The sequence below is a fragment of the Phoenix dactylifera genome, chromosome 10, assembly GCF_051530095.1.
Source record: "Phoenix dactylifera cultivar Ajwa chromosome 10, Ajwa_hap1_PhDact_Kaust_v1.1, whole genome shotgun sequence".
Lineage (NCBI taxonomy): Eukaryota > Viridiplantae > Streptophyta > Magnoliopsida > Arecales > Arecaceae > Phoenix > Phoenix dactylifera.
The window spans coordinates 28625593-28695784 of NC_143199.1; the positions used below are offsets into that span (position 1 = coordinate 28625593).

At 39.2% G+C, this 70192-nt stretch overlaps 6 protein-coding genes and 1 pseudogene across 20 annotated transcripts in view; 5 read left to right on the forward strand and 2 right to left on the reverse strand.

Annotated features, from left to right (window-relative positions):
• Positions 1-3976: 3976 nt before the first annotated feature.
• LOC103723280 (uncharacterized) lies at positions 3977-10626 on the reverse strand. Its single transcript, XM_008814160.6, has 4 exons — positions 10219-10626; positions 8481-9260; positions 4589-4636; positions 3977-4517 (listed from the first exon to the last, which is right to left on the reverse strand). The coding sequence occupies exons 1-4, from the start codon at positions 10399-10401 to the stop codon at positions 4269-4271; spliced, it is 1260 nt and encodes a 419-aa protein (XP_008812382.4). The 5' UTR covers positions 10402-10626; the 3' UTR covers positions 3977-4268.
• Positions 10627-11704: 1078 nt separating this feature from the next.
• On the forward strand, positions 11705-30382 carry LOC103723289 (uncharacterized). 3 transcript variants are annotated; one of them, XM_026800281.4, is made up of 14 exons: positions 11716-12204; positions 15601-15660; positions 16224-17388; positions 17779-18012; positions 18147-18373; positions 20316-20390; positions 22329-22400; positions 23176-23274; positions 23408-23479; positions 23555-23669; positions 24011-24079; positions 28165-28498; positions 29321-29438; positions 29545-30382. In XM_026800281.4, the coding sequence occupies exons 1-14, from the start codon at positions 12055-12057 to the stop codon at positions 30070-30072; spliced, it is 3318 nt and encodes a 1105-aa protein (XP_026656082.3). In that variant the 5' UTR covers positions 11716-12054; the 3' UTR covers positions 30073-30382. The 3 variants fall into 3 exon arrangements, with proteins under 3 accessions (XP_008812401.3, XP_026656082.3, XP_088561950.1); XM_088705824.2 differs by having other exon boundaries at positions 11732-12204; positions 15601-15788; XM_008814179.6 differs by lacking the exon at positions 15601-15660 and having other exon boundaries at positions 11705-12204.
• A 1621-nt stretch (positions 30383-32003) lies between these two features.
• LOC103723310 (U-box domain-containing protein 44-like) lies at positions 32004-45043 on the forward strand. Of its 13 annotated transcripts, XM_088705835.2 has the most exons (12): positions 32004-32759; positions 34909-34975; positions 35048-35116; positions 35229-35288; positions 35424-35884; positions 36034-36100; positions 36202-36271; positions 37162-37660; positions 41382-41488; positions 41715-42280; positions 42377-42686; positions 43128-45043. In XM_088705835.2, exons 9-12 carry the CDS (start codon positions 41461-41463, stop codon positions 44702-44704), a joined length of 2481 nt encoding a protein of 826 aa, XP_088561961.1. In that variant the 5' UTR covers positions 32004-32759; positions 34909-34975; positions 35048-35116; positions 35229-35288; positions 35424-35884; positions 36034-36100; positions 36202-36271; positions 37162-37660; positions 41382-41460; the 3' UTR covers positions 44705-45043. The 13 variants fall into 13 exon arrangements, with proteins under 13 accessions (XP_088561961.1, XP_088561960.1, XP_088561964.1 ...); XM_088705834.2 differs by lacking the exon at positions 35229-35288 and having other exon boundaries at positions 35756-35884; XM_088705838.2 differs by lacking the exon at positions 35229-35288 and having other exon boundaries at positions 35756-35876; positions 36034-36096.
• Positions 45044-51524: 6481 nt separating this feature from the next.
• LOC103723319 (serine/threonine protein phosphatase 2A 57 kDa regulatory subunit B' beta isoform-like) lies at positions 51525-57026 on the forward strand. The gene is made up of 2 exons (XM_008814209.6): positions 51525-53279; positions 56461-57026. Exons 1-2 carry the CDS (start codon positions 52089-52091, stop codon positions 56788-56790), a joined length of 1521 nt encoding a protein of 506 aa, XP_008812431.3. The 5' UTR covers positions 51525-52088; the 3' UTR covers positions 56791-57026.
• A 181-nt stretch (positions 57027-57207) lies between these two features.
• On the reverse strand, positions 57208-58557 carry LOC103724220 (putative F-box protein At5g55150). The gene has a single exon (XM_008815416.5). The coding sequence runs from the start codon at positions 58456-58458 to the stop codon at positions 57208-57210; it is 1251 nt and encodes a 416-aa protein (XP_008813638.5). The 5' UTR covers positions 58459-58557.
• A 4753-nt stretch (positions 58558-63310) lies between these two features.
• Positions 63311-66170, forward strand: LOC103724229 (NAC domain-containing protein 45 pseudogene; annotated as a pseudogene).
• Positions 66171-68436: 2266 nt separating this feature from the next.
• The window catches only part of LOC103723330 (NAC domain-containing protein 54-like), a 2877-nt gene continuing 1121 nt past the window's right edge, over positions 68437-70192 (forward strand). The window contains exons 1-2 of the mRNA XM_088705840.2: positions 68437-68631; positions 68803-69080. Of these exons, the coding sequence (XP_088561966.1) occupies positions 68475-68631; positions 68803-69080 (435 nt within the window). The 5' untranslated portion in view covers positions 68437-68474. The remainder of the gene's footprint in view (positions 68632-68802; positions 69081-70192) is intronic.

Consider the following 70192-nt stretch of genomic DNA (forward strand, 5'->3'; position numbering starts at 1 on the left):
GCAATTTTTTTTTTTGTGGGATATTACTCTTCACAGTCTCAGCCGTCTAGGTGAATGCATATATCAAATAACAGAAAGAAATGGTAATGTGCAGTCAGGAATGCCAAGTAGATTGCTTTTTACAATTCTTTTAACTCTGATGTTTTGGTTATATCCCAATTTATCCATCCATTTAAGAATACCACGTATTCTAGTAAAGTGTTAGCAAGTTCTCAAGCACGAGAAGGGATCACAAATGTTGGCAGGGCAATTGAATTATTTTTGAAGGTAATATTTACAACTTTTGAATCAATATAATGGGCTTTGGCTTATGGATACAGGTCTACTTGAATCATAAGAAAGAGTGTGTCTGCATGTCGCCTATGCTGAAGTCAACGATGGAGATGAACTTGAGATTGCAGAAACGTTGTTATCGGTGACTATTTAAGTCAAAATTTTCAGTTCTTGTTTTGAAGAACATATTGGCCCTCAGCCTTGGGCTGAAAAATTTGGACCATTTTGTTTCACTTTGTATATTTTTAGCTGAAATTGTCTAGAAGCAGAAAGAATTGACTCAGATTAAAGAAGATACATAAAATAGGTAAGTAACCAAATATGTGACAGATGTGGCAGGTTCATACAGGGAATTGTGGAATTGGTAGCATTCAGGCCTAGTCTGAGCACCATAATTAGTAGAAGATTTTTTATATAGAAGTTTATTGAGGAATCAACTTCATAATAAGGAAAAAGGCACATGCTCATCTCCAGATGGAGATAAACCATAATAACTAATTACTCATGGAATATTTGTACTTATTGTTAAAAGTGCATAAAACTCATGCACTCATGTTAATGGATTTTAAGTTCGTCGTGTTGCATTCCCCATGGCCAAGACAATTTTGGGTGTGTTTTGCAATTATCATGCCTCCTATTTTATGTTGACTCCTGATAGGGTGATATCAACGTATCCACCTGGTTTCTTTGTTATTCTTCTGATAATGATGGCTGCTGATCTTCAAGGCAATTTCTGCTGCAGCTGTGCTTGTAAGACTGATGCTTCTGTACTAAAATAACATATTTGTAATGTAATGTGAAATCTTGTCATACGAGGCAAAACATTATTTATCAACGTCTGCATTTCATATACTATGTTGTATGTCACTTTGTTTTCAATGTTCAAAAAAAGGAGTGCATGGAAATTTTTGTGTCGAGAATGGTCTTCTTTTATGCATAGTAGCATTTGTTCTATCTGGATATGTTAGTAGTCGTAAGCGTGAATGCATGACCCAGGTGGTAGGTTGTATAGATCTGGAAAGTCAAATATCATTGCACTTCTTGTTCTAATACTTTAGTATACTGCATGCTTGATTTACTTTTATTATTTTCATATCTTCCATCATCCAAGTTAAGCAAGATATAAGTAATTGCAAATTTCCAGCTGAAAATTAGTCTGATCTCTCAAGAGTGGCGCCAAAAGCAATCGGGCTGCAGATTGAGTGGTTGGCTCATTAGAGATATCAGAACATAACTTGCTGTTGATATAGTGATATTCTGGTTATAGTTTATGATTACTTGAACCAGTCAAGAGGTCTTTGTTAACTAATGAATAAAATATGCTCGTGTAGCAATATATTCTCAAAGGCATCATTCTTTAGCTTAGGTAACCCCAGAGATTTTGATGGAAAGATCGTCCGAGAGCATCTAACCTGAATTGTAGCTATTACTTCATGTGAGACTTTTACATGGAAGTGGTCCTCAAGAAATGTTGCTTGTCAGCGTTTGGTGGTGCGTCCCAATCATCAATTGTCATCCACTGAGATTACAGACAATTTGAGGCTACCCTGCACCATACAAATGGACTAGATGGCAAGTTAGCATAGCTTGTTGTAAAAACCACCTCAAAATACCTAGCAATCTCATTAGGACAAATCCTTCTATTCAGGGGCTGATGTCCTCTGTGAATTATACTGTAGGATGTGCATGTAATTTATCTGTTATTGTTCATGGTTACCTTCTGATCATGGCCACTATTAAAGGTGTTGACTATTCTGCCTCTTCCCACTTAAATCTCTGAGACTTATCATGTGTTGGATTCCCTTGCTTTCTGGGACCTGTCTGCTTGGCAAATTCTTGCAAAGCAGATTCACCCCTATCTGGTATTCTTCCTCCTTCCTTCGGCCGGTCTCTTCCAGCGGAGGATTTACATTCGTTTCGGAAAGCATGAGAAATAGAGAAAAGAGGAGTGCTGTCGTGGTTTAGATTTTGCAAGGACAATGGATTTGATGCTGTGTTATGAGCAGCCTCAACAATTTGCTTCGAATTCTTGGGAGAGTCAATATTGGATATGAATCATTTATAGCTCACCTGATGCTGGGAAGTTCGACAAATCCTTAGAAATTTGACATCACCATTCATTCACTATATCTTGCTGGCATGGTACCAAAATGTTTTGTGAGAAAAGATTGAACCCATTCATGAAGCAAAAAAGAGGGATAGACATCTCGAAGTAAACTTACAATGATCCAAAACACCTCCCATAATTGGGCAACCATTTTAGAGAATTGTCTTTGATTGATAAATTATTGCGAAGATGCCTGCAAGAGACCTGCCTTAAGACATCACTGGCTGAATACCCCATTGCACTACTTGTTACTAAACATCAGCTAGAACCCGGCATGCAATGCACAAAGCTGATTTTAGATAAGGAAAGTATGATGGATGGCTGCAGTCCTGCCATTTACTGATGTTTTTATTGATAGATATACTTGCACTTCTATTTGATTTACATAATCTAAGAGAGAATCATATATATACAAACACACATGCGTCGTTGTTAAAACGGCTCATGATACAGGGGGCAATCCGAGGTCCAAATTTTATTGGTCATAGGTTCGAGTTAGAATCCACAGGTTAGATAACAAATAAAACACCTCAGACCAAAGTTCTCTGAAAATGCTCAACTGTTTTACAAGGCAAAGATAATCTTCTCTCTTAACGTGTATGCCCCACTTGCTTTTCAGTGGGACCCTTCAAGCAGAGCAAAAGAGTTAGGCCTGCCTCCTTAATGGTTGGTAGGTTGCATTTAAGATTATAATTATATCTTCGCACTCAGGAATCAGATTCTATAGATTTACCCAAAGTGAATTTTAGCATAAAGAAATCCACTTAATAATTAACTGTGCAAGAAAATGGTGGATTATTTTTAATTCATTTCGTTTTATTTTAAGAACAACATATATTTAGGGATCCCTATGGTTTTCTCCTTGGACTGAAATACAAGACAAGTGATAGTTTAAACAAATATGTATCAAATATCTAAAATATGTATATCAATAAATGTGCATTGCCTGTCTCTTGGCGCAAGAGCAAAATCATCAGAAAACCTAAATGTGTCCCCTTTTATAATAAATAAATAAATAATAAATTTAATCTTCACTTGGAAAATAAAAAATCAAGTGAATTTTGCATGCTTATGCCAAATGTACTTACCCAAACCAGCTAATATTCACTGCTATATTTTTCCTATAGAAAATAGTCTTTCAAGGAACCAGCTGCAAAAGTGGCTGGCTGTGCCGTTGAAGGGCTATTATTAAGGTGGCAAATTGATTTGCCCTTAGGTGTTGACCTGGGGCAACTGCCTTCCTCCAAAGTCCAAAGAGGTCCCAATGCACAATTAAATCAAGATGAACAATCACGAACAGCACCAGCTTGGTGGGGTATGAAAATCTTCTTGGCCGACAGTTTTTAGCTTTTTCAGGCCAATCTGTAGCTATTTAACACCTGCTTCCTTATTAAGGAGCATTGTTATGATCAACTTGTAGAAAAAAAAAAAGCAGCTGAATCATACATAGAGCACTCAAAGAGCACGAAGTTCTGAAAAAGCTTCCATGTCCCACATAAGTCATCCTTCAGAGGTTCAAGCACTTTCAGATCATCATGCCTGAGCTTTCTTTGCTTTCTATGCATGAACTAGTTGCTATGGCCTTAATCAAACATCTTGAATCCAATACTGTACTTTTCTCTTGCAAAAGAATATGAATCTTTAGGTGATACATCTATACCAAACATCGCTTTATGCTGTTGAAGGATGTTACTCTCACTCAGACAACTTAAAAATTGACTTAAAGCTGCATCCTCCATACAGGCCTCAATATTTTACACTCAATCAATAAAATGAAATTATCGAAATTTCATGAGGAAAAAAACATAAAAATCACATATATCCAGAAGGAGGGTAGTTTCTGGTGGCTGGCATGTGTTCCAGATTGTTTTATGCTGCTTTCCCCTTCTTATACACCCGCATATTCTGCTTCATTGAGCCATGGGTGTTGCAGACATTGCGCTGCTGTTGGCCGCTTCTCTGGAGCAAAATCGAGAAGAGGGTTTAGAAAATCTGCAAAACCATGGGCATCTGACTCAGGAAATTTGTAGTTGTCAGCCAGAAGCCTATCCAGTGGCCAGAACTTCAGCCTACGGATCCTCTTCAGGTCTCCATATCGGTCAAAGAAGTCCTTTGATCGAGATCCTGCAATAGCAATCTGGACTCCCAAGAGAAGATCATCAGTATCAGATTCCTTCAGGAGTCAAATAGAGTGGAAACGAAATATACCTTTCGAGGCATTTTTCCTAGAAGTTCCATCATCAGAGCCAAGTGATCCTGCAATCCAAAGTCAAATGACATGGAAATCTTACATTTTAATGAAAATATAATTAACTCAGGGCCATTGCCCATTGGTGCATGCCAAAGAGAAATATGGTTATGAAAAAGTAATCATTTTCTCCTGAAGATGATGAAGTATTTGAGTCTGATCTTACAATTATATGGCCTAAAAAACCAACCTCTCTTAATTAATTTTGACAGTTGCAGTGCAGAAGTACAGAGAGAAATGATTACTGCAAGTAAATTGCTTTGAGAAATTTACTTTAAAAACCATATACTTTGAGAAATGATCACAGCACTAAAACAGTAATTTGCTTAAGCATGATTACAAAAGTAGAGATCTCACATGAAATTAAGAACTCCCTGGTGTCTCTTCACGTAGATACTTGCTTAGATGTTATGAAAAAAAATAAAGATTTGCTCCACTCAAATCATTTTAATAACAAAATTATGAACATAATAATAAATTTAACAATCCCTAAGTTTTAAGAAGAAAACTTCCACTCTTAGTCCAACCTAAAGGTAAAAGTCAGGCAGTAAGCTCAATAACATCAATATTCAACTATGGTCCTTGATACTGGAAGTAACAAACATATCAATGAAGATCAGCAATTGATACTTTGAATTTGCATCTCCAGACCTAGAAGGTCGATTGCTTTTATAGGCAGGTTATTTAACAAGAAGTAGGATCAGAGTCCATTACTAAACAGAGAAAAAGGAAAACACTTATTACTCTTTTGATTGTAGATAGAGCATTGATATTTTATACTGCATTATAATATGTGTTCCTCTAATTGTTAAATTCATGAAGGCACGTGTCCAATTAAATTCTAATATTCTTATGAATAATTCAAATTCTATTCTTAAAACTCAATGCTAACAACTCAAATGTTAACTGTCTTTTTACATATTTCCCAATTTTTCACATGTACTAAAATTTTGGCCTTAGTGCCTTGCTGAGATGATTCTAAGTTCTAGCACAATGGTTAGGAGAGTATTTTGGGTTAGTTCATCAGCAAAAAAATACCATAGTAATGTTTTTAATTTTTACAGCTCCCACTAATTGTTTAAATAAAAAACTTAGACATGGTTGTTAATCAGCTTGAGAAAGTAGGGAACTCATAGATCACCATGTACGTTGCTATAGTTGCTTGGATGCATTTTCATGAGATCCTTCCATGTTTCTTGGGTCTCTCCAGAGACCAATCTTTGGCTACTTGATGTTTGATTGCTGCTGACCTTTCTGAGAGAGGGTGACTTCTATGGATCCCACCTTGAACCATTCTATAGTCAACTTGGAAGAAATAAACAAGCAGAATTTTCAAGGTAAAGCTCAGTTGGTGAAGGTGGTCATCTCAACATTAAAGAGCAACGTGGTTTGAGCCGTTGTATGGTCAATTTAGGAGAAAAGGAACTCACCTTAACCTTAGATTAACCAGCAAGATTTCCAGATTATATGGTCGAGAGGATTGCATCACAAAAAATAAACTCAGTAAAAGAAGAGTGCATCTCAAAATTTTAGAGCAGCATAATATCCCGAGCAGGGAAGGATCTTGGTTCAGACCATTATATGGTCAACTAAAAAGAAATAGAAGTCAAATTTAAGCTATATATGAAAATATAAGGGAAAAAAGAAAAAATTAAGACAGCTAATAGCTTTGGTGATTTCTAGGCTGTACTAGTAGTTAAACTCTGGAGTTCATTGGCTATAGAGATTTTGCTTATTTCATTTTAAAACAGTTCATCCCTTATCAAGTTGCATGCATGGCCTAACATGCTATTTACAAGCTCAAATAGTTGGATAGTAGATGTTTGCTCTGGTTATTGTAGAAGTTAATCAGCTGAAACAGAATTGCTCTTTGGACATTGCTTAAGCATATAAGGCACATGTTCCAAAATGAAAAGCAGGTGATCATTGGGAGCTACCTGAAAGACTCTGCTTTACCTTATCACTAGTACTATCAAACCTATGCTACTAGTTTTATATAAACAACTTCATAATACTTTGCCACCGTAACATGCTAGTTGACGGATCAAATCTCAAGTTACTTCCCCAAAATTCATGTTTTTAGGACAAAATCTACTGCTAGATTAATCTTCGTCATACTTCTTCACTACCACCATACCATAAACTTAGAGGCCTTCTCCTCCTTTTTGCCCCTTCTCGGCAAGGCTCTGTTCCTTCCTGTTATAGATTGGTCTTTCTTGTAAACAGGCAGAGCATCTTACTCTACACTTTAGGCTTCATCCACTCTCCTGATTTCTGACCTTATCCTTCCTAGTTTACCACATGATTTGAGATGCCAATAGGCCAGGTCTAGGCAAAGTATAACAAAAATCTTGAATAGGTTAGCCTGATGCCCAAAACTATATGGAATAAGGTCCATGACTTGGCCATGATCACTGTCAAATAATTGCCCCCCAAGTTCACAGTATATATCAATCAACCAACACAATAGCAATACCCTTTCACTTCATCTTGCCTCTCTAATATTATTTCCCTAACACTTGCATAATATATCCAAAGTGAAAAATAGATTCGCTCTTCAGGTACTTATTTTCCATAGATTGTGAGCTTCATTCCCAATCAACTTTCGCCAAAAGTGCAGCCTACATACTCCATTTGGCTCGACTGACTCAGACCATGATCCTTCAAAATTTTCCTCGAGAACTCTAGTTTACCATAGCCTAGCACTGCATAACTGCAACTAACAAACACCAAGAGATTTTGTCTTTAGTATGTATATAACACATCATTGCAAAATAGTGAGGCACGAGCTAAGGATAATCCTTTGTGCAACCCCACAAACACTAGTAATTTATTGGTCATGCAACAATTTGTTAAAATATGTGTTCCAGCACCCTTAGACATTCCTTAACAACCTCCACCAGACATTGAGCAGTCACATATTGGAAAGAAATATTATTAGGCTAGAGCATAAAGTTCTAATGAATTTAAATAGTGCACTTAGTGTGTGCATCAACAAATATCAATTACATGAAACATGTGAGAGTATACAAACAACCAAAGGATATCCCATTATGGATGAGGAATGTCTTCGAGAACTTTGATCTAGTTGGAGAGCTTAATTTTAACAGAGAATTGATTTCTCGATCCTACGAACCTGGAAATCTACAACCATCCAAAGCATCAAGGACAATTAATTATTCATTTGATATATATACTAGAATGAAAGGGGAACATAAAAGCCTCGCTTTTTAGATACATTGAAAAGTTTGCAAATCTCACACCTGAGGAGAGCAAAATCAATATATATTAACCCCATCAACAGGGTTTTCAAAGCTACAAAAACATTCGTAGGTTTCAGCACCATCACACTTCCATCATCACATGTTTCATGACTCATATGTTGCACTACGTTTTGGTTGACATTATAATATAATTATCATAATATGGACAAGAATTTATCAATTTTTAAGGGTCATGACTCATGGGTAATCACTAAAATTGCATGATTGAGTTGGTAAGTTCCTACTTTCCTATCAATGTTTCAAGAACAAGAAAAAAATATATTGCTAAACAAATCAGTCAATAGAAGGACTTAATGAGATCTCATCAATGATCATCAGTTCTCGAATTTATGCCACCGAAACACCATGTAATGGGTATCAAATCCATATGAATAGCTTATACTCCAGCTTGCAACGCTTGTTCAAAATAGATATGTCAAGTATTTCTGGCCATGCCATCTACAGCTCCAGATGGATGAAGAGTCAAGCAAATGACAGTTTTCTAAGTTACTATGCTAATTTTCCTCAAACCATTTATACAATAAACAGAATCATTTTAAACACAATAGAAGATGGGACAGAAGCATACCTCATCTTCACTAAACCCTTGTCCATCCTTAGGAGCAAACAGCATGTCACCAGTAGCAAGCTCAAAAGCTATACAAGCAAAAGACCACATATCAACTGAGAAAGAGTATCCAGCTCCAAGAATAACCTCAGGGGCCCTATACTGCCTTGTCTGGATATCGTTAGTAATTTGCTTATCAGCCCAACAAGCATTTCCAAAATCTACAATCTTGCACCTCAAATCTATCCCATCCAAACTTCTCTCCAACTCCAAAGGGCCTTCCATGGATCCTCTTCTTTGAGAGAGCTTCGACAATGCCCTCTTTGCCCTTATCTTCAGCTTCTTCTCATAGACATTAATCACAACCCTGCCATTTTGGTTCCCCTCGGGTCTCTCAAGAATTGGGGTAAATCCAGACCGTGCAGGGTCTTTTGCAGGATCAATGGTGGAGATAAGGAGCACATTTTCTGGTTTCAAATCTGCATGAATTATACCAAGTTTCCTATGCAAGTAATCAAGGCCCACCAAGATTGATCTGCATATATTTCTAACTCTTTGCAGCCCAATGCCTTTGTTGTGGTTGTACCGGATTAACCGCAGCAAGCTGTCTCCAAGTAATTCAATTACTAGACAGAGATGCTGCCCATTTGGGCCAGCATGCTTGAAGTGGTCTAGCAGACGCGCAACACATTTTGAATTTGATGGATCTCCCGGTGCAATCACTGAAAGAAGCTCGATTTCATGGAGAGCAGCTTGAGCATACTCTTTTGCACTTTTCTGAATTTTAAGGGCAACAAAACTCTGCAAAGCAAATGCAGTTAGCAAATCTTCAGATTGGAAGTTAAGCTCATGTATAAGAGAGGCCCTGAACATGGGCATGTTCAACTTAAAATGTAGAAGTGGGGAAAATGAGAGAAGAAGGCTAGATGGGCATATACAAATTCAAATAAATTTCAACACAATGACACAACAAAACATTGATTAAACAAACAAATGAAAGAAAGGAATTTATTTTTTCAATCATAATTAGATATAATTGTAATTAATATATAAGAAGATGAGTCTACAGGCTAAAAATAATTAATGAGGTAAATAATTTGTCTTGTATGGAGTAAAGTAACCTGAACTCCTCTGAGCTAAATAATGGGGGTATGTATAACATAAGAGGAAAATGCAGTAAAGACAACAGATGCCCGAAACGAAATCATTGAAGGAAATATCATTTAAAAACAAATGACATAAGACTATCGGCAGGTGGAAATAACCACAAATTGAGGATAACTGAATTGGGAAACAAAATCGTCAGACGGAGAAAAGGTCGCTCATAACAAATAAACAAAAATAGATTGCATCAATCAAGGTTAGGCAATAGCAGTAGCAATAAGGATCACTGACACGATATTACGACCAAATTCTATCCATCTTAATTAAACAAAACATTTCTCGAAGCAATTCTATCGAAGATCACCTTTTGAGATAACCATCATCATAGTTTCACTAATTCCTCCATGTTAAAGTAATTCAAAGACATAGTTGCAGAAAAAGCACGTAAAGATGAGATTTTTATCAAGAGAATCCGCGTGATTTTATAGGAACTGCACAAATTCATGTAAGAAATCGGGGAAAACAACGTAGTTAGGAGTAATAGGAATTAAAGACGAGATCTTTCTTGATCTCTCCCGTCAGGAATAAAAAGAGAGCCAAATACCAAGATAGGAGAGAAATAGAAAAGGAGAGCAGGAAATCGACAAGGACGTACTTGGCATTGGGTGTCGTAGGCGAGCCAGACGGTGGAGAAGTGGCCCCAGCCGAGCTTGCGCTGGGCTATGTAGCGGCCGCCGCCGAAGGGGTCGCCGACCCGCACCGCGTGGTAGCCGCCCTTCCGGTAGGCGTCGATGCCCTCGTCCTCCTCCCCCGACCCCGACGACGACGAGCACGGCATTGCCTCCCTCTCTCCCTCGCGCCCTTTTTTCTCTCTCTTCGTTGATCGCCGACACCCTCTCTTTATTGCAATGGTTAGCGAATGAATCCACCACCTCACCTGAGATTATGAGAAGAAAAAAGAAGAGAAACGGAAGCTTCTCTCGCCCTTTCGGCAATTCTTTTTTTCTTTTTATTATTTTTTCAGAAAAAAAAAGCGACCCGCCTGGCTCTCCAGTTTCCCGTTGGCAGGGATTCTAGGGGGTAATTTTAGGTAATCACCTTGTTTATATCTGGCACGTGCTTGCACGTGCCAGTGGACCATTGAGCAGGTTTAGAATGGTAATATAGGCTAGTATTTTACTATTTTGCATGGAAAGAATTCAATACTGTGAAAGGAAAACAAATTATGCTTGGTAGACCTCTAGTATTGGAAAAATAAAATACAGTTTCTCACTTTATTAGTAAACAAAGGTGATATGGTAAAAAATAACATCAATAGGAGCTTAGAGTTGGTAATATGATAGAGAAGAGAGAAAATAAAGACGGATGTATAGCTTTAAGATTGAGATGTGATTGTATAAAAAAATAAAATTTATAGTACTGAAAGTAGATGATTTATAGAGGAGCTTCGAAGATCTAATGTAAGGTATCTCTAATGGAGCGAATGAAGTCCAATTAGATTGCAAAGTCCTCTAATTTTTATCTAAATATTAGCCAGAGAGGAGTAATATATGATTTAAGAAATTTGGGCTAGAGTTGCATAAATGAAAATAGAATACATATATCCAACCATTTTTTTCTTTTTAGGAGTTTCCTTGTAAACAAAATTAAATACACTTTAACATATTTTTCATTAACAGAAAGAAATATCCTTTTCATTACCAGTAATTAATAATAATAAGAAACAAGATTAAAAAAAAAAAAACTGACCGTTTAACTTAGTCACGCAAGTTTCTTTTATTTCTTTTGCATAGCTCCTATATTTCGCACTGGATCACCGCGGTGGAGCGGACACCCGGCGGTGACGTAATGTTCCACCAGAACTGAAGCCCCTCCACCGCCATTCCCATCATCTCGTATCCTCACCGTGCATCCTGTCGACCCTATAATCGTACCCTCCATTGCTCGCCGCTCCAACGGCTTCTATTGTTCCGGCGGCGCCACACACGAGATCTAAAATATTCGCCGACGTGGCAAACCTGTCCATCAGCGACCATTGAACAGATGGACCATCACCCTCCCCTGTGCCGATCTGCGTCCATTACTCCTCGTAAGAGTCTAGAATACAGATGATTAAATGTCCAAACGACAATTGCGATATTATATCAAGTATGTGATGGCAGTTCCGTCATCGTGTTTTGTCCTCCGTGGCGAGGCCTCTCTGCCCTCCTTGGCGGAGCGAGAGGTACAACAACCGAGGGGAAACCCAGCAGGATCTCTCCGCGCTCCCCCAAATCCCTCGGTCTCGCGCCTCGAGCCCTCGAATCCCTCTTCGATCCCGCCGAAAGGATCCCGAATTATCGCTTCGTTATCCTCGAAACCCTCCCTTCGAAGTCCCCTCGCATTCGCCGCCGCGGTTCCGGCGAGTCCCGCCGCCTCCCGCCGCCGGAGTGGCGACCCGGAGCCGATTCGGGTTTGACCTTGTAGTCTGATCCAGGGTTTATTGGGAGGAATGACGGCACCGGAGAGCCAAGCTCCCAGGATGGAGACCTTCGATGCATATTTTAGGAGGGCCGATTTGGATAAGGATGGGAGGATCAGCGGGCCGGAGGCGGTGGCGTTCTTTCAGGGATCCAATTTGCCCAAACACGTGTTGGCTCAGGTACTCTTTTGTAATTGAATAGAGGATCGGGATTATCTTGGGTTTGGTGATCAGGCTTTGTCTTGAAATCTTTGTTGTTTGATTATAGTTCCTCTTTTGTGAAATTTTGGGCGAGTTCTGATTGATCTTGTCATGTTTCTTGATTGCTTGAAGTTCATATCGCCATAATTTTAGTCATAATGTAGACGAGAATTTATGTTATTTGAGTTAGGGATATGTGTATTGTAGATTGGCTTCGCTAGTTGTTTGGATTTCATTCTGGCATTGAAATACTTGTATTTTAAACTTCATTCCAACTATCCGTAAGAATACAACGAGAGAGAGTTAAGCATATAAAGCAAATTTGGTTCTAGTTGGATTTATGTCATATTAGGTTCAAGATCTAGCTAAAATGGACGGAAATGCTGATTATGTGAAACATAAATGGTGACTCTGACAAAATATAATTTCTAAACTGCCATTATGAAACATAAGCGACCAGCATTTCAGTAACAATGCCATTATACTAGAGGCCAGAAGGACATTTTTTTGGTCACTCACCAATATATTCAGCACAAGGGGAACTACTTAACTGCAATTATTTAGATCTTGATCCAAGTACAATTGCAGCAGCCAGAGCATGGCTGGGAGCTGTGGATTTCTTTTTTTATTCTCTTCTGAAGGACTTTATTTCTTTTGGTAGTGCATTACATCTTTCTTATAGTTGTGGAGGAAATTAAAATTATACCACTGGTCTGCTAAAAGGAAAAAATGTCACACATATTTAAGTGCTATTTGGAGACATTTTAATTTCTCACTTTTTTGGGAAATAAATTATGAGGAATCAACAGGGATGAAAATGTCTGGCAATCCCCTCTTCTCTCTGTCCCCACCATTTCCTGTAATTTTTAGTAGTTAGAAGTTTTTACTTCTCTCTCTCTCTCTCTCTCTCTCTCTCCATCTTATGTGAATCAAAGGAGACAGCCTCCACTTTGAGGGATTTTTAGAGAAATAAAAACATAAAAATGCCAAAATTAGCAAAGGGGCCTTAAATTATTGTGTTTGCGCTTTTGTCTTTTAGTGACTTGGATCTATATGCACCCCATCTAACTAGAGGCTGATCATGATGTTTTCATACTCGAGTTTATCAAGAACAAGAAACAAGTGACATGATTATTACAATTTTATTGAGCACTCTACTATCAACTTGGCTAAGATTTTAAGAACCGCCAAAATAAGATAGTTTGAGTGGTACCATACTATTCCAGTATAAAATCGGCACTGGTACATAATATGTCAGTATGGGATCTAGTCCTGTATCGTGTGCTAGTATTCTGTACCATACCAATGTTACAAAAACTGGAGTACCTGGTATCATACCATTTTCAAAAAACTAGTATGCCCTTCTGTACAACCTTGATCTTGACCTTATCTTGCTCAAGAATTTCATTAGTTTGAACTTGGGGTGATGAGATCCATTTATATCCAAACAATTACTTTTGATTTTTGTTCTTAAGAGTTATTACCTCTATTATCTTTCACAAGCTTGTGAATTTTGAAATGATGCAACATCATTATACATACGACTTATAATATAGGGAATGATGAAGTTATATGTCAGTGGTTACCACCAAAATATCAGTGTCACATGCTGGTGTTGTGTTGCATGCATAGCATATACACACTGGCATGTAGTTGTGCCACATGCTTGCTTGTACTGATTGGCAGGACTGGCACTTTGTTCCTTGGTTACCATTTGTGAGATTGTGAGATGTGACCTATTTGATGCTGTTTACGTCATAAGATAGTCATTTAGAGGGTCATTTGAAAGTCATAGTGTTGTTAGAAGTCATCAAAGGGTCATGAGTCATGTAAAGTTCTTTTTAAGTGGTTAGAGGGTCATTGAAAAGGTAGTCTTTTGCTTTCTTATTCAATAGATATGGGTTAAAGCATAGTGGAAGATAGTGTATAGTTATGTAACCAACCACCTTTTCACTTCCTTAATCTTATTGACTACTTTACCCTCCAATTATTGTATCCCTTACCCTTCATCCTCTACTCCCCTCTCCCCTCTTTGTCTACTTATGTCTCTAAATTCCTCTTTCCTTTTGCTCTCTTTAGATGGAAATTCAACTTTAAGTTCTCTTTTATCATCACTACATATTTGTGTTGGTGAACTCAAATTTGTGAAATAGTAGCGATTTTTATTGGATGTGTCCACCCTTGGATGCATAAATTTGTTAATTACAAGTAATCTTTAACATTTATCATTCTTTCCAAGCCCATTCCCTTTCACCTGACATTTACACCACACATCACCTCTTTGTCCATTAAAATTCTCTAGTTTGTAACTCCAAAACAATAATATCAAAATCTGAATATTCACACTTTACTATTTTGGCTAAACTGTTTATTTGGGTTTAATGAGATCCCACTTGGGACAGCCTTATTGTGGATTTATTATTAGATCACCAAATTTGTTTCTAGAAAGGCAATTATTTGAAAACATATCAATTTTGGTCAATAATTTTGATATATAAAAATCGTGGAGTGCATGTGTTGCGGCCGATGTCTACTGAATCGGTACCAAATACCAGGTGTTGTATCGGTTGGTGATCAGTACAGTATGGTATAGGGTCGGTATCATATCGGCATATGGTACAGTGTGACATGTTGGTCATTTGATCAGTATACCATTTTTTTATTTTTTATTTTTTTGATCTTTTCTTTTTTTAGTTATTATTTTAATAATTACGGTTGTTTAATTTAGGATTTTGATGTTATTTGATGCCATTTTTGTCATCAAATGGACTTGAAGTACTATTAAAATATATATAATATGATAAATGAATTTAAAGTACAAAATATGTATCGATATTTAAAATTTTATGGAGTGTCTATGTTCCTCAGACATCGAGATTGTGGTCATTGTTCGTGCCTGGGATTATATCAAGTTTCTCAATATTTCTGCATCCCATATCCCGCGCTTGCTTGATAGCTACCTTGATACCTATCCTTTATCTGATACTAGACTGGCAATTCGTAGATATCACAGCAGCGAAATCTAACTTATAAGCTACTTGAGGTTGTAGAGAGTAGGACCCACTTGAATATGATGCTTCAAATGAAGGATATCTATATGGGTCATAGCTTGGCTATATGGAATAGGATCTGGTGTACAACTTGGATACAAAAATTTCAAATAACTCTACTTTACGTACAAGGTCATCTGCAGCAGTAATGCCATGCCCCAAACGATTTTGAGAGGCTCGTCTTTTATATGCAATTGTATCCTCACGGGCTTTACCAAGTTTTGCACCGTGTTCCTCACGGGCTTTAAACCACTATAACCCTTCACTTTTATTTTCTTACTTTTCATGACTACTGCTGTTCATACAAAGAATATCGTATCTGCAGAGATCTGAGTTAGTTTCACCCAGCTCACATGAGAGAATTGCTGGCAGCTGTGATTATCAGGTTAGCCTATATCTGATGAAAATCCATTTTTGGTCTTTGATGAGAATCATCTAATCTTCCCAGCCTACACCAAGAATCTCCAGCATCTCTACATTGACTGCATGTCATAAATTTGCAGGAGCAAGAAGGTATTCCGTATTTTTTGGTATATAGTTTTTGTGCAGATCGTCATTTAAAACATAATGCGTACTGGAAGGAAAATGCACATCTTTGTGTATATTGACAGCATGATGTATCTGACTACAGCATGCATGTATTGCTAGTCCTTGAACCTTGTCCATAATAATTTTTTTTTGTGGAATTCTATGGTATGTTTTTTTTTAATGATCTAATTATAGACATATGATTTTAAATTTTAGTAAAATTGGTATACTTGTCATCTGGCCTAGCTTTTTGCTTAGAGTGAAATGTATGTACTTGGAGCTTAGGTTCACTGTCAACTTCCAAGAAAAGTCCCATTTTATGTGTAGCAAGATGACTTTCACTGTCATTGCTCGCGAGTAGAGTCTTGATGTATTGTTTACTGGTTCTGTTCTGGCCAATATCATTCTGGTCATTTGCAGATTTGGAATCATGCTGATCAGAATCACACTGGTTACCTTGGGCGCCAAGAATTCTACAATGCCCTGAGACTTGTGACAGTGGCACAGAGTGGCCGAGAACTAACTCCAGATCTAGTCAGGGCTGCCTTATTTGGTCCAGCTGCTGCTAAAATTCCTGCACCACAGATAAATCCCCCATCCATTCCTACGGCTCAGATGAACTCTCTTGCCACACCTACACCTTCCACTCAGATGGGTGTTACGAGCCCAACTCAAAACCCTGGCATTGCCGGACAACAGGCACTTCCAAATGCAACCGTTAACCAGCAATTCTTTTCAGCAGGCAAACAAATTGTCGGGCCACCTCAAGCCTCATCTCCTGCTGCTTCACTTCCACTGCAGGGAGTTGGTCAACGACCACCTGGGGCTGCTAGCATGGGAGGTCCCCATCTTCCAAGTTCAAATACTCCAAATCTATCAGCTGATTGGCTTGGTAGTAGGACAAGTGGAGCTTCAGTAGGGGGAACTTCACAAGGTACTATAAGAGGTGCTACTCCCTCAGCAAACCAAGATGGATTTGGGGCACAACAATGGGGACCAACTCCTGCGGTAACTCCTAGACCACAAACACCATCTGCACCATCCTCGGCAGTTCCACCAAAATCACCTGCTGCAGCTTCAGTTGCTGCGAATTCAAAAACCTCAGTTATATCAGGAAATGGCTTTTCTTCTGATTCGTCTTTAGGAGGAGATATATTTTCTGCCACTCCCCTGGCAAAGCAAGACACATCTTTACCGGCCTTCTCGACAACTAATGTGTCTAGTTTGTCCAGTGTTGGCGCAGCTATTTCTGGGTCTCAAAGTTCCATTAAGCCAGGGCAGGTAGATTCATTGGAAAACACACCATCACTTCCTCTTGGTGGTAGTCAGTTGCAACGAACTCAGTCACTGGTCAAGCAAAACCAACTAGGTGCGATACAGAGCACTCCAGCATTAACCATTCCTAATATTCCAGTTGGAGCTGTTGGTCCTGCTTCCAGTCAGTCCCAGCCACCATGGCCAAAGATTTCACAATCTGATGTTCAAAGATACAGTGGAATATTTGTGCAGGTAGATAAGGATAGAGATGGGAAAATCACTGGTCAAGAGGCACGCAGTCTGTTCCTGAGTTGGAAACTACCTAGAGGTGGATAATTTTCAACTGCTAAATGTTGCTTTGGATATTTGTTTTTCCTAATTTAGTGCAATTAAATAATGTGATGTGCAACTTTTATTTCTTTTTGAAATATTTAAAAAAGGGTTTTGACTTGCTTGGATACATTAATGTGTTCATAAAATTTGGAAATTAAATGCTAATGTTCCTTCAACTTCCTGTTTGGTCTTTTCTTTGTTGCCTTTTCTATTTATTCTGCCTCTTTAATCTTGCAGTACTTAATCTAATTAACAAGTCGGTTGTAGCATGCCCCTATTTTTTTCCCTGCATTATACATCTAGAAGAAATAGATTGCTTAAGGTTGTTATTGTTGTATTTCATTTGCCCATTTTGGTAATGCTGTTTTTGTTCTGCATTTTCCAGATGTCTTAAAGCAGGTGTGGGATTTATCTGACCAGGATAATGATAGCATGCTTTCGCTTAGGGAGTTCTGTACGGCCTTATATTTAATGGAGAGATACCGAGAAGGGTGCAGTCTTCCTGCTGTGCTTCCAAATAGCCTTAGGTTTGATGAAACATTTTCCCTTACTACTGTTCAACCTTCAACAGCTCAACCTTCAACTGCATATGGTGGTCCACTCTGGCAGCCAAGGCCTGGTATTTCTTGAACACAATCTATGAGTCCATAGTTCTGTTTTCTGCAACTTCTGTAGTTCCAGTTTGTTGTTCCTTTCTCTTGTCTTATAATTTCAATATTTGGTGATGTGGATTTTCCAATATCTATGGCTCAGGATTATCACCTCAAGGGGTCCCTGTATCACGGCCTGTAATACATATTACTTCAGCGAAGCAACCTGTGCAAACTCTGACCCCTTCTCAGACTGATGTCACGGTGCAGCCAGCAGAACAGAAATCAAGGGTCACAGTATTGGAGAAGCATCTGGTTGACCAACTAAGCAGTGAGGAACAGAGTGCACTGAACTCAAAGTTCCAGGATGCTACAGATGCAGACAAAAAGGTATCTTTTCTCCACCCATGCTTTTTTTTTTTTGTTTTGAAAGTGCTCTCGTGAAATCCTGAAATAAATATCCCTTGTCAATTCTTTCACCATTGCATTATCTCATATTCTTTGTTGATGACTTAGTCGATTGTTGAATGATCAAGACCTAGCTTTTGTACTATGATTTCTATTTTCTATGAAGGATGAAGGATGGTCATTGCTATGTAAATTTTTAATTTTGTTTTGTAGTGAAAATATTAATTTATATCTAACATCATTGCCATTTTCTTTTCCTTTGTTGTCTGTGAACTCTTTGTTTTTCTTGTTAAAAATTCCTAGATTTAATATTTCTTCTTGTTTGTGGATTCATCAGTGTATTGCTTCTGGTAGTTTATTATTGCTTAGCTCATAAATCTGTGGCTAGTTGTGTCATATTGTGTTCACCCTCATTTTGTTTTTACCTTGCTTAGCAATGCAAATTATGCCACATTATTTTCTAATGCAAAAATGTTATTTTTTCTAGCTCTATGTTGGATTAGATATACTCCCTTTTGTTTTTTTCCTAAAACTAACACCTAGTTCCGATTCCTCCTAAATGGACCAGTGGACACCCAAGAGAAACTGTACAGCAAGGACAAAAGGGAAGCTATGTTATTTTTCTTTCTATCTATATTAATCAGGGCCTTACTCCTAACAACTAGCAACAGTGGGAGTTGCGACTGACATTCAACAATTGATACATAAACCACCCTTAACTCTTTGTCCCACCACACAGAAATTCTGCATTGCATAAATACATGATCGTGCGTTTATCCACCTTGTCAAACCACAAGTGTTCTGTCGAGAAAGCCAGAGCATTTCTAGAGGTTGTAACATGTGATGATTTTGGTTAAGTTACAACTATATAAGAATGTTAAATTTTTGAACAGATCTTGTTTTTGGTTAATTTCTATACTCTGCATCAGAGGCCACTGGAAGGTGATGTGTTTCCAAGAAGTCTTCATTGTCCTCCCATCTTGAACATCATCTTACTTCAAAGTTGGTAATTGTGATGGATGTAATCTCCAATTTTCTTAATCTTTTACCCCTAAGATATGATTGAAATTGAGACACCATAACACTGCATTCCTTGTCTCTAGAATTTTCAGTCACACAACACCCTTGTAGAGGATTTGTTAAAAGTCTAGGAAACATAAATTTTGATGGCCTAAGGCCCCACCACCAAACTCTTTTTAATCTCTCTCTGCCCTTATTTTAAATTTCTCCAAACTTTTTGAAACACCTGTCCCCAAACAAAGGAGACTATCCTAAAGAACCTATGACTGCATGCCACCTTTCCATTCTCTTCCTATAAGATCTGCTCATCATAATTATGATCCCAATCTCATAAACCATTCTCCTAGCAAAGCTTCCTCACCCACAAATTTCCTTCTCTTTTAATCAACAAACCATTTCCCAATAATTAATGGTTTTATATGGTATAGTGTAAATTTTATGGATATTACACTAAGGCCCCCTACCTGTACCATGTTTGTATAGTGTTGGTATGCTTAGTATAGGGGTTGTTTTGGCATACCAAGACTCGGCACATCCTCATACTGATTCTCTATTCGTTATTGATATGGTACGATATATGCCTTATATGGAGCGATGCACACTGGTACAATGAATTTTATTAATTAACTAAATTAGTTAGAATTTTATGATAGAAATCATGAAGCTACTGAATTTTACTGATCTAGTTTTAAATAGATTTCCAGTGGAGGCCATTTACAATTCAATTATTATTTGTGATTTGTGTACAGTGATTCCTAGTAACAGCTGGCCACTTATCAATACTTGATTGAGTTCTTCAATATGATCACATGCTTTCTCACTGTCCTTATCTTTGCTGAGTTTACTATTTTCATTGGATTCTTGTCCATGGAACTTGTTATACACTACCTGTTTTGGATGAAAGGTTCAAGAATTGGAAAAGGAGATACTAGATTCTAAAGAGAAGATCGAGTTTTACCGTGCCAAGATGCAAGAACTTGTAAGTGTCTTCTTCTTAATGCTTAAATGACAGGAATGATTTTTTTTTTTTTTGGCTTCTTTTTATTTAATGAACTCAAATAGCTAGTTCGTTTGGTACATATCTAGTTTATATGCTAACTTCTGAGGCCATCTAACTGTAGTGGTTGTATTTTAGTGGTTCTGGTTCAACAAAATAGGCAATTTTTATATTTGCTCCCATCTTCTCTTTGTTAGTATTTTTGGATAATGGCGATAAAGATATGGAATATTGTATAATTATAGACATACTTTTTGATGCTGATAACTTATCCCTTGTCTAGACTACATCAACTATCAGTATTGGTGTTCAATGTGATTTTTATATTACCAACTCCTTGTAATTAAAATTGGGGCGATTAATATACGTATTTTGTAGAGAGTTTGTCTGTGAGGGGTAAATCAGTATTTATCAATGCCAAGAAGTTTTTGTAGATTGAAATTTTTGGACGTCCATGGTTTAGATGGAGAGTGGTGTATAGTTGCATGAAGTGGGTTTGTATTTGGGTGCTGGAGTGGAAAAATATGGTCCAAGAAATGATAGGAAGCAGAAACATTTAGTTATTCAATATCTTTTCAAATACTGCAAGTTTATATATTCAAATGAGAATAAATCTAAGGCGGCTAAAATTGTCTAGTTAATGGTGGTCAAGTACATCATGATAGCAAGAATGATGAGCAGTGTTACCCGGAGACTTGTGTCCAACTCCAAAAATCCATCTCGGATATGCATTCAAGTTGGAAATATATCGGATACTGGGATACTTATAAAGTGTTTTGATAGTCACTTTTAAAAACTGGGAGAGAGTTTAACTCTTCCTACAATGAGTGAGTTGAACTTTTCCGGCAGTGAGTTTGATCCTCTAATTTGATATTGATAGTGATTAGTTGTTCTTTTTAAAGATCTGTTAAGGATATATGTATTGAAACAACTTTTCAAAATATTGCTATGCTAATATCCTTTAATTTAATTAGAGAGTTTAAATAAGAAATATGCATATGTGAAAAATCTTAATAAAGGTTTGCCATACCAATCCATATCATCTTGTACTGACAATATCGTATCGTACCTGTAAGGTACTAGCGTCGTATTGAGGTTTGGTTTAGTATCTGAGCCGAACCAGTCCGAATTAAGCGGAAGTACCCTGTACTGTCCAGTACTGACCTATACCACCGGGTTTTAGGCGGTACCTTAGCTAGGAGTGAGAAAAGTGTTGAGAGCCCGTCTCAATACATCATGCATACAGTTACCAAACTGGGACGGTTCTCGATAGCAGTTTTGTGGACCTTGATCTTAACAAACAACATCTTTTTAACATTTTTTTAACAATAAACAGATAATAATTAAAAGTTAATGTATAATTTAGTTAAATTTATATGTTATTCTATGTATCCTCATATATCTCTCTTTTTCCCTCTTGTCAACTTAGACACTTGGACACATGTCTGAACCCGATACTCGTATTTGTATCCATGCAACATTGATGATTAGTATGAGCACATAAAAGCTTGGAACTCTTCGAAAGTAGGAGTTGGAGCATGTAAGCATGTTTCACACTTATAAAATAGAAAACATGTTGCTAAAATTTGGTGAACTTTTGTGGTGTGGCCCGTGTGGGCTTGCTTAATTTAATATTGCTAGATTATATTATCGATCATCAGCTAGTAATTTCTGGTGGTTGGCTGTAGGCTGTATGTGCATATTTGTGCCCACACCCTGAGTCGGGTCAGTTGGTTTAATGATTCAGATCAGTATTGCCACACCTGGACATACTATTAGAGATTCATACGTTAACTAGATATTTAATTAAAATGTTACTAAATTATATGATGTGCTTTATAGTGATCTGTAAGTATAACCTTCCTTCTATTTTCACATTTTCTTCATCGTATGGTAATACTTAATTGTTTTGTATATTAGGTTCTTTACAAAAGTAGGTGTGACAACAGGCTGAACGAGATCACTGAGAGGGCTTCTGCTGATAAACGTGAGGTACCATGCTCTCAAAATTTTGATATGGTACTGCTTTCTATGGAGTTTCTTAAGAAATGTGGCATAATATGCTGTTTGTTGCTGTTTTCTTTAGTGTTTTTACTGGTGTCTGACATATAGCAAGAGAAAAGATAAGAACAATTATTTTGGGTGCAAAATGATGTTTTCAATGCCTATGGCTCATTACGTATTGCATTAATCATGTGGATCTCAAAACATTACCTTTCATTATTTTGTTATATTTGCAGTATTAGAAAACTTCTTTCATTAATTCTATAAAAAAAGGTATCGTTACCTAACCTGAACTTAAGAGCATTTACGCTTATGATATTAAAAGTTCAAGATGACAGGGTTCCAGTACTTTAATTCAGTTTTCTTTCGAGAATAAGAGGTTTTACGATTATTTCCATCTTTCGTACAATTTGGGCGTGTTACCTCTTGAATACTTTGGTGCAAACATTATATACCTTTATCAGTGCATCAACCTGCTGATATAGCATGACTAGTTTGAAGACATTGACAGTGAGAATTGTTGGTATGCTGCTAACTAGATGAATTATTCTTTGTAAACCTTGCATTGATCTTTGTATGAGTATTTACTTCCATTTGGTAGTGCCATGTTGTTTCTCAAATGTCTTTTGTTGTTTAAGGATGTAATGGATACAAAAATTACATTTTATATGCTTACATACGAGCTATTTACAGCAATAATTGTAAATATCATTTTTAACTCTATCCTAATCACAAAAAAATGCTGCCGCATGAATTCTTTCAGTTTGAATCTTTGTCTAAGAAATATGAACAAAAGTGCAAGCAAGTTGGAGATGTGGCGTCAAAACTTACAATTGAGGAGGCTACGTTTCGTGATATTCAGGTATATTTGTGCCTTGACCTAGAAAAAGTCTTGAAAGAGCAATCAATTCGAAGTCCTAAATTTTTTTATAGTGCTTTCTGGAGCCATTTTTCTTGTTGTCTGTTAGTTTGAGTATATCCTGTTTCATTTGTAGGAAAGAAAACTGGAATTGTATAATGCAATAGTCAAAATGGAACAAGGTGGAAGTGCTGATGGTGTACTTCAGGTAGAACGTTGTTGTGCTGTTTTTGTTGTTCCCATAATTGGGCAGTTTGACTCAACTTCTATTTTGCCTCTCCAGGTTCGAGCTGATCAGATACAATCTGATCTTGAGCAGCTTGTGAAAGCTTTGAATGAACAATGCAAACGATTTGGATTACGTGCCAAACCAACTTCATTGGTTGAGCTTCCTTTTGGTAACTATACTTTATGCTGTCCCATTTCTTTGGTAGTAGTATTATTTGGTATTTCTTCTTGTGTAAAATATAATGAATGAGTAAAGGGCCTGCATGTTTCAGCTGGGACTTCTTATTAATATGCTATATTATTCAGTGTCAACAGCTATTCATTCTCACTTCACATGACTGGTTATTACTTAAAATATCAATATGCATTGTATGTCTTGCTTGTTTTGGCTTGTTTACATTTGAATGTACCTTGACTATTATCTCATCAAATATTTCTAATTTTTAGCCATATATAATATATACTTTACCTGGTTTCTTTTTGTTCATTTTACTTTTCTTTTTCCTTTAAGGTTGGCAGCCTGGCATACAAGAAGGGACTGCTGATTGGGATGAAGACTGGGACAAATTTGAAGATGATGGTATGCTTCGGGGCACTTCATATTTTAACAAACATATTAGTTTTTTTTCATGAGACCTGAATAAGTAATAAAATTTTGAAAATATGATTCCTATACTAACAGATTCTGCAAGGAATTGTCTTTTTATTTTTTCTAAGCTGAGTATAATGGTATTTAACCTTCTGCCCCATGTTTAAAGATGTCTGGAAAATAATTACAACTTTCTTAGATAGGATCTTTGTTACATGGGTTTGGTTACGGGAGTTGGGTAGTGTGTGTCTAGGAGTTGGACTTATCCTCAAATTTTGGGATTTGGGGACCTGGCTTCAAAGGATCCAAAAGTTGGATGCAGGTACATGGACATTTTCTATTATTGTCGATAGACAATTTACCCCCAAATAGTTGGGGAAAGGTTAGATGGCTATGGTTTTGTAATTTGCAATTTACCTTGTACAGTTAGCGGCTAACACTTAATCTTTGCACATAATTAGGCCTTTTTTTTGTACCCAACCAACCTTTTTGATTATTGTTTGATATACTTTTATGCACAAACAGGGAGCAAAATGAAATTATCACTAAGTAAAGATCTAAAAATAAAAAAACTTAGTCAATAGGGGCTGAATGTAAATACCAATCATTCAAGGACTATGGATTAATCTTTTCCTTTAAAAGCGCACTTGTAGTGAATGTGCTAATCCCTAATAAAACCCCCTCAGCTTACTTCTTTTCCTTGACACCTTCTCCATCTTCTTCTATTATGCCGCTGCCCTAGATTTGTCCTCTGTCCTTCTGACCATGCCTGCAAAATCTGCGAGAAACAGCACACCTCTGGCCTTGCTCCTCCTAGTTTTTTTTTTCTCTGTCCTCTCTTCTTCTGTATCTGCACTAGACCTCTGTTGCTGGAGTGACGCCTCTGACCACTAAACTGGTATGTTGGACCTGTATCCCATACATGTGTCGTGTCGTGTTGACATGGATATTTTGGTGCAGACAAAAGAGTCAAGGTATCACAGGATGGGACCATCATATGTCAATCATGCTAGAATATTGAACCCAATGTATTGTGATGTCGGTTAAAATTTTAGCATTAGTGGCAGGTATGGAAATGCTAATCAGAAGACAACATGACAGGACAACAATACTAGTTGTATCTGCTATGATTTTTTGTAAAGTGAGCCAACTGAATTTAACACTGGCTTCTAATTGAATTATGATAATATCATCTCAATTTAATATGCGCATTATAATGCCACAGTTTTCTCATTCCAGATGTATTTGCATGTAAATTTTCACATTTGAATTTAGTGATCTCAAACTTGGGTCTACTTCTGTTACCTGAACAGACAATTGGGTTACTGCTGTATCTCTTCTGGGTTTTGTTGGAAACTGAGTAACTTCATGCAGTAAACCTTTCCCAAGTGTTTTCCCTCTCCTTATGCTACTGCCTGCCAGGGTAAACTCATAAATCATGCATTTACTGATCCCAACATGTTATCTTATCTTTCAGTTACTAATTGAGATTCCTTGTGTGAAGTTTAGGGTTGGAGAGAGGAGAAGAGAAAGATGTAGGAGAAAATGTGACAGTGAAAATCTGTAATTTTACCTCCCATATATAGCGATGATAACAAATCCTCTAGAAAGATGCAAGATTAATATAACCCTGTTATTTGGATATATTCTGAACCAATACATATAATGCTCATCATGGAGGCGAATTTATATCATATAAAATGAATAAATTGAACCCAGTTTTGAGTTGAGGACTTAGTAAACAAATCAGCAAGATGGTATTCAGATCGCATGTAAGGAGCAGAAATTAGGCCACATGTTACTTCACAAACAAAAGGGCTGATGTGCTTGGTATGCTCATGAAAGGATGGGGTTGGAGTCAACATCACTTGCAGCTTCTTCGTCACAGAAGAGCTTTAAAGGTTTAATGACATTAAGGCCATTCTATTGAAGAAGATATCTTTACTATGTTAACTCTCAAATAGTGTGTGCCATGTTCTTGTATTTTGAATCAGCACTCAAATAAGCAACCACAATTTGATTCTTACTCCATGTGATAATATTACCTTCTAGGAAAGTATAGTATCCTATATTTATCCCTATCTGATGGAGAACCAGTGCAACCAGCATTAGTATATTCTTCAACCTGCAGATGGCCATGAGACTAACCTGGAGCTCCTTTGAAATATTTTACAATATGCATCTCAACATCCTAGTGAGGTACACAAGGAGCCTCCACGAATTGACTAATCACATTTGCAACAAAGAAGATATGTGGTCTAGTGATTGTAAGAATATCAGTTTGCCAACCAACTGCCAATATCTACTTGCATCAGGAAGTATCTTCCCTTGATCTGTTGATCAGCCACTAACTTAATATTAGGATCCAAAGGAGTATCTAATGGTTTTGTACACAATGATCCATCTTTTCAAGTAAATCCAGCACATTTCTTGAAGTTAGGTTGATTCAACTTTTGATCAAACAGAAGAAGATGGTGGGTCCATAACTCACAAGTCCTAGGATCAGAACGTGGCTCTATTACCATGTTAACTAACCACTTGTCCTCAAAATTTTAAGCTGGTAGGGATTGGTCGACAATGTATATTAGGCTTAACATCTTCCCCTCATGCCCGGGAGGGATAAAAAAGAAAGACACAATATGAGACAACTTGGTTAATTAAATAAATAACTGACATAGAGGGGATTTGAACTCATTGGTCATGATGTTCAACAACCTGAGCTCTGATGCCATGTAAGTTTTAGAGTTACAGGGAAGAGAGAAGAGAAAAAGGTAGGTAAAACATGAGAGGGAAAATCTGTTGACTTCCCCTTGATTTATGCATAATTGCAACTAAAAATTTTAGACAAAAGATAAAGGACTAATATACTGCTTCTGTTTGTCTCCAAACACATACATATTAGACCTTGCATTTGTCATACAAAGAATCCTGGTTGATCGCCTCTAAATTCTTCCATTAGCTTTTTCTTTGTTTCATTCATTTAGCTTTTCCTTTGTTCCATTTATTTTCCTCAGTCCATTCTTTGACCTGTCACCTTGCTATTCAGTTTTATTGTGTTTATAAATTTGCAGTCTATAAAGAAGTTTATAAATCTCAGTATGGTGAGTAAACTAAAGGATCAAATTTATTCTGTTTTGGAGGTCTCTGTCTAAGAATAATACATGATTACCAGCATGGTGGTTCCGTTGTCAAATGTATGAGGTTTCTTTCCAAATGTTGGAAGTAGCGAGGATGTTTAAATCCTGTTATTTCTCTTTGTTTTACCAATGCTTAACCTTGTCATGGTGGTAACTTTTCATTTTTTACTTGTCTAGTGTTGATTTAGTTATCTGCTTTTTGATGCTGATGTATAAAAATCAACTGTCTCTTTCACATTATGTTACTCTAATAATTTATGTGATGGTTATGGTGCATATATAATACATAGAGAGTCCATAGAATGACATGTTATTTCCCTGGTGATGCATTGAGCATTTACTTCTCTAGATATTTTATCTAGTCAAGATTTTATTTTGTTGCCTTTTTTGATTGAAAAAATCTATCTGTTGCCACTCTTTTCCCTGCTCCAATATGGCACCCGAAGATTGGCCCAACCCCCACATAACCCCACCTACATTGTATGTTGAACCAATCTTTGACTGCCACATAGGCCAGGCAACCAAGTGGTGAATGGACTGGGGATCACTGGCAATATTCTTGAAAAAGGGAAATAACATCTTCCTTTCAATTTCGATTTTTCGAAAATCTTGACAAACATCTCTTTTCTATCAAGAGTGGTATCTCCTGTCTGGAGAACTTGCTAAATTCCTTTGTCCAAGCTTTATTAGGTCACCTACTAGTGAAAGACCATGCAAATTTACATTATTGGCATAGCTTTTCACCAGAAATTTCTATTTATTGGCTAGTCATTTTTCTTTTATTGTCCAATGCTTGCATCCCTGTAGACCCTATTTCCTTTTGTTTTTAAATCAAATGTATAACTCATAACATTGTTTAATTAATACTTATCATTTCTTTGATTGATAATCATGAGTTCCTATTGGTGAATCTTATTGCACATCCTATTTTTCTTTCAGGGTTTCAAGTTATAAAAGAGCTTACTGTTGAAGTGGAAAATGTTGTTGCCCTTGCAAAACCCAAGCCTCCAACAGTTCACAAAGAAAAAACCTCCAAGGATGAGGCATCTGCAGTTGTATCATCATCCAATGTTGATAACAAAATTGAGAAGCCTTCTACCCCTCCTGACAGGATGGCTGAGGGTGAACTGACCTATGCCCATAGTGAAGATGGATCAGAAAAAAGATCCCCTGGCAGTCCTGGAAGAAATGCTTTGGACAATCCCTCTGAAGAAAATCATCTGACACGGTCTGGAGTACATGACATCTCACCCCATGCTAGAGAAAGTAATAGGTATTTTGATCCCCTACCATTCTTTTAGCTGTGTTAATTCTTCAACGAGGCTGAGGTACCAAAGCAAGGCATGCATGGACACCCATATTGGTGCCTATATTTTCTGATGTCCCTCTTGGTAGTTTGGGAAGTCCAGGCAGGTTTGGATGTGCGACGGGCGCGAGCTAGGACTCTGAACCAGGGTTTGCTGAGGTTAGGTTATGTTTTTGAAATCAGGCTGGGCCTGGGCCCTCTAAGTAGTTATTTCAGGCAAGGCCCAAGGCCATCCTGTTGGCAGCCCTGGTAACATGTAAGAAAACATTCTAATAAGGAATAAAAAAGAAAGAAATCATAAGCAAATAAGTTGCTTCTCTCATGAAAATAATAGAGAAAATAATTAGCATGGTTTGCTTAGAACTTGTAGGAATGATGCTAGTCGGACTATTTCATATGCAACCACTTATATGTGCATTGCAAACTTGTCATTGCCTGATTTGCTTAAAACCATCTCATTAAGGGCCATTCTGATCTGTGATGCTTTTGTGGAAGGTCATGCAAGTCAGATGTGTGCGAGTCCTGACTCCTTTTCTATTTTTGTAGTGCCTTTACCTTCTTTTATGCCTACAACTTTGGTGATGTGCAGTATGACATAATATACGACTGAAAATATGCCTGTACAGTAGCTAACGTGTATATTTGTTGAACATTAAACAGTACTACCATTATGTCATATTTTCAAAAGTAATAATGTACATTTTTTGTTTCCGTTTCTTGTTTTACTGTTCTTGTGATTTCATACGATGGCTAGATCTAGAGAATCTTACTTTCTGCTATGTACTGCAGTGATCATGGTGCTGCTGAATCCTCTATGTCGGGAGACAGGTTTGGTGATGAGCCTTCATGGGGTCCAACTTTTGATCGTGGTGATGATGGTGACTCAATATGGAACTTTGATTCAAAGGTCAATCAATTTATTTTCAACAATGCTTTGTCAGTTGCCGTCTCTCAATGCAATGTGCACATGATGGCTTTGTTTGGTTTCTGATTTTGCAATCTCACGCGTTCAGGAGAGTGAAAACGATAAGGGCAGATACAACTTTGGATCTGATGACTTTGGTCTATATCCAATCAGGACAGACTCCCCAAGTGCAGCTAGCGTGTTTGGAAAAGAGAAGAAAAATCCATTATTTGATTCAGCTCCAAGCACACCTCTGTTCAGCTCTAGCTTCTCACCGAGGTTTAATGAAGGGCTAGACGACAACTCTTTCGACAGTTTTGCTCATTTTGATCCTTTCATAATGCAAGAAACTGGTGTTACACACAATCAGATTTTTGCAAGGTTTGATTCCATTCGTAGCACCACTGACTACAGTGGTGTTCCACAGAATCAGACCCTCGCAAGGTTTGATTCTATACGCAGTACGACTGAACATCCACAGCATCAGACCTATGCAAGGTTCGACTCCATTCGTAGCACCACTGACTACAGTGGGGGTTTCTCTTTTGACGACGCTGACCCCTTTGGCTCGGGACCATTCAAGACTTCAGAAAGTCATAGCCCAAGAACTGGAACTGATAATTGGAGTGCATTTTAATCAGTATTTCGTTACTGAGAAAGCCTCTTATGTGTGCCCTAGTGCTGGATTATCCATTCAGGAATGAGATCTTTTGTGTGCTCTAAACCTGTGAAGATTGTTTGGTTGTGTTTGGAGAACGTCTGTATTCTTTGTTATTATTATTTTTTGTCCTTTAAATCTCTGTTTGTGAGTGATGAGAGTAGAAAATTTTCCCTTTCTCCTGCTTCCATATCTCATTTGATGTGTCCTAAGGAACATTCTTTATGGCATGTGTTCCTTATTTGTCTTTTAAGCATTTCAAGCAGAACAGGTTGAGCTATTTTGTTCATTATTTTGTTTATGGCGTTGGATTCTTCCATTTCGTGGTAACCGGAGGGCAAGGAAAGATGATTTTGAATGCCATGCGGTAAACTGAACCACATCTCTTTTTTCTGCATCAGAGAAAAATTGTCTTTTTAAAGTAACATGCTTAGGTGTCTGCTTACCGTAGGCGGAGAGTAAGGATCCCTTTCGGTTTGTGTGGTTTGCTCATAGGCGGAGTCTATCTACCATGCTATTATCAAGTGTCCATGGGCCAGTCAGATTTAGGGGTGTGGCTTGGCCCACCTTGACCCGCAGACGTTGATTGCGGACTCTTATCCTACTCGGAGGACTCGGTGCGAGGGCTCGGGCTTGAGGAGAGGGGGATATGGGTTGCATACATGGCCTACCATTGCTGGTTGGGCAGGTATGCCCAAGTTTTTGAGTGGTAGCTCTCATTCGAGGAAGGTGGCAGATAGAGCTCTACTGCATGTGGCTGAGTTTTTCGGCATTATTGAGGATTCACCTATTGGGTTACTGCTCTTGCAGCGACCAAAACTGTATTTGATTCTTGGGTGCCTCCATCCTCTGGTTTTTTCAAAGTGAAATTCGATGGCAGTGTCAGTAAGAGAGGAAACTGCAAAGGTGTGGGATTCGTGATTAGAGACCACGGCATCAGGTTGGTGGCGGTGGGGGAAAGTGGATCTTCGACACGTCTGTTGCTTGTTCTGAGCTTAGAGCGGCATGAGAGGATATTTTCTATGCGAGGCTGGTGTTGGGCATGGATCGCATCCTCCTCAGGAAGGATTCGGCCATGGTGATTGAGTGTGTTCGGGGTCGGAGATGTGGTGCGGAGGGGAGGCCGTTGTTCTGCAACGCCCTGTAGATTGCTGGGAGAGTGTGTCTCCTATGTAGGGAGGTAAACGATATTGTAAACTGAATTGTCTCCTATGCAGCCCACCACTTTAAAGATTTTATCTGGGCGAACCAAAGATTTATTTTTAAATTTACTTGGCCGTATTTACGCTCGTCAAGTGTGAACTGCCATTGTACTATATATATATAAAAAAAAGAGCATGCTTAAACTGCATCTCACCATCGCGTGCTTCTGTTTTTTTTTTTTTTTTTTGCTAAAAAAAAAAGAGGAAGGGGGGAGGAAGGGACAAGCCCACCCCCGCGTAGCAGCCCCGACCACTGGGCCCCCACCCCGCCAGGAGAATGTTCGATGCGGGTAGACCGAGTCGTGTGTTGGGCACCCCGACCTATTTTACTCATACCCTCCCCACCCGTGGGCCGGCTCAGTTATCCGACCCGACCCTCCGTGTGAGTACGTCACACCTGGCACCACCCAGGCTACCAGCGCTTCCAGACCCCGTGTCCAGGCGTGGGACATCTGGTCCCCGAATTTAATCGACGCCCGTGCGTTTCGAATCTGGATCCGCTTGGTTGGAAGCAAACGCCCCGTTCCAACTGGGCTACCACCTTGGTGGCAAAAATTGCGTGCTTCTGTTCCATCATGCCTGCAGGTCACTGGTATGTACGGAAGTCTTGATATTCTGGTCCATTCGATTGTTGTGGGTCTTGGTTCGCATCCGAGGTGAAACCAGGTGAAACCCTTGAAGCACTTTTATTTTTCTTGTGGAACACTTTTCGCCTGGAAATTATCTATATAATAAATTCCCAGGTATCCAAAAATATAGGTATGGGTGTATACTGGTCACTGGCTGGTATAATATGTGCTTGCTGTCATATCCCATGATGACGTCCGTATGGTGGTTGGCAAAATGGACGAACCAACCGCTTCTTGCATTCTTGCCATCTCTTACATTGCAACATGATTTCTGCTTTTAGATAGCGGAGTAATGATGTCTTGCTTGGTAGCATCATCGATGCTACTACTGTCAACTTCTCTTGCAGTGTTCATACTTGGGAAGCGCTGGATATGCACCAAAATTCTCTTTTTTCGAAGGAAACTGATGCATGTGTCGCGGATTTATCTGATGTGTGTTAAAGGTTGATTAGAGGAGCAAAAAGTTTGGATATTGGGTTTGGATCTACGTTTTCCAAGACTACTGTAAATGAGGGAATAATCTTGTGGATTTGATTATATAACGTTGATATTGATCAAATTTAGACAGATTTAAAAAGAAAATAGGTTTTTTTCGAGTACTAGAATTTCGACTGATTTATCATTAGCATTGTCATTAACCGTTGTGTATTGGATATTACATAATTGGCCGCGTCAAATGTCCTCCGGAAGACTTCACATTTTCACTCGAATCGTAAAAGCGAAGCGGAGAAAGGGGGGAAAAAGTGCTTCTTTTATTGGCGTACGAAGTGGCGAGAGATTTCTGCAACGTCCGAACCCTCCTCGTCGACCCGCGGCTGCCTTCATCTACATCCAGGTTTCTCTCACATCCCTCCTTTCTTTCTTTCTTTCTTTTTTCCTTCCCTCCTTTTTCTCTTCATGAAACCCTAGAATTGTTGGTATCTATCAAGACAAGAGGGTGTACAGCATATAGAAAGAATGCATCAAAGATATTGTATGTCTACGTTTACTTTTAGGAGGCCCCGTCACCCAATGGTAGGTCTCTTTGTAACTTGGATCCCTGTGGGGAGATATAATAATGAAAAGGTGCAGGCATTGTATCGATAAGGAATCTATTGTCAGTCAATCTTGGTGTGCTTGGTCGATCCATGGAAAATCAGATTGGGACGATCTAGGGTGCACTTTCCTTAGTCATGGAGTTAGAGGTGTATAACTTCTTCTGAAACTCCAAAATGGATTCTCAAGTCAAATGATTTCGACGATGGTTTGCATGCCATTATACTTGGTGTCAATCGTCAGATGAGAAGTAGTGTCGTATTTAATAGACAAGGGGCGCTATGGGCATAATGATCAAGCTTTATCTCAAGTATTTTTGGCACCTTTCTCAGTCCTTATCTACTAAGTATTTCTGTCCGTGGCTCGATCTCTCTAGTGCCGTTACGAGAATTTTAAAATAATTTCTTGCAGATTTCCCTCACGTTAAAGTCTTCCTCTCCCTTTTTTTGGCTCTTAAACAAAGTCTGACCACTACTTATTGAGGCCTCCTTTATTCTTCGTTCCACATGCCTACACTGTTTAAATCAACTTTGTGTCAATGTGCCATCAATTTTTGCAATCACGTACAGTGGCTCTTTTAATGGTGCAACCCAGGAGCACGAATTGGCTGCAAATAAATCTCAACATATGTTCCATTGATAATCATTGTTAAAGATGTTAAGAGAGATTGCTTGCTTGAACCTCAAGTTATCCCTTATTATTCAAAAAACAAATTGAAATTTGATTCAGATTTGTTTAGGACCATACAATAGCTTTGCCGGTCCCAAATCAGTAGTTTCCTTTCCTTTTTCTCTTAGGATTTGAAAAGGAGATATGATTGTAGTTTGTTTCTGTACTTGAGAGTCCCAGTGGCACTCAACTTGGCAGAGTAAAGTAAAATGACTCATCCACATCTAATTAAGGTGGGAGAGTTGGAGTGTCTAAAGGCTGATTGGATGAGCGAGTTAGTTTTGTCGTTTAATAAAAGGGAATTAGTCAATGGTTGCCTGCTCTTCTCTATCTTTCTACTATTTCTTTCCACTATTCCCCTTCTCTTTTCATTCTTCTATGCTTCTTCCTTACTCTTTCTGTATTTTGTTAAGATTTCCACATCTGTACTCTTCAATATATCTACTTTCTGCTGTAGTATTTTTTACTATAATACAATTAAAGTTTAAAAACTTGGTTTCGCTCCATTTCTGGTTGGGCATAATGAACTTTGGTTTCAATAATTTTGGCTCAAGTTCCTGAGTTGCAGCTGCCTTCCCCTCCGCCCCACAATATATATATATATATATATATATATATATATATATATATATATATATATATATATATATATATATATATATATATATAAGATGTTGAAGAATCAGAAAAGAATAGAGAAGAATGAAACAAGCCAAGAATACATTTATTACATAATTTTAGAGTACATTATATTATTCATATTCTTAGTGATTTTGGTTGAAAGTATGAAAATTGTGGATATCTTTTGAAGTCTAGTGAAATCATTTCGATTTTTGTTCTCATTTTCTGTTCTATTTTCCTTTGAAACTGCAGTTAGTCACTTTCTGTACTTTGAATTTTATCGATCTCTAGCCCATTATCTTACAAATATTTCCCCATATATTTGACCTTATCTCATCAACTAACAGTATATCACCACAAACAGCATATCCGCATGGTGCAAAGAGGTATGAGTTTATAGCTGATCTCTAAGCTGTTATTCCAATAATAAAGAAATGAATAGATAGTTAAAGCATTACTACTTGTTATTTGCTGGGAGGTAAGCAGGGATTATTTTCCATATTTTTAGGGTCTAACAAAATATTTTGACCATTTTAATTATGTTGACATGACAATGCATCAAATTGGTATTAGATGCGAGCTTGATATTCTGATTAAAACGCAGCTTAGCTTATGAGGACCATTCATGTCTACCTAGATGATTTATTTTGTATTTGCAGCTCTTGAATTCTGAACCAGTGCATACCGGAAGGCCTGGCAGAATAATAGCATATGACAAGATTGCAAGTAGGTGTTTTTTTCTTTATATTTCTTGTCCATTCCATTTTTCTTTTTGGTTAAGAATATTTGCTTTTCCAGGACATTACAAGTGGGCCCTAGATGAGCTATTCACCAGGCATAATTTCAGTCGAGTTGTCATACTGGAAGGTGCTAATTCATGGCTGTTTTGATCTTTAGTTCCTTTTGCCTGCTTTCGTCTGTGAACTTCGTAAATAGTAGAGTTCATATTGCTAAACAGATGATATGGAAATTGCACCAGATTCTTTTGACTGTTTTGAGGCCACATCTGCTCTACTCGAAAAGGATAAATATGTTCCGTGTTGGTTTGCTCATTATATCTTCAAAACTTTTTTTTTAAGAAAAAAATATATCTTCAAAAGTTGGGAGTTCATTCTTAACCATTCTTTTCTAATTATTTTGCACCATTATTTCCCCTGATGTGGTACTATTGAAGAATGATCATGGCTGTTTCTTCTTGGAATGATAATGGACAAGTGGAGTTTGTGCATGATCCTGGTAACTTTCATTTTAAAGATTTGTCTTTTGTTTTTATTCGATAGTTATTTCCCTGAAGGCCTTTTCTTTCTTTATTTGTTTATTACTCTGAGTTCACTTAGAATATTGAAAAGCATTCATGCAAGCTGTTTCTCAGTACATTATGCAGAAACTCTTTATCGTTCAAATTTCTTTCCTGGTCTTGGATGGATGCTGACAAAATCTGTATGGGATGAACTATCACCAAATTGTCCTAAAGCATATACTTTGTTTCACGATTTTCTGGTCTAGGTTCAAACATTAGTCAACCTTACTCAGGAAATTCTTGCTTGTGGATAACTGGATGAGGTTAAAGGAGGTACAAAAGGATTGTCATTTATTCTTCCAGAAGTTTACAGAACATACAATTTTGGTGAGCATGTAAGTTTTTTTTTTTTTTGAGGTGTGGTGAGCATATAAGTTGATGGCTATATTTTATTTGCTTTAACAAGAACGTTACTTCGCCTTTTCTCCTACCGAGCTGGTATGATGTGTTAACTGTCGACTGTCATATTATGTTTTTATTACAGGGTTCTAGCATGGGGCAATTCTATAAACAATACTTGGAGCCTATTAAACTAAATGATGTCCATGTAGGTAAAACTAATTTGCTCTTGATCTTTTAGTTGTCTTTTAGCTTTGATTTTTGATGATCCTTTCTTATCTCATACGTATCATCTTTGATTGATTACTACCAGAGGTTGATTGGAAATCAGTGGATCTGAGCTACCTGATGGTGGTAATTTTATTTGTCTAATTAATTTCATGGTAATGTGATTAATCTGATACATTATTTTTTTTTTTTCCTGACACTGGCCAGACAAGTATTTAAATCATTTTGCCAAAATTTTGTCCAATGCTAGACCTGTCAATGGACCTGATGCCATTCTGAAGGTGCATAGTGTAGATGTTGATGTGCGTATCCAGTATAGCGACCTGAGAGATTTTGAACTATTAGCCCATCAATTTGGAATATTCGAAGAATGGAAGGCAATTCCTCTCCTGTTTTAGTTTCACTTAATTATTGGCTTTCTGTGGGACATCTAAATGCAAGCATGCACCCCAGGGTGCACGGCCCACATGCACGAACATATGCATGCGTGCATGCATATGTATGCCCGCATGCGTGCATGCATATGTGTGCCTGCATGCATGCATGCATATGTATGCCCTAGTTACACCTTCCACAAGAACCAAAACTTCACGATCAATCACAAATTATATTCATATTAAAACTAATATTAGTTGACACAAACTCTATTGCTATTGTCACATATCCCAGCCAGCATGCATCTATATCGAAACACATTAATCTTTGTTGAGGGAGCACTTGATTCCTTGGTGCTAAACATAAAAGGAGCTGAGAGTTGGAATCTTGGACAATTTGTTGCCATATTGTAGCATCTTCTGTTTCTTATATCGACTCTATTTCCTGTTCTAGAATTCATTCCCTTAGAATTGCTTTCTTTTTCTTATTTTATTTGTAGGAGGTTCCTAAATTATTTTGTTTTTCATGGTTGAATTGTTGCTTTAAATAAATAAAAATATCATTCACCATATTTAAGATTCATCAACATTATAGCCTTAAACAAATGCCATCATATCTACTTACTGTTCTCCACTTTCTGCTTGTCAAAAACAACTAATTCTTTTTCCAGGATGGCATTCCAAGAACAGCATATAAAGGAGTAGGACTCTGAGACGTACTTGTGGGTCCAACTTCTCTCAAGCTACTTGGAATAGAGCATTCTTGACAATCAGAGCACACGTCACTGCTTTTACTGGGGCTACCATCTTTGATGAATGAAAAATCTAGTTGTTAGATATGGATGGAAATGACTATGAAGCCTTATTTAAGGATGGATTCATACACGCAACTCAGCTGAGCAGCACTTGCAAGGTTTGCAGATATTCACAAAAAGGATGGACCGACAAAGCACAGGCTTTTGAGAAGAAACAGAAGATCCATCTTTCAGCAGCATGACTCATGATTTGATTGCCTTAAATGAATTTTTGTCTACCTGCATAGATTTTACCTGTCAGATGCACCCATGTTAGATCTTCACTTGTATGGCACATCACAAAATGCTATACAAAGTTTCCTTGATGCAGGTAAGATGATACGTTATCAGAAATACAGAGCAACAATGACAGCAGGTATCGAGTTCGTTGATCTTTTGATGTTTCACCCTTCTGCTCTGTTCTATATCTTAATTGTCCACAACTGCTTTGGTACTTCTTCTGCACCACTGGTGTTGATAGCTTGATATTTTGAAGGTCATGACCGCATGAACTCCCCATAGCTTTGTTGCAGGAAAACAACATTTCTTTTTCTTTTAAGACTGTTGTGGAATACATAGATCCCATAGATCCAGACATTATGTTATGAAATATAAAGTTCCGAAGGCAAACCATGGTTGATCTGATAAAATTATGTTTTAAGTGCCAGTTTCTCATCGATCTAGTTTGGTATGGCTGTTATAGACTGGTACTTGGTAAACTTGAACAAAATAGATGGCTAATCTTGTACTGATTTGCATTCTGAAGTATGACCTGTCATAACCAGCACCTGCCCAAACCCATAGTGGAAGCAAAAGATAGACATAGTCTAACCAAGTAAAGTTGCCGTCGCCTTGACCCAGTATGACAACAGGTTTTCTGCCATCATATTGCCTTTCTTATGAATTCTTGCTGTATTCCACCAGCCCTCTAGTATTAGTGCACTTGATAACTTGTTATCTTTGGTTCTACCATGGGTACACTGCTAATCTATTGCAACTTCACAACTTCTTAAAAACTTCTCTGAGTGTGCAAAATATGAAATGTATAATTTATAATTTTATATATGAAGGCACCAAAACTATTGTTTTGGCTTTTAGATAAATCTTAAATGTGGTGTCACCTCCAAGCCAATGCATTTCAGATAAACATTTGGAGGACAATGGCTTAGTCTTCCGCATCGATGATATTGACTTGATCAACTAAGTTTATTTTATCAATCATCTTCACATCACAAATGAGACCAACCTTTGGAGGGACGCCATGTCGTATTAGGTTGGCGTTTTAAGTTATTATCACTGTCTGCTGATTCGCAGAATAGCCATTAAAGGGTGGATTATTGGCATTTAGAAATGACACTTGGCTCCTAGTCCTCAATGAAAATAGAATAAAGTTTTCTACACCTGCCACACAATCCTCTTGGCACATCCGCGCTGCCTCCTTTCCTTTGAGCAGCATTGATTGGCAGATATAATAAATTCTTAAAGGCATCCTACCAACCCTAAACTATTTTATTGGCTTACATAATTAACTTGGTTGGCCAATAGTTTTAGATTTACAGCTGGAACTTTGGGGATCGATGGTGGAGTGCGAAATATATATATAATGAAACTGCTAATGAAATCATTATTGTGTGGTGTATCATCTGAGCTGAACTGTTTGATAGTTGTGTTCGATATAAGGTTTTTACTTTTTGACCTGCTTGGCTGCAAACCTAACCCATGCTCTTTTGGAGGGTAAAAGCTGGCCTCAGGAAATGGAACCATGGTGGGATATATAATACAGAGAAAATACTAGCTGGCTTCGATTTTAATACATGATGTTTTATGTGAGACTGAAGGTCTATGGTGTAACGTTACAGCCGGCTATTTAATTTACTATTTGAATCTGCTTTTCAAAATGTCATAAATGTTAAATCTTTTGTGGGAGCGAGGAAGCGAGAGCTGTGAGGATCCATGTGAGTGTGTATTTAGTTTCACATCGGTTCTTCGCAGGTAGATTTTAAGTACCTGGATCAAAAAATTTAAATAATACCTTCTGCCTAGCAATTTTGGATGAGATCTTGGGTTGTTATATGAGCGTATGTCTATGGCTAAACATGTTTGAATAAAATTATTTAACAGCCCATTGTTGATGAATTGCTTGATACACCTATTTTTTAGACACGAATAGGCAAAGGCCACTCGAAAAAACAAGGTGTCTCTCCTTCTAATAAGCTGGGATTTTAGGTTCTGACTCTTGAAGTGCTTCTTCATCTCTTTGGAAATGGAAAGCACAAAAGGGAGTGATAACAACCCCATATTGTGATATACTCTAAGACTCAGCTTCCCCTGCACTGGTTGGTAGGAAAGGAGATGAATAGACCCACCTGCCAAAGGAAGCAAGTTGTTGGTGTTAGCATAGCTGTGACTGCACGTCTGGTTGTTGGCACCCATCCAATTTAATCAGAGTCTAACATTTTGCCTTAGTTTGTCTTTGATTATTTTCTTTCTTTTTTCATTAAATAAAAAATTAATAGAAAATCAATTTTGATTCGTGTTTCTTTTTTTTTAATTTCTATATTTCTTAAAATTGAATAGAAAGTTTTAGATCATTATTACTCTTAAAGTGGGATCTTCTCTTATTCTTCATGTGCATGATCGAGGCCCATATTAAATATGTGGAACCACAAGGCACAAGCAGAGTATACGTAGAAGTTTCCGAGAGCCCACCTTGAAATATCGTAGCAAAATCCAATCAACTTGAAAGAAATTAGAAGTCTTGAGACCAACGTCCGCCTTGTTTTTACCCGAGTAAAGAAAACCGTATCCTATCTAATCTAACGCTACGTTCTTGTCCTTGCCACTCTTAAGGAAAAAAAGCTGGAATCCGCTTACCTGTTCCTCCTCTCGTCACGCTTGACGTCCCTCGTATTTCCCTCCCCCCCCCCCCCCCCCCCCCCCGGGAAAAAAAAAACACCATGACGTTCTCTTCTTATTCCATGGGTCAACCGCCATATCTTGGCCTCATTCCCCTTCTTCTATTTCTCTTCGTCGCTGGATCTCTTCTCTTCTTCCTCGAAGCCGCTTGAGATTTCTCTACAAACCCGAGGAAAGCCGGGCATGGCCGGGGAATTAGGATTTCTGAAGGAGCGCCAAGAAAGATCATAAGGAGGAAGAGGAGGAGAAGGTATAAAGCGGCAAGATTGTTTTTTTTTTTTTTTTGGTGCTTTTCTTTCGTTCTTTTTAAAGTTTTCTGCCTTGTCCTGTGGTGGTCTGTCTGTTTTGGTTGCTTTTTTTTGTTTCATTTCTTAATGCCTGTAGTTCATCGTGGTCTGAGGTTTTGTTTGCAGCCCTTTCATTAGTATGTAAGAAAGATCTTTGAATCAAAGCTGGTGGAGGTAAATTTGTGGTGTTTCCAGTATATGGAATGGAATTTTAGAAGGTGAACACTACTATATATTTCCTTTTTTTCTTTTGAAGAAGAAATGAGAAACCTATATATGAGTTTATTTTTTGGATGGGAATAGATGACACTTGTCCCTTTTAAGAAATTAAGCCGTTAAACATAGTTAGTCACATGATCAGTTTTGTTGTAGTGAACAATCGAAGGGGGAAAAAAGGGAACTTGAACATTGGATATTTGGGACTTAATTTACGCTGATATTTGACAAGCTTTTTTTGAGAAAAAGTTAAGAGTGCCAAAATAAGAAAAATTCAGAAAGGTTTAGCACTAGTGGAGTAGGTCAAAAGGAAAAAAGATTTGGTGACTGATAGTAAGGCATAATAAAAGCAACAACAACATTAAGTCACTCTTAAGTGGAGTTTAAAATGGGGATGTATTTGTTCTCAAAAAAAATGCAGACATGCGGTAGGCGAGGAGGTTGGAGAAGACAAGCTTGAGCGGAATGATTTGGTTATAGCAGGAAAGTAATGAACCTGATCAAACAAGCTAGGCATTGACCCATCCCCTCAAAAGCTGATCCTGTTATATTTTCTTTTTATTCATGTTCCTCTGAACTAAAGACATCCTTGAGTTATTTATCGAATTTTTTCCACTGCCACTTTGAAATTAATCAAATTAGAGTAAGGAATTGATTCTGAATTTCTTATTCTCATAGAGATTTGCTCATTTACGGTAGCAAGGGCTCCAAGAGTCTCCAAATAGCTCAGCTGGCTGACAGGATCAAGCTCGTAGTAATGGAACAGATTCGGACCTTATCTGACTGTGAGTGGCAAAAGTTATCTTTTTTGCTAAAATTGGAATTTTTGAATTGTTGGTTCCCCTCTGCTCTTCCTTCAGTTTGTAATTTTTGTTAGAGTCTTTGTCCGTGCTTGTTTTTCTTGTATTTCCTTTCATTCTGTTAATGAAAGTGGATGGGTTTCCCAACTCTTTCTTGATAAAGATTAAATAAATAGATAACACTATCACAAAGTCTTAATTCTTGTTGCAGGGATTACAGAAGAGACGACAGAAAGCTCAGAGGGAGATTATCACAATGTTGAACAAGCTGATGAGAGCTATCATGGAAAATTACATATTGAACCTATATTTTCAGCATTTATTTGTCCTCTTACTAAGCAAGTTATGCGGGATCCTGTTACCATAGAAAATGGGCATACTTTTGAGCGTGAAGCAATCGAGAAGTGGTTTCAGGAATGCAGGGACAGTGGAAGGTTGCCCATTTGCCCACTGACATTGAAAGAGCTTAGTAGTACTGACTTGAACACTAGTATATCTCTACGAAATACCATCGAAGAATGGTTCCAAAGGAATGAAGCTGCTCATATTGAAATGGCTTGTAGATCAATCAGTTCTGGAAGCTCAGAAATAGATGTTTTGCAAGCTCTAAACTATATTGAGCATATTTGCAAGAAATATAGGTCAAGCAAGCATGTTGTGCACAATGCAGAGTTAATTACAATGATCACTGACATGCTGAGGAGCAGCAGCAAGAGAGTACGATGCAAAGCACTAGAAGCTCTTCGGACAGTAGCAGAAGACAATGATGAAAATAAGGTTGTCCTAAGGTTTGCAATTTTATATGCAACTTTCTTTGTCTTCATGGATCCACGTTCTTAAAATTTTGTCCTCATATTCTTTCTTATTATGCAGGAAGTCGTGGCTGCAGGAGACAATATACGCACGGTTATAAAGTTATTGTCACATGAGTATTCTCTGGAGAGGGAATTATCTGTTTCTCTGTTATATGAGCTTTCAAAATCTGAATCGTTATGCAAAAGGATTGGGGGTGTATATGGAGCAATACTTTTATTGGTCGGAATGGCAAGTAGTACATCAGAAAATATCTTGATTGTTGAGAAAGCTGAGAAGACTCTGATGAACCTGGAGAAGTGCGAGGAAAATGTCAGGCAAATGGCTGAAAATGGCCGACTGCAGCCTCTTCTTAACCTGCTTCTTGGAGGTGCTTTCTGCCTCTTATCCATGATCCTGCTATTGTTTCCTTTATGATGTACTTTCTTGGTTAGAATTGATGATCTCTCGAACCAAGCTTTCAATGTATTGTCTACTTTCTCAAGATTTCATGTTTATCAATTGCTTTTCTAACGGAGCTCATTTGTGGGTGCGGGCATGATAAGAATGTCAAGTTCATTTGGCCTGATAATAGCTTCAAGCTTGTCTGTTGATGCATATATTTTGGCAAGAGCTGGCTACTGATATATGTCTTGACTAGTTTCCATTAATTAAAAGCTATCTTTTTAGTATACGAGACACTACTTGTAGCAGCCAGTTCTCTAAATAGGGACTGTTTGTGCAGAAGTAGCTTTCCCTTTTTTTCATCAAAAAATGCCAGTGAATTATCCTCCAGCTTCTTAGCTTACCAGTAATCTGTAAACTAATGCAGGTCCACCTGAAACGCAGATGTCCATGGCTGCGTACCTTGGGGAGCTAGTTTTGAGCAATGATGTGAAGTTCTTGGTGGCCCAAACAGTGGGTTCATCACTGGTCAATGTCATGAAAACTGGAGGTATCCAGGCAAGAGAGGCTGCTCTTAAGGCGCTGAACCAGATTTCATCATATGAGGCAAGTGCCAAGATACTAATCCAAGAAGGGATCCTTCCTCCTCTTATCAAAGACCTCTTTGCTGTTGGCGTCAACCAGCTTCCCATGAGATTGAAAGAGGTTTCTGCAACAATTCTTGCCAATGTTGTGGCTTCCTCTGCTGATTTTGAGGCCATCCCACTTAACGATGACAACCAGACTTTGGTCTCTGAAGATATTGTCCACAACCTACTCCATCTCACCAGCAACAGCGGTCCCGCAATTGAGTGCAAGCTTCTTCAAGTCCTTGTTGGTCTAACTAGTTCTTCGACAACAGCTCTAAAGGTTGTTTCTGCCATTAAGAGCTCTGGTGCTACCATCAGTTTGATTCAATTCATTGAAGCTCCACGGATGGATATCCAGGGGGCCTCCATAAGGCTCCTGCAAAATATATCACCTTTCATGGGTCAAGAGCTGGCTGATGTCCTTCCAGGTGCTTCTGGTCCGCTTGGCAGCTTGATTAGATTAATCTCAGAAAGTAATGGCATCTCAGAGGAACAAGCAGCTGCCATTAGTCTCTTAGCCAACCTTCCTGAAAGCGACTTGGGTCTCACCAGGCGACTCTGGGAAGAAGGGACCTTCAACATAGTCATTTCCAGGGTAGTAATGATCCGGCAAGGGGGAACTCGAGGCACCCGCTACGTCACTCCTTTTCTTGAAGGGCTTGTGAGAGTTCTTTCAAGGCTCACGTACTCTCTGCATGATGAACCTCAATATGTTGCCTTCGCTCGTGATCACAATCTTGCTTCACTTTTTACCGATCTACTTCAGATGAATGGCATTGATAAGGTACAAATGGTTTCAGCTATGGCATTGGAGAATCTTGCAAAGGAATCCAGACATCTCACCAGGTTTCCAGAGACCCCTGAACCAGGATTCTGGAGCTCTATATTCCCATGTTGTAGTAAGCCACCAGTGGTAACTGGACTATGTCACATCCACCATGGTTTCTGCTCCATGAAGGAGAACTTCTGTCTTTTGCAAGGGAAAACACTGGAGAAATTGATTGCTTGTTTGGACCATGCAAATGAGAAGGTGGTAGAGGCTGCCTTGGCAGCACTATGCACTCTGCTGGATGATGGGATGGACGTTGAGCAAGGGGTGATGGTGTTGTGCAAGGCCGAGGGGATCAGACCGATACTTGACGTGCTGCTTGAAAGTCGAACAGAGATACTCCGCCACCGAGCAGTTTGGGCTGTTGAGAGGATATTAAGGACACAGGATATAGCCAATGAGATTTCAGGGGATCAAAGTGTGGGTTCAGCCCTGATCGAAGCTTTCCGGCATGGGGATTATGTAACAAAGCAGATTGCAGAGAGAGCATTGAAGCATACAGACAGACTGCCAAACTTCTCTGATGTTTTTCAGAAGAGAAGTTGATACGTGCGAGATGGATGAGGCATGGTTTAGTTTGTTATCTTTACGTTTTTTCAGCATTTTTCAATCTTTTGTTTTCCACAAATTGGTAGGGGATTCAGATTTTTTTTCTTATGTTCATTGAATTAGTTTTCAAATATCATGATTGGTGATTGGTGTTTCTCCATGAGCGAGAAAATTTATGAAACGAGAGACAAGTTTTCCTTCTGAGGGTTTGCTTTTGTTTAATTTTTTCTTCTTGTAATTAGAAAGTGGTGGATGAGTGAGATTACCTTTTATTTATTTATTTATTTCTTGAAGTTGTGGTGGGAATCAAATTTAACAGCTGCCTAAGTTCAACAAGCTTGGTACCTTGCAATGTCTTGATGGGAATCAGATTTAATTTGAGCAAGTTTGCTCGAGATCATATTAAAAGAGCGCAAATATGCTCGATTAGAAGCAGAAAGAGTATTAGTCATCAGCTGTGTTTCCAAAATTGTAGCATCAAACAAATAATGAAGGATAACAAGTATTAGATCATTGAGATAACTTTAACCAAAGCCAAAATAAAGATACTAGGGTGGACTGAAAATGTATACAGGCGTTATAGTGTTTTATATTGTTTAATTAAGCAGAATATGATTAGATATAAATTTGTTGTAGAGTAGGTGCGGCAATTTTTGTTCCGATGCTACCGAACTTGGACCCGGCCTATCTAACCTGACCCATTGCATTCATGGGTCGGGTTGGGTTGGGTTTGGATCGGGTTCCAGAAAAATTCATTCAAGACATTCTTTGTGGTATCAGGCATACATAATATACAATGTATAATATATAAGAGAGAAATTTTGGTAGGAGAATCAAAATCCAGCTTTTATAAGAATCAATACCTAAGCTTCTCTAGAAACTCAAACTATGATTATAGTTCGAAATCTACCTTCAATCACTCGAGAGATTCAAAATTTAAATTTAAAATTTTTAAATTTGATTTTGAGCTTAGTTTTTTAATGACTATACACCATCTATTTCTCTCAGGAATGTTTTCAGGTAGTACTGTTTAACAGAAAGTACATATTTGGGGAGGGCTATTCTTCTAAACCTACCGTCAGAAAAAATACATATTCCTTTCAACGATCTCCATATTTGGATTTTCCAAAATATAGACTCTCTCTAGCTTTTAGCAAGGATTAAAATCCAATAAAGGCATATTTGGAAAATCCAGTCTAATTCTGTTGGGTCTTATATAACCATCATTTTATTTCTCATGGGCTCTAACGAGCACCATACACTTCATCATCGTTTCTGGAATAAAAATTTTCAAGACATAACCATACGTAGAGCCAAGCATGGAGTTTAATGGCAGGTGATAGCCGCCATGGGATTCCTCATGACATGCTTGTCTGAAACCCAAGACAGTTTGCCTTCTAAAACCTGGTTGCTCCCAGGAGAGGCTCCGCTGAAGCTTATCTCAACCGTAAAACTTCATTAAGGCTGGAAAACTGAAGCTTGTTTGGAGCGACAACCACCTTCGTCACCTTCACCGAGTAAACCGAGTTGGGCTCCCCTACATTCGTCACCGTTCGATTTACAGTTATCGTCTTCGTCGACAATCTCCGCAGAGCCGTGGTCATCTGGCCGACTTGATCATGGTAGGCGACCACTCCGGGTGCCATCGGGGCATCCTTCGGCATCGCAGATTCGGTAGGCGGCGACGTGAGCTTTAGGTGCCATTCCAGCTGCTGTGCCCTTGGCTTGGCCGAGGACATCGGCGTCGTAGACGAAGTTCCCCGCGGCCGTGCCGGCGGCGTGGGTGCCATGCCCGATCTCGTCGACTGGAGTCTTCGCGCGCACCTACGACCTTGCGCCGATGAGCTTGTTGTTCCACCGGTTCTCGCTCAGCTCATAGCGCCCCCGCCACTTGACAGGCGGCGCCGGCATGCCGTCATCCTTGAAGGAAGAGTGAGCGGGGGTGATTCCGGAGTCGAGCACCCCGATAGTTATCCCCTCCCCCTGGTTGGAGTGTTCCCAGAGACTGTTCCATTTGTTCAGGCCGAGAAACTCAGTACTGTACGTGGCGTGAGGGGGTCGCGCTTTTCCTCATGGGCATGGACAAGCCCGTCCATGACCTCAATGGCTTTCGATTCCTCCCGCGTTAGCTGCTTTTCTTCTCTTTTCTTCCCTTTTTTTTTATTTTTATTTTTTTCCTTGCCCTCTTTACACCCGATAGAGATGAATGCAGCTCAAAAAATTAGAAAGTAGAAAAACTTGCAAGGAAGACAGAACAGAGACATGGTCCTCCCAAATAAAATATCCAAAATAATAAGCTGCATCAAATGCCACCCAATCCGCAGCACTGTTGGCTTCTCTATAAACATGAGTAGTCCGATGGGAGATGCATTCACCTAAAAAACGGCGAATATCGTAGAGCAACCGCATCCTACTATTAACACTCTCGAGACCTTGGATCCCCTCGATCACTGAGGCGGAGTCCCTCTCAAGGATGATACGAGCCGCACTCAGCATTCGTGTCACATAGGAGACTCCCTTCTAAGTGGCTCTGATCTCGGCCCCATCGGCGGCCTGATCGAAGATATGCCGACCCCCAGCTCCTGCGTTAGCTTTGCTGCGAAGCCATTGATCACATTGTGGCAGGTGTACACCAGTCGTAGCTCGCTGGAGTCTAGAGTAGTGTTCGGCAAGAAGGATTTGTACCAACTCTTGCATTCCTCCACGCTTAGCAGGTCAATGCCATTCGACATGAAGTATGTAAAAGAGTTGCCACTTTTTTTTTTTGGTAGATCGGCGACTTGCACATAATGGGTGTGGGTGCAGCCCATAAAGTCAGAAAGAAAGAAAAAATACATAGGAGATGGGACCAAGATGTGATTATCCCAAATAAAATCTTCAGAGTGATGAGCCGCAAAGGATGCTACCCAGTCCGCCGTGCTGTTTGCCTCTCTGAAGATATGGGTAGCTCAATGGGAGGTGCACTCACCCAAAAGATTGTGAATGCCATGTATCAGCCGTATCTCATTGAAGCACGATCCAAATCCTGTATCCACTCGATCATCATGGTTGAGTCCCCCTCCAAGACAATACAGTCCATGTCCAGCACTCGCCTCGCATAGGAGACGTCCTCCCACGCAACTCTAGCCCCGGCACCGACTATAATCTGATCGAAGATCCATCTGCCCCCAGTTGCCACAAATCTAGCCTCTTGATCTTTGATAACAAATCCGGCACCGCCGTCCCCTTCCTCACTGATGTTGTCGTCGAAGTTCACCTGAAAAAATTAGGAGGTAGGGCTCCCAAGAGACGAGCATAGTCCTGGACGCTACAAGAGCGGAATGAGAGCTCCATATTTTTTTAGCCATCCCAAGGGACAACGATGCAGTGGTGCCAAGGACCTCCGCCACATGAAGAATGTCCTTGTCCACCACCAGCCACGGTTGCACTCCTCTATCCTCGAAAACTCGGGCATTCCTATCTAGCCAGCAGTGATAAGTCAGATAGGCCGCCCTAATTCCCTTCTCTACAAGGGCAGGTCTCCGAGAGAAATTCTTCAGAAAGATTAGAAAATCCTCTGTCGATGTCCATTGCTATATCAGATCGGAGGAGGCCGAGGCGCACTTCTAGATTTGGACAGCTGAAAAGTACATAGAAGATAGACTCCTCCACCTTCCGGCAAGCCCAACAGCCTAGGGGATGCTAATCCTTTGCCAAGCTAGCACTCCTTTGGTGGGCAAGCACTCCAAGCAAATTTTCAAACAAATAGGGCCACTCAGGGATCAATGGGCAACCTTCAGATTCAGCCTCCCTTTGGCTGTCAAGTATGGGCAAGAGTTGGCTATGGCTGATTAATAGAGCATGATTGGATAAGAAGAAGAGAGTGGTTAAGACAGAGGATGGAGTCCTGTTTATCCATTATCAGGAGGAGCAGAAGAAAGAAGGGAAGCTACGGTGGTCTTTAAGCTGTGAGAGGGACCTCTAGACCTACAGGAGATGGAATTTATAGAGGGAGGGAATGTTTATGGCGAGCTGAGGGAATGCCATGAAGAAATAAGGGAACGGGGGCAGGAACAAGAAGGTCCCCACTACGGTGGCTCGTCCTAGTGCCAACTTTTAATCATTTTTGGGTGGGAAATTAGGAGGTTTTGGCATCCTAGGGTCGAGAAGTGGTAGGAAACGGTCCATGCTACTACTAATAGTGGTAAAGCAGTTGTGCTAAGAGTAGAAGGCTAAAGTGATCAATGATCAAGTTGGGCACAAATGATCAGGTGATAGATTGTAAAGGCCGCAATTATAAGAAAATCCCAAGTCTGGAAATATTTAATCTCATCAACAACGAACAAAGCTATATAACAAAACATGAAGTTATGCTGCATACTGTGCCAAAATGGGACCAATTAGGAGACACCATCTCAACAAAATTATGTGGAATCTAATCTTGCTTCTTTTTTTTTTTTTTTTGTACAACGACGACTCACACACAACGAATGTGGGTGCAGTTCATAAGATCAAAAAAGATGAAAGAATACAAAGACGACGGAACCAAAGTATGGTTGTCCCATATAAAACCTCCAAAATGCTGAGTCACGAAGGATGCCACCTAGTCAGCCCCACTGTTTGCCTCTTTATAGACATGAGTGGCCCGATAAGAGGTGCACTCATACATAAAACGGCGGATGTCATGTTACAAAGTTTTATACACAAGTATTGGCTTGTATGGCCTCATTTATTCCATTGTTGCAACATAAACAGCAACCAAAATGGCAGCTTCTCGGTTTGCATTAATATCTGGTGTCTTTTTCTAAATGGATCACATAACCAAGTTGTGGTGCTTTTGGAAGGAATCATTTACTAGCGAACAAGTGCAAATACACGTTGAGGAAAAAACAATTCATCAACATTTTGATTTATTTTGGTTGTTTTGGAGGAACAGAATTTGGAGAGAGATGAGATAGAGAGAGTGTGGGTGCGGGGAATGGAAAATGTTAATTAAACGAGACCCTTCATTTTAAATGCCCTCCAAGTATCCTTTGGCTTTGCTCCGGATGAAAGAAAGGAGATGAGAGAGAGATAGTTATATCATTGGTTTTTTATCTCTCTTTTTGAAGGACCACCGAGTGTTTTTTTTCTTTTCTTTTTAGGGTTAAAACTAACAACGTTTTATGAACCGCCCAGAAGAGAGAAATGTACGTAGAAATCTACACTTTCACCATCTACCTGCAGAGGAGATCCCTAGAAAACATTTTTTAAACTAATACCCTCAAGTATGATGCGTCTAATTATGAAATTTATGAAGCTATGCCAAAATTTGACTTGACGACTAAATTTATGAAGAAATGCCTAAATTTATGCTTCATTTGCAAGGGAAAGCTGCCTTTGTTAACTCACATATTTAGTATTGGTGAGTTTGTTGCGATGCAATTTTAATCCAGCATTGAATACAATTTTATTCACAGATAGAGATGTTTCTATTTTATATCTTCGCATACTACAAAAATGCTTTTATATAGTTGAAAGGGTATTATACATACCATCTGTACACACACACACACACACATATATATATATATATATATATACATGTATACATATATTAATATATATACATATATACACACACATGGAGAGAGAAAGAGGGGTAGGTTTAACTATTCCATGTGGATCTTCAGTCAAATTCAATCAAGTATAGATCATATAATTGAAATATTATATTGATGATCTTGAGCTGCTGGATACAACTTAATACCTCTAAACTACTTATACATAAAATATATATATAATTTGGAGATCTCTAACATATGTATCAAAGGGTAATACATCAAATGATAGCCTTGACCCAAGTTAAGAAGTAGATGGGTCATTCATATGTGACAGTTCTTTAAATTTTCAATTGGATCGGCCCCAACACGGACAAGTCATCTTTCTTTCTCTAACCCACAGACCATCATCTCTCTTTATTGCAGCTAGGTTGATTGGGTCCAGCCAAGTTGATCTGAGGCCGGGGTTCTAAGAAGCATGTTGGGCTCGAGCTAGATATTTCAGGCTTTAGATTGCGTCGAGCTCAAACCAGGATCCTTTTTCTTTGATGAACGTGACTACGCACCGGACATTTTTCTTTTCACGTGAATTCCACGTGAGTACCATACAAAAGTTCCTTTCTGGCTTTCTCCGGAGCGCAAGACTTCCATTCCTTTTTCCCGTCCAAATCCTCACCCGAAAGGAAATTTTCATCGATCACGGTCTTGGATCAGAAATAGCGACAAAACATAAGAGATTATAATGATAGTAAAAAATAATGACACGGAAATATCATACCATACCCGAGTAACCAGCCTAACTCTTTAAAAAAAATAATAATAATTTTACATAAGTATCCTTTTAAAATTTTAAATTTATGTAAATATATTTTTTAAAATTTATATTTATATTTTATTCTAATTAAATACCGTTTTTCAATAAATATTTCTAATATAACAATTTTTATAACACCATTAATAAAAATATATATTTATCTTAATAAAAAATATTTTTTGTAAATATTTTATTTTGTATATCTATTCATTAAAAATATTTTAATCATTCTAATTTGAAATCGTAAATTTTTTAATAAAATTAGATGGTATACATATATATAAAAGAATAAAAAAATAGAATAGTAAAATATATATTGTATTGGGTATATATGTAAATATGAATTTTAGGAGGCTGGACATGCTAAATTTAATATTTAGGAAGGAATTTATGTTAAAAAATTTTATGCAAAAATTGTACGGTCATAACATCATTATCATTATTATTATAACAACAAATCTCCTCATTTTATTTGCCAACAGCCATGATCGTCTTCATTATATCCTAATCGATTCCCAACGTTAATGAGTGATGACGCCTGCCTCCTCCTCCCTCGTTTTCTAATACATACATTAACGAGATTATATTGTAATCTAGTCCTTCATCAAATTTAATCACATAAAAAATTGCAGATATCTCCTATTTTTAAGTCTTAATCCCCACTTTTCTTTTTTTTAATCTTTTAAAAATGAAAATTTACACTGATTTCCCTATCCGACCTTCCCTTCCCTTCTCTTCGCTTCGCTTCGCTTCTCTCTCTGTTTGCGGCCTTTCCTCCCTCCAATTCCTGTCTCTTTAATCCATTAATCATTATCTATAGGATACGTACATTTATTTTAAATTAATTAATTTTTATGGATTACCCCAATTGCTCTTCCTCCTCTCTCCTTCTCCTCCTCCTCCACTCGGATCCATGGCCTCTCCATCCTTTCTGAGATCTTCCCCCAATTAGGGTTTCGTTCGCCGGCGATCCCTCTTCCTGGATTGCCCCCTAGACCTAGGGTTAGGGTTTTGGATTGGGAGGGGGAGAGAGAGAGCAAGGAGCGAGATGTTGAACAAGATCATAAAGCGGGGGAACCGCAAGGTGCCCAAATCGGACGCGAATGAGCCCTATGGCGCCACCGCTGCAGGGTATCGCGGCGGCGCCGGAGGTGCCCCGGTGGTCTCCGCCTCCAACGTGACCGTCAACCACGCGTCCCGCACCACCCTGTCCTCCTCCGTCCCGGGCGGGGGCGCTAACTCCCAACATCAGGCCTCCTCCGGCGGTGCCGCTGCCCCCCAGATCGAGGCCCTTCCCCTATTCCGCGACGTCCCGGTCCCCGAGCGCCAGGCCCTCTTCCTCCGCAAGCTCCAGATCTGCGCCGTGGTCTTCGACTTCTCTGACACGCTCAAATCCGCCCGCGAGAAGGAGGCCAAGCGGCAGACGCTCCTCGAGCTCGTCGACTTCATCCAGTCCGGCTCCGGCCGCATCACCGAGCCCGTCCAAGAGGAGCTCGTCCGCACCATTGGCGTCAACATCTTCCGCTGCCTCCCGCCGGCGTCCCACGAGAACACCGGCTCCGAGATCGCCGACCCGGAGGAGGAGGACCCCTACCTCGACCCCGCCTGGCCCCATCTCCAGCTCGTCTACGAGCTCCTCCTCCGCTACGTCGTCTCCCCCGACATCGACGCTAAGGTCGCCAAGCGCTACATCGACCACTCCTTCGTCCTCCGCCTCCTCGACCTCTTCGACTCCGAGGACCCCCGCGAGCGCGAGTACCTCAAGACCATCCTCCACCGCATCTACGGCAAGTTCATGGTCCACCGCCCCTTCATCCGCAAGGCCATCAACAACATCTTCTACCGCTTCATCTTCGAGACCGAGCACCACAGCGGGATCGGCGAGCTGCTCGAGATTCTCGGCAGCATCATCAATGGATTCGCCCTGCCGATGAAGGAGGAGCACAAGCTTTTCCTCGTCCGGGCTCTCATTCCGCTCCACAAGCCGAAATCGATGGGCGTGTACCACCAGCAGCTCTCCTACTGCATCACCCAGTTTGTGGAGAAGGACTACAAGCTCGCGGACACGGTCATCAGGGGGTTGTTGAAGTACTGGCCAGTCACCAACTGCCAAAAGGAGGTGCTTTTCCTCAGCGAATTGGAGGAGGTTCTGGAGGCGACGCAGCCTGCAGAGTTCCAGCGATGCATGGTTCCTCTGTTCAAGCAAATCGCCCGCTGCCTCAATAGCTCTCACTTCCAGGTTGGGACCCAATCTGTTACCTGAGGTTTATTTTTTAAAGTAAATTTTACCATACATAAATTGGTTGCTTCTGCCTGGTTTTAAATCAATGATATATTTTTCATGTCATATAGAAAAAAAGAGTATTTGGATACATTTATGGCTTTTTAAAGGAACAAAAAGCAAAAACTGATTTCTAGTGTTGCGCTAAGCTTTTGATCATACTGTTGTTCTTTAAACATGGAAGATATTTTTTTTCGCATCTGTTTATTTGACACAAATGAAGACATTGTGATTTGATATGAAGAGTTGAGCAGATTCTATAACGTCCTCATCAGCTGTTCTGATATGTTGTTGTGCAATAAAAAGCTGTATATCCTTGTATTGTGTAATCTTGTATTCAGTGTAGTCATATGATTTCACCCTGATTGAAATTGCATAAAGATCTGCATAATGTATGGTTTCCAACATCTGCTTGTGTACATGCTTAATTAAGGAAATAAAATTTCATAATGTGAAGTCCAACAACTTCTTATGGGCTTGATGAGAGTGAGTTGGATTCACCTCCTAGACATAGATTGATAATGTAAGCTGTTTGCAGAATGATTAGTTGTCCATTGGTTAGGGCAATATGTGTTGATGCTTTAGAGGCTAGATGCTCGGTTGTCGGGTAGCTACCTTAGCTTAAGCAGGCCCCTGGCTACTCCATCAAGTTCTCATCGACCTAAACAGCCATTGTGTGCTACTTGATCACTCAATTATCATCCAGCTGTGTTGCTTAGACCTAGGTGCCCCTAGTGGGTTGAATTCGCACTATCTTTCTGGTTGATCTGGTATTGGACATGGTGAGATATTTGGTGGCTTGGCGAGGTAGGTTATAACCTGTATCTTTATCACTTGTGCCCTTGCACTTGTTATGACTAAAAACTTTCGAGAATTCTTGATTTAGTTATTTATCTTCAACATCGTATCACTCATTCATAGCTTAGCAGATTTTTTTGTTGTTGCATGGACTTAATTTATTGGCCATGTTTCATGGATGACTGGTTAATGTTTGATCAATTAATGCTATCATATAATTTGTAGAAAATTTGTCATCTTGTTAGTTGACATGTCGATGTACGCCAAGATAACTCAATTAAATATTGTCATTCTTAGTTAATTTTTTATTCTTTATTTTATAAGTTGGTCTAAAATTTGTGATTTTTTATTATTGTTAATAAAAGAATACATTGCAATAATGCACCAACCTTTCACCTTAACATTTTGCTCCCCCTTGGTTATTTACAAAATGCACCAATAGTAGTTGTTAAAGTAGCCATGTAGTTTATTTTGATACAAAACAATAGTTTTGTTGACTTTGCCTATTCGAATGATCTAATGGCATCTCCAATGTTTGAATTCCAATTCAACCAGTTAAATATCCAAGCTAGCCATTACTGTCAAATATTTTGTGTTACTTGAATATTTTAGTTTTAAGGACTTCTGAAGCGCCAATGCTTTTTGACACTTGGATACAACACAATAAGAAGAACATTCCAAACACTCCAAACATGGAATGTCCTGCATACCTCAACTAAAAGTGTCGGCACTTCATTTGTTTTCCTTTTTTTTTTTTTTTTTTTGAGTGCCTTGCCAAAGAAGAGAAGAGCTCAATAGAGCAGGGAGAAAAAATTATTCAATACTTATCACCAAAAGCTAAACTCTCCTCTCCTCCTTATATAGGAAAGGACACGACATGACAATGCTAAATATGACTCCTTCATTGACTAGGATGTTTTTAGACCTTTACCTGCACTTTCCCGACAAGAAGAGCAGTCAATGATGCCCCTAAAGTAGAAACATTTGTAATATCATACAATTTGACTCATTCGTGTGCATTTTAAAACAAGTACTACTTAAGGGGCAGGAGTGCTTCCACCGAAAACTAGAATGGATACAATTTGATTTGGTTTGGATGAGTGCAACAACTGGCTACAAACATCAATTTCCCAAACACAGGTGAAGGGTTTGAACCATGGAGGAGAGGGTCAGAAGAATCTGATGGAGGTATTTAAAATCACAGAGGTAGCCTTTCCTTTTATTAGAACTTGGCCTTGGATAATCTGTGTGAAATACAGATGCAGTCATTCCTTACTTCACATTGCTATTAAAACACTATATATTATGGACTCCTGAGACTTTCAACTGGGCAAGATGGTGATAAGTTGATTATTTGTATTATGCATGCATGAGACTGGGTAACATTGTAAATGAACCATTGTCTAATAACCAATTTTTGTTATGAAGCTAAAGATGACTTAGCAATCAAGAATGGAGTTGTATTTATATTAGTTTTATATGTGAATCACAAATTCAGTTTTATAACTTTTAAAATAGATTTTGGTTTGTGCATGGAATAATATTCAGTAACATGTCCAGTTAACCTTTTTTTCTTATACTAATTCTTGAATAAGCAGCCCAAACTTGAATGAAATATTGGCCACCTGAATGAAATATTGGCCAGCCTGATGGGCTCAGGGACAGCCTGAGCCTATTTCCAGCCTTAGATATGATACTCTTTATTGAGAAGTTTCCCATGGCCTTGGTGTAAAATGAAAAATAATTGGAAAATTGGACATAGCAGGCGTTTGAAACATAAACATTTTCCATACTTTGTGTGTGGCCATTGTTTGCACTTCTACATGCCTTTTGCCGCATCCCTAATTAATGGTCGTGTCACCATTTTGAAGTGGTTCTTTTAAACTGGGAGAGTGTGTATATTTTGCACACTTGCTGTTGCGCACTTAGTTCTGCAATTGTCTATTTACGCTCTTGCTTTTTGATAAGCTTCTGTTTTTATACCCTGGTTTGGATAGGGCATTAGATAGATCTTTTGCTGCTCCTCTTTTTTGCTAATTTTACATTTCTGAAATATCTTCTTCCTTGTACTGTAACATGAATACCTTCTTGCTATTCATATATGTTTCCTATAGTACCGAGTTTTATATAATTTGCCATTTGTTTGGCAGATTTTTCCTATGCAAATGCTTCAATTATAGAAGTTAACAATGAGCCACATAATGATAGCAGTACGAATATTGTGCAGAACATTTTCAGCATCTGTAACAAACTAATTGGATCTTCCAAGATGAATGCTGGTTCTTTGTTGTGTCTTTTGTACATTTTTTGCATATGTGTTAAAGGTAAAGATGAATGGCAGGTTGCTGAACGGGCCCTGTTCCTCTGGAACAATGATCACATTGTGAGCTTGATTGCCCAAAACCGTAGCATCATCTTTCCCATCATATTTGAAGCTCTGGAGAAGAACATGCAGGGCCATTGGAATCAGGCAGTTCATGGCTTGACTGCAAATGTCCGTAAGATGTTCCTGGAGATGGACAGCGAACTGTTTGAAGAGTGCCAACGACAGTACACAGAGAAAGTGGAAAAGGCCAAAACCTTGGAAGAGCAAAGAGAGCTAGCATGGAGAAGACTGGAAGCTGTTGTTGCAGCCAAGTCTGCAGGAGAAGAGGTGGTCTTAGTCAATTAGGCAAATTTGTGCCCTTCTACGTTTTTTTTTTTTAATCATCTGTTTACTCTTGGTATTGTAATCTATAATGTATCATTTGTGGATATGCCACAGATTTTGAACGGGTTCCAAGATTTTTTCTTTTTTTGGGGGGGGGCATTTCAAAGAGATGCGTATCATTTTCAAAGCTCTTTCATCCTGTTTTTATTGGTTTGCTTCAGCCATGACAATCCATAAACAGGCACTCTCTGAGTTCATTGTATTGCATTATGATAAGGTTGAATCCCTACTCATGTCACGGGGGACAGGCAGGCAGTTTTTAACCCATGCTCGTGGGGAGAAACCACGGATTCCTCAAGAGGTTTGATATAAAAGCAATTAGAACCAGGAAATCAAACTTGGATATATGACTCTGCACACGCTTGGATGTCACCCAAATCAAACTTCTGCCAAGTATAGATTGGGCTGGAACCATGAAACAAATTCAGAGTTTTGCGAGGGCCTATGACATGGCACCATCTCTGAGCTGCCATTAGCCAAGTCCACCACCTCCATATGGTGAACCCCAGGTTCCGTAGGTTCATCGACCACAAAAATAGGCCCACTGTAGTAAATAGAGTTACCCTTGCACCTGGAAAGCCTACTGCCAGCAACATTCGAGTTGAAATAGAGCGACAAAAACAAGGTCTCGTCACCGATGCTTTCCACCCTCGACCATACCGGCTCTACTCCTGGATTAAACTTATATATCTCGGAGTCCCTCTCGAGATAGAGATTCTCTTCATCCACACGGTGGATTGCAAGGCCAACCAGCAGAAGATCCCCTTTCGACTCCACAAGCTTGCAGTTAAAAAGGCAGGGTGGCGTCTGGAGCGATGCAATTGGGATCATCCCTGCGGAATAGTCCACTTCGAGAACAGCAATTTTGCCGACGTAGTCCATGGCAAACAAGCGTCCGTTGTGGAATGCGATGGACTTGATGTCGCAGGACAGGGTGGTCTCGAGCAAAGTCCACCGCTGGTCTCCTCTCCTGCAGAAGGCTACTTGGGTGGACAGCGCAAGGGCCGCCACGGCGATAAAACCATCTCCCGAATTCGGAGCTGACGAAAGAATGACTTGTTTGATGAAAACTTGGTGCATATCAGTCAGCGTGAGGAGGGTGACGGTGCCATCCTCCGACCGAGAGAACCAGCGATTTCCGACCTTTGAGACGTGCTTGAGCGAGGACAAGGCGAGCTGCTCGTCGCCAGGTGGAAGCTGGACTCGCGCACGAGTAAATGGATTCAGGAGAGAAATGGAAGCGAGCTCGTCCATGAGGACCAACCACCCGTGGGACGAGCCACAGAAGACGGTGGAGCTGGCCTCTGGAAAGGGCTTGAAGTAGACCCTGTCATCCGAGGGGCTGTAGAAAGAGAAACCGCCTGCCTCGGAGTCGAAGGGGAACAGAAGAAACGGAGCAAACTTGACGTGGGGTGCGGCGGAGCGCCAGCCGGAGCAGGTGGAGCGGAAATTGATGTAATCAAAGCTGCATGGAAGGAGATTCTGAGAAATGCGGTGGAGGAGGTCTGGAATGAGCGAGGCCCAGTCAGGAGTAGCCATGGATGGACTGAAAGCAGGGAAGAAGAAGAAGAAGAAGAAGGATGGTGAGGAGAGATTTGGATGGATCAGGGATTTGAAGAGAGAAAGCATTGCTGAAATGGAAAGTGGAGTAAAGAGGCTCCAGCAGCGGGCCGCGAAGGATCAGGCGGTGCACTTCACCTTGGCCTTATTGTGAGATTTGAGTGCATGAATGCTGAGATAGTGTTCGTATGGTTGGATAGGGGGTGAGAATCTAATCAGAGAGTGGTGCCAAAAATGGGCAAATTTATTGTGGATTTAATAAGAAGGGAAAAGAGGAGGAAAGCCGCTCAACGGTGGTTTTATGAAGTTTGCCGGGTTTGGCCAAGCGTTCCATCCCGTTGGCCGCCTCCTTTTAAACGGAGGGGAAAGTTGGCGAGAACGGTGGCGAGAAACTTTCTGAACCGGGCACGTGGAATGTGCGTGAGACTGATAGCTAGGAAAGGATTTGAGGGATGGTTGTAATCCCATCAATAATGTTCCGTTATCCAATGTTTACCCAAAAGTAAACAAAAGCTAGAGCCTCCAAAGCCACTCATTCATCGGAAGCCGAATAAGATTATAGAATGAGTTGCCTATGTAGCGGAGAAGTTTAATATGCTGAATCATGCCTTTTAATATTAGAAACCTTTGCACGCCATTAATATTTTTATGAGATATTTCTATCTTCGAAAAGCATATCTTTCCAAACACATCAAAATTTTATTTGTTGACAATGGTCAAGTTCAAGCTGATTGTAATTTATACATAATAGCGCCAAAGCTTCATCTACAGCCAGCGAGGATGATACACCATTTTAAGTAAAAAGAATTAAGAAAGGAAGAAAAAGAATGCATATGGTAAAGAGAAAACTGCATCTAAGGTCCAACATTAGAAGCCCTCAAAGTTGTATAATTGTGAGTCCATCTTGTGAGACATGTACATATAGCACAGCAGTGTGAAACCTTATTCATGTCAAAGCTGCACCTTCTTGAAGACACACATGCTCATTTCCTTCTACAGTTTGTGCCATGTAGCTTATTGAATGATGAGATATGAAGGCAGGTTGTGAATCATACTGATGGAGAGTTCCACATGATAATCCAGTACTCCAAGAATCTGACAACAAATATTAGACTCATAAGACTTAAGCAACCACATGTTGTACATTAAGGCAGATGGAGTCCGGCAATTTGAATTGACCCATCTCATATGAGACACAGATCAAGTCCTAAAAGAACCAGCAAAGTAAAAAAAAGAGATTCTTTACTCTCTTTGAACAAATTCTTGATGACTCAACAACTAAAGATGACAGACAATTTAGATTTGTATACGAGAACTGCTACTGTTTTCTTAAGATATCTAGGGAAGAGGGAGTCAGAATTACCACTATTGAACAATCATTGATAAACTAACTGTGACATCTTCAAATTCTTCTGAAGAAGCCAGCCATGGCTGGATGAAATTATCCTAATTCAGAAGTGTAACTCCTTGAATAAGCACATAGGAACTAGTCTCCTCAACTTTTCCACAAGTTCTATTTAAGTTCCAATCTTTCCAGATTTTCTAATACTAAGGCAGCCGAGATAAGTAAACTAGCTATCAATTATCATTATAACTTTGCTCGATCACCCTCAAATTTCATGAACAAGTTGGAGTCAAATAGCAACAAGTTCTAGAATCTTTTATCTGACACTATGTTGGAAATTCATAAGGAAACAATTCTAAATAGTCTTTCCTGATGATAGTTTGCAGAGGCCACCAAGAGTTCCTGTCTGCAAGTTCAGTCAAGAACTGATGGTTTGGACAAATCAATATATATTTTAATTGACTGAAATTTCTACTGCATAATCTCGACTAGAAATAATGCAATTAAACTTCGGATATTCAAATAAAACTTGGAGCTTTGTTAGGATTAACTTCAAGGAAAAGCTTGAGTCAAACATCTTGTAATTAAATACATACTAATATATTTTTTTATAAAAAAAAGGAAAAGGAAAAGTATGTGAAGGAACTATAGCCACAGGTACCTGAAGCAAGAAAATATGTTACCATTTCTTAATGTGTATTTTAAGTGAACTCACATGGCGAATCCTACTTCTATCACTCAAGATTAAAAAACACAAATTGGAAGCTTTCTGCAATATCAAGCATCCACAATTTAAATCTAAAACCAATTCCACAAATATATACGTCACTGGAGGAATATATGTAATAAACCCAGTGGAGACTGGCCGGATCAGTTATTTGGGCTTAGGTTGGATTAGTTGGCCTCACTGGGGTTACAGTGATCCATTCGAAGGGAGCCGGCCAACGTGGGCTAGGATGTAGGAACCCGGCCCAAAGCCCATCCCATGATCAAAAGCTCCAAGCCTGTCCCATGGCCCATGCATATGGATATTAACCATTATTTCGCAACAAAGAACTTTTCCTCTCACCTTTGAGCATGAATGATGCCAAACCAAGTATTTCTTTTGTGAATAAATTAAAAAAAAACAACTCTGATTTATATTACCAACCATAACAAAGCAAGAAACCTTAGTGATTGGTAACCTATTTTTGTTATTTTGTATTCTTTCTTTTGTTTAATGCAAACATGGCAGCCCATCGACCTTTTTAATTAAGAGAATGAACAATCTTATTTTTTTTAAGATCCTCCAAAAATTCTACATCCATTTCAGATCCAAATAACTTAAACTTTTTCCAAAAAAACAAAATAATGATAACAAGATATCATTCTTGAGGTTTTTATTAAATGAAAAGACAAGTTCATGATGGAACTATTGTTTCGCTTCGTAGCTACCCTTCTTAGCATGGTTGTGCCCTCCTGTGCACCTATTTAATTTTGGGTGAAGATGGGGAGTTCATCGTAATTTTACTTTTTAGGACTTAAATGAATTAAGATGGATGCCAACCATGTAAGCTAAGGTTAGTTTGCTTCTTTTTTTTTTTTTGCTGAAACGAAAGTATCATACATAACGTGTACGGATACAGCCAAGAAAGTGAAAAATTAATACATCACAGAGAGTACTAAACACCTCCGCCTCTCCCACCTATAGGTGATCTCCTGAATGGTTGGCGACGAAGGAAGCCACCCAGTCCGCAGCCTCATTCGCCTCTCTGAACACATACTTCACCTGGATAACCATCCTATCACACAACATGGTCCGAATGTCTCTCAGCAGTGGGTGGTAATCGCCGACCCAACTTGACGCCTGTAGAATCCATCCAATGACCGTCGCCGAGTCACCCTCCAGAAGAATATCTCTGGCCTGCAATGCACGTCACACATAACTTAGTCCGAACCAGGTTGCTCCCAGCTCCGCCCCTAGCATGGAGGTGTCAAACAGTTGGCATTCTGGCAACCCCCAGCATCGTGACTCTAGTCTCGCATGATGTCCCCTAAACCCTGATATTGGGGCAGGAGTGCTCTAGAACCAGGAGCAATCAGATCCTCTTAACAAGTGGCTCACCGAACAACTGGTCAATCCGGCGAGTATCCCACCCCCCTCCTATAGGGAGAAGAAGGTCACACATCCGGACTCCCTCCACTGTCTCCACACTGACAAGGGTCGGCCAACGCCTCATCGAGAGCTCATCCACCCATGCATCCTCCAGAAGGTCCACTCTCTGGCCATCACCAATTAGCCACCTGCATCTAGCAAGGATCATGGGCATGTACCTACAGATCTCACGCCAAATCGGTGAAGCCCTCTGACCTTCGGATGGAGTGCCACTACTCCCTGCATAGCTATATCGGGCGACCATCGTCTAACTCCAAAAACACTGTGGTTTCAATATAAATATGGCTGCGTGCCGGACAATCAGCGCCTTCCTTCTAGTCAGAAGAGACTAGACACCCAACCTCCTTGCCCTCGTCGACTGGCATATCGATGCTCAATCCACTAGATGCACCCCCCCCCCCCCCCGACCACCGCCATGGGTCCCCCAGATGAAGTCTCGGGCAAGCCTCTCAATTCTCAACAACACCGTCTTTGGGACAACGGTGTTTGCATTCATCATGACATGCTGTTAGGGAAAAAGGAACACACGGTATTGACTTATATAGGTCCCTATTTATTGAGGTCCTTATCCATCCAACATTCCACTTGGCTGTAAGGCTTAAATATAATTGATTAAGCTCGCACACATGTTAAGGAATTCAGATTTTACTAAAAGGAACAATAGAGAACCATACATCCAAATGGTTTATTTGGGCCACATTTTATAAAGTAATCATAAAATCTTTGCTGTTATAACACCTTTTTTTTTTCGGGAACAATAAGCCATATTAGTCACCAGAACTTTTACTAAGGAAGAAGATAAGTTTTATGTACATCCCGAATGACCGAAGACGGAATATACAAGAGAAAGAAGAAAGGAAGAGGACCCAGCGAAAATTACAAATCTGTTGTCAAGAAAAAGATAAAAACAGTAGCACGCAAAGAAGTAAAAGGAGAAAAGAACAAAGGAGACTCAAGTAAGCCTGACAAAGTGGCTCAATTAGCACAAAAGATCATGGAATCATCTTGTGATTCCATCATAGTCTCCTTCTATAAGAACCGCACCAAAAGAATATATAGCAGAGTGGCAGGGTTTCATCTCATTCAGAGAGTCACACAAAGCCAAAACCAACAACAACAGAAAGAAGGCATCATCCTTGCTCATCTGAAGAGGAAACAACCGCTCTTCAAAGCTTCCTAATACGATCCCACAACTTGCCAAAACTGAGAAGGAACTTATGATCAAGGGCACATGTCATAACATTTCCTAATTTATTTTTATAGAAGAAAATCCATAATGATCAGTATTTAAAAAATTCAGTGTAGGTTTAACATTGTCATCTCTCCCATCTCCCACTGGTTGTAAAAGTAAAGGAACAAATAAGTCCTTTGCCTGCTAGCTGCATTGGCTTAAAGTCCCAAATGCCATCGAAGTATCTAACTACATTTTCTTCTCTCTTTCCTCCCCACTTTTTCACTTTACAGTGAATCACACTGCATGTAAAAACAAAGTTTGTATGCATCCAAATGATTTTTCTTTCTGATTGGTAATACTAATTCTCAGAAAGGTGTCAATGGAAATGGCCAAAAGCAAAAGCTGAGGCACCAAAAAGCACAGAACTGCCAGCCAATCTCTTGTGCATCCACCTTATCCCTCAAGATATCTAAATCCTAATATGATAATAAAAAGAGGCTGTTGTTTTATGGCTTCATTATATAGCACTAGGAACGGGAGGAGTTAAAAGTGTGAGTCTTCCACCCCATAACCGATTGGGGCACGAAGATAGAGTTAAGTTTGTAATTGGTTGCTTTGAAATAATATGAGAGAGGTATATGGGTATCACTCCAGCAAAGCGGATTGGAAGTAGTCTTTTAGACTCTTGAAAGACATAATACAAGCTTGCATGCAATCATGTGAAATGCCAAATTAAAAACATAGCCTTGAGAGATATGAGGAGGGGAAGAATGATTAGCTAATATAGATGGCACAGAAAGCTCGTGAAAGGCCTCAAGCTTGCATGAGAATCTGAAAAAGAGAAAGCGGAAACTATCCCGAGGCCATACTTTGAACACTTTTTATAGGCATAGGAGACGAGAGGTGAGGTGGCTGGTCTCGGAAGAGGAAAGGAGGGGAAGGCAGAGAGAGATGGCTCCGGTGGGTCTGCCACCGGGCTTTAGGTTCCACCCGACCGATGAGGAACTTGTGAACTACTACCTTGAAAGGAAGATCCATGGTCTTAAGATCGAGCTCGATATAATCCCGGAAGTAGACCTCTACAAATGTGAACCATGGGAATTGGCAGGTCAGAGTAATGAAAGGTTTATCAAACAGTATCAATGATCTTTGTTTCAACTGTTCTTAGCTGAAAGAGAAACTCTAAATTTTCTACATCTTAAGACCTTTCTCCTATTTCTCTTTCTTTCTTTTGGTTAAATGTGACTTTGAGCCTGATCAATTCTGGCAGATAAATCATTCTTGCCAAGTGGGGATCCCGAGTGGTATTTTCTTGGACCTCGGGATCGAAAGTATCCTAATGGGTTCCGCACGAACCGTGCAACCCGAGCAGGATACTGGAAGTCCACAGGGAAAGACCGTCGAGTCGTTCGTCAGAATCGTGCGATTGGTATGAAGAAGACCCTGGTCTATTATAGAGGCCGAGCTCCACAAGGGATCAGGACAGATTGGGTGATGCACGAGTATCGTCTCGACGACAAGGAGTGTGAGGATACAATGGGAATTCAGGTGGTATTTATCATCATCGCCTTCCAAGTTATTGCACTATTAGAAGATGATGTTTTTTCCAGCAAAATTAGAGAACACAGTGCAGATGAAGACAAGATCCCACTTAGGATTAGCCTATGAAGACCTTCCCCCCTTGGATATATTAGGTTTACTGCAAAACCCTCTCATGACACAGCTTGGAGCAAATGATATAGGACACCTACAAATCTATGCCTATCTTGTACTATATTGCTCTCGACTAGTTAGTTTATTGCTCTTAAGCTTCTAGGGTAATGGCAAAGGGTACATCACACGTGGGTTATGCATGGAGTGCATGGAAAGTTACGGTCCGACTCTCCTTAGATCTTCCATCGTTTTCTATCCATTAAAAAATGCATTAAAATATTCCTTTCTTCCACTGGTCCGGGGCCTCTTTCCTAGATATGTGTTGTTCCAGTATTCTAATAAGACAAATGTATTTCCACCAAAAGAAGACAAGTGTCTCATTCAATCATTACAAATGCTTTGTTATTAGACCCATTTTATTACAAGACCAGGCATAATCTATACAGAGGTTCCCCTTTTTGGTCATATAAACGTATAGAGCCATGTTGATGCTGCATTAAAGCAAAGATATCCTTTCATGGAGCGGAATGGTGTCGGTGGCTCTTTGCTTTATTTCCAAAATGCTCATAGCCTGCAAGATTCTCCCTTACAGACTCCATCAAATAATCACTCTAACCCCCATTAATTTCGGTGTAGGTTCGAGAAATACAAAATTTGGATGATTTCATGTACTGTACACTAACTTTGTATCAACTTTAGGGAAGTTTCTAATCTCTATTCCATTGAAAGATTAGTCGTCGTGCTTCCTAATATCCAAGAATCATGACTAAAATTATCATCTGAAATAAGGCCTATTTCTTTCCAAGAGGCAATTAAGATGGTGGTGCTTTTATTGTTAAAGAGTCCTAGCTAGTTTTTTATGATGTCAACCCCAGATATTGAAAATAAAATTAGTTCAACCGAAGCCATAAGCCTTTGATGCTTCAGCTACCTACCTATATTGAGAGACCAAAATTTCTAGCCATCCAATCTTGATTCATTTGCCACGGCTGAAACTCCTATCAGTTCTCCAAAAGGACCTGTCTGGAATTGCAAATATCCATAACATGCAACGCAACATTAGTTGATGTAAACAATACCACATTAGTTACAGTCATGTTACTTTGTACATAGGCATCGATGTGCACTAATTGTCATCAGTGTTGATATATTTTTCTTTTTTCCTTTCTCAGGGCTCATATGCACTGTGTCGAGCGAGTTTTCAAGAGAAATGTGGTGTGTGCAGAAATAGAATTGCAAGGACAGTATAGCTTGATGTTTATGGAGGGAACACAAGGATCACCAGCGAATCGGAGACTATGTCACCAGACATGCCCGTGGTATCATCATCATGCTTAGACGAGGATGACAAAGATGATGCATGGATGCAATTTATCTCTGATGATGCATGGATCTCTAATGTATCAAGCAATGAGGTTATCAAGGATCCCTCATGCATGGATTTTGCTAATTGAGAGGTTTTTGTTCTTCTGTTATTTTTTCTCAAGTTGATATTGGGTGGCAAATAACATGTTTCAGTATAAATTTGTTGAAATAAGGGAAGTTGTTTATTATGTTAAGCATACTTCCATTGTTGCAGCTTGCATGAGTCAATAGAACTTGTTTGGTCCTCTTTGAGGGCTGTGAGGACCTGTGCGAGCGTGTGTTTAGTCTCACATCGGTTATTCGTTGGGTAGATCTTGGGTACTTATACAGGATAAAGGAACCCAAATAATACCTTCCAGCTAGCCATTTTGGATGAGGTCCTGTATTGTTACAAATGGTATCAGAGCGGACCCGGCCTATAACCTATGTGGACTAGGGAACACTGCAGCACGGATCTAGTGGGATTGGCCACAGGCCAATCGTGGTGTTTGTGATTAGATTTGAACCCTTAGCCTGATGAGGACGTCAGGGCTTGAACGGGGGAAGTATGTGAGGACCCATGCGAGCGTGTGTTTAGTTCCATATCTGTTATTCGCTGGGTAGATCTTGGGTACTTAATTATACAGGATCAAGGAACCTAAATAATAACTTTCAGCTAGCCATTTTGGATGAGATCCTAGGTCGTTACAAGGGCACTCGAATGTATCTTGTTTTGGAAAATAATAACGGTAAAACAGTGTAATAAATAAATTAAATCAGCTTTAGTTTATCAAATTGAGGGATCATAGCCATCCCTGGCAATTCACATACATCGCACAGGCCAACTCCGGTAGTTATTATTTTATGAACAGATAAATAAGATAATCACAGTCAGTGTGGAAATTAATCCATATCAAATAAAGCAGGTCCAAATAGTTATTGTAATAAAGATAAGGATGGCAAAATTTACTATCAGCAATGAAATATAGTATTCTTCTTATATTACATTAGAGAAAAAATTTAGGAGTTTGATAGGATCATGCCACAGTTCTAGCTCAGGAATTTTAAGCATAACTACTTCAGAGTTCAGGATTTTAAATATTTGGTAACTAACATTGACGTAATTTTCTCTTACGAAATAATATTGAATTGAGTTGATAATAATTTAATAAAAAATCATTAGATTTGATATAAGTGAAGAAGGTTTGCTAGAAAGGTGGAGAGCATAGCAGGAAACAGAAGTTCTGAAAGTCATCTAAATGCACTTTGCATTTAAACATTTCAATATTAAATTGATGTCTTGCAGCTTCTATGTTGGTAGCATCAAGTTTCATCACAAGCTAATTAAGCTAAAAATTCTCATAAATGGATTCAAGATTTTAGATAAGGTGAAAGAAAAAAGCATCGAGATGTTGAAGTCTTAGAAATGGATTCAAGATTCTGAAGAAGGAAAGCGACCCATGAAATATAAATAAAATAAGCATATAGATAGAGATCAATTATATGATTGTGATGATTAGTTAGAATTAACATAACAGAAATTTGACAATACTTGTTTTATCATCATAATTAATGGCACTTGATCATTAATTCCTTTTAACACAGTTTTAGCTTTTTAAGTCAAAAGAAGCGCTTTGGTCTGCCAATGACACAAGCCTGACAAACACCCCATATGCAATAGTGGCCTTTTCTTTTCTTCTCCTTTCCTTTTTCATTTTATAATGCAAATCCCAAGACACGTAAAGACCAGGCTTAGTTTCGTTTAGATGATTTTTCTTCTTATTCGATAATAATTTTTACACAAAAAAGCCACGGATAGAATAGAAATGGCCTTAAATAAAAAAATTCAAAAGAAAAGATGAGACAGCAAATCCTTTGGTTTTCCCCTTCACCCTCACGACTTCTAAAGTCGACAAAACATCATGACCCAAAACGATAAAAAGTTCCTGTTATCGAACAGATGACAGCAGGCGTCCAAAGTGAGCTATAATGCAAGCCTCTGCTCAATGATCAAATGTAAGATCCAGTTATGACTCAAGGATTCCGCACCTTAAACACTGAAAATTGTGTGAGACTCATGCACTATGTAGTACAAATTGCTGGTTTACAACCATGTTCGTTGTCAGGCTACCAATAAAATAGTGGGAAGGTTTCCTTCCTTCAAAACACAACCATGTGCAATGTCAAACCAAAAGTGGTCAGATAGAGCTGAGGAGGAAAAAGGTTGGTGTGATGATAGATAGTATACAGTTTGTAGAGAGACTCAAGCTTGTAGAGAATCCGAAAAAGAGAGTGAAAACTACTTGGAGGGCAGACTTTGAATCCTTTTATAAGGGGACTAAAGGCAAAGGAGAAGGTGGTTGAGGTGGTCTTTGGAGTGGAAAGAAAGGAGAACAAAGAGGAGAGGGAGGCAGATGGCTCCGGTCGGTCTGCCGCCTGGCTTTAGGTTCCACCCGACCGACGAGGAGCTGGTTAATTACTACCTCAAGAGGAAGATTCATGGACTCAAGATTGAGCTTGACATAATCCCAGAAGTGGAGCTGTACAAGTGCGAACCATGGGAATTAGCAGGTTTGAGAACAAATATTTTATCAAACAATATCCATGATCTTTGTGTTGACTGTTTTAACAGTAAACTTTGTTCGTCTTAACACCATCATCTTAGTCTCTCCTTTCTTTTTTTCTTCATTTTCTTATTTTTTCGGTCTGGGAATGTGAACTTGGGTTATGTAAATTTTGCAGAGAAATCATTCTTGCCTAGTAGGGATCCGGAGTGGTATTTTTTTGGGCCACGAGATCGGAAGTATCCAAATGGGTTTCGCACCAATCGCGCGACACGAGCAGGGTACTGGAAGTCGACAGGGAAAGACCGGAGAGTTTGCCATCAGAATCGAGCTATCGGTATGAAGAAGACATTGGTATACTATAAGGGACGAGCTCCACAGGGTATCAGGACAGACTGGGTGATGCACGAGTACCGTCTTGATGACAAGGAATGTGAGGATACCATGGGAATTCAGGTGGTACCTTCCTCATCATCTTAAACTATCATTATTATAACTACCGAAGGACACAATGTAGACCAAGGCTTTTATATGAGGTTAAACTATCATGACCTCACTCTTGGGTTGCATTTCTTCGAACAATGTATAGGTCTTCTGTGTCTAATGGCCGCCCAGTGCTTGCTTGCTTTTCTTTTTCCTTCCAAGGAATAATTTATTGGGATCACTCTTATCAAGATTCTTTTGTCCATCACCATAGATTTTAAAATATGAAAATTTAAATTGTTGAATTTAAAGAGTTGGCCATTAACTTTACGGATGATAATGCCATAAACTTTTTTGCTCCTGCTTTTCATGGCATTGGTGCTGCACCTGCTTGTTTCTCTGTTGCTTATCTTTAGCAGGCATCTAAATTGGGTCTCTCTCTCTGTCTCTCTCTCTCTCTCTCTTCTCTCGCAGTCTCTCCCCCCATGTTTGGACATCACCTGAGCACTTGGCATGACTTAATTGGAAAACTTAATCTTGACAGTGGTGTTTGGTGTCCGAGAATGTCCCCTTTGTTTTCCATTTTCCAGATGAAAAGATCAAAACTATGTTATTATATTCAGCCTATAACTAATTCCTAGAAATGACCCAATTAAATACTTGGTACAGATCTTAGGCCTTCTGCTAAAGCCTGTATCTTTCTCAAATGGTTTCAGTCTAAAGCTCTCATATGATAATATATACATGGAGAATCCCAATCTATTTCGCATCTGCATTGCCGTTAGATAGGAGTTTTGTGTTTTTTAGAGCTTCAAGGATATTGGACAAGAAGAGATCCTACGTGGGTTATGCATGGAGTGCATGGAAAGTTAGGGTTCCCCTTCCTTCCCTTGCTTTTGATCCAATATAATATTCCTTCCTTCGTCTGGTCCCTGGTCCTTGCCAGTATTCCAATGAGACAAATGTTTAGGTTGCTTACAATATTCTAACGTAAGACAAAAATATCATTCTCTACTCCATGCTAAGACTCCAATGTGGTTCAATCTGTCATTATATATATCTCTAGGTATGCTCACTTTATTTCTAATCAGACATAATCCACATAGGGGTGCATGCTGATGCTGCATTAAAGCAAAGGTATCCCT

What these genes read in the sequence shown, in the direction of transcription:
- LOC103723310 (XM_088705825.2), top strand. Translation starts at nt 41,461, where the DNA reads ATGGAACAGATTCGGACCTTATCTGACT. An exon ending in GATTCGGACCTTATCTGACT is followed by an intron (nt 41,489 to 41,714) that starts GTGAGTGGCAAA and finishes TTCTTGTTGCAG; the next exon opens with GGATTACAGAAGAGACGACA. An exon ending in AAGACAATGATGAAAATAAG is followed by an intron (nt 42,281 to 42,376) that starts GTTGTCCTAAGG and finishes CTTATTATGCAG; the next exon opens with GAAGTCGTGGCTGCAGGAGA.
- LOC103724220 (XM_008815416.5), bottom strand. Translation starts at nt 58,458, where the DNA reads ATGCTTTCTCTCTTCAAATCCCTGATCCATCCAAATCTCTCCTCACCA.
- LOC103723319 (XM_008814209.6), top strand. Translation starts at nt 52,089, where the DNA reads ATGTTGAACAAGATCATAAAGCGGGGGAACCGCAAGGTGCCCAAATCG. An exon ending in TCAATAGCTCTCACTTCCAG is followed by an intron (nt 53,280 to 56,460) that starts GTTGGGACCCAA and finishes GATGAATGGCAG; the next exon opens with GTTGCTGAACGGGCCCTGTT.
- LOC103723289 (XM_026800281.4), top strand. Translation starts at nt 12,055, where the DNA reads ATGACGGCACCGGAGAGCCAAGCTCCCAGGATGGAGACCTTCGATGCA. An exon ending in CCAAACACGTGTTGGCTCAG is followed by an intron (nt 12,205 to 15,600) that starts GTACTCTTTTGT and finishes TCGTATCTGCAG; the next exon opens with AGATCTGAGTTAGTTTCACC. An exon ending in GTGCTGATGGTGTACTTCAG is followed by an intron (nt 23,480 to 23,554) that starts GTAGAACGTTGT and finishes TTGCCTCTCCAG; the next exon opens with GTTCGAGCTGATCAGATACA.
- LOC103723280 (XM_008814160.6), bottom strand. Translation starts at nt 10,401, where the DNA reads ATGCCGTGCTCGTCGTCGTCGGGGTCGGGGGAGGAGGACGAGGGCATC. An exon ending in CCTACGACACCCAATGCCAA is followed by an intron (nt 9,261 to 10,218) that starts GTACGTCCTTGT and finishes TTTGCTTTGCAG; the next exon opens with AGTTTTGTTGCCCTTAAAAT. An exon ending in TAGGAAAAATGCCTCGAAAG is followed by an intron (nt 4,518 to 4,588) that starts GTATATTTCGTT and finishes TTGGGAGTCCAG; the next exon opens with ATTGCTATTGCAGGATCTCG.